The sequence below is a fragment of the Schistocerca piceifrons genome, chromosome 4, assembly GCF_021461385.2.
Source record: "Schistocerca piceifrons isolate TAMUIC-IGC-003096 chromosome 4, iqSchPice1.1, whole genome shotgun sequence".
Lineage (NCBI taxonomy): Eukaryota > Metazoa > Arthropoda > Insecta > Orthoptera > Acrididae > Schistocerca > Schistocerca piceifrons.
Window position 1 is genome coordinate 711723489 of NC_060141.1, and position 60948 is coordinate 711784436.

At 41.3% G+C, this 60948-nt stretch overlaps 1 protein-coding gene across 3 annotated transcripts; it reads left to right on the forward strand.

Annotated features, from left to right (window-relative positions):
* The first annotated feature begins 22181 nt into the window (after positions 1-22181).
* On the forward strand, positions 22182-60304 carry LOC124794921 (arginine/serine-rich protein PNISR). Of its 3 annotated transcripts, none has more exons than XM_047258625.1 (3): positions 22210-22307; positions 46010-46093; positions 56895-60304. In XM_047258625.1, exons 2-3 carry the CDS (start codon positions 46079-46081, stop codon positions 59310-59312), a joined length of 2433 nt encoding a protein of 810 aa, XP_047114581.1. In that variant the 5' UTR covers positions 22210-22307; positions 46010-46078; the 3' UTR covers positions 59313-60304. The 3 variants fall into 3 exon arrangements, with proteins under 3 accessions (XP_047114583.1, XP_047114581.1, XP_047114582.1); XM_047258626.1 differs by lacking the exon at positions 22210-22307 and adding an exon at positions 22637-22654; XM_047258627.1 differs by lacking the exon at positions 46010-46093 and having other exon boundaries at positions 22182-22307.
* Positions 60305-60948: the final 644 nt, after the last annotated feature.

The window sequence follows — 60948 nt, forward strand, 5'->3', positions numbered from 1 at the left end:
CCCATAAACTGTTCTTTTTTAGTAAACTGAACAGCTTGTTTAGGTGCTGATCAACAGCATGTACGAATTTCACAAAACATATTACACTGTGCTGCCTGTGATAATGATATTTATTTTTCTATAACTTTTGGTCTTAAATCATCTTTAATGGCAGAAAACGTGTCGCAGATTTAACAGATGTCTTACGTGCTTTGACATATGTTACTTCTGAAAACCATAGTTGCCAATATAAATGGAAAATCGTAGCGAGATTACAGAAAAACTAGAAGCGCCACACACGGGCCAACGCCCATATGACGTCACAGCCTGCTACTGCACATACTTCGCAGTACTACATCTACATCTACATTTCTACTCCGGAAGCCACCCAATGGTGTGTGGCGGAGGGCACTTTACGTGCCACTGTCATTACCTCCCTTTTCTGTTCCAGTCGCGTATGGTCCGCGCGCGCTCGAATCTCTCTAATTTTACATTCGTGATCTCCTCGGGAGGTATAAGTAGGGGGAAGCAATATATTCGATACCTCATCCAGAAACGCACCCTCTCGAAACCTGGCGAGCAAGCTACACCACGATGCAGAGCGCCTCTCTTGCAGAGTCTGCCACTTGAGTTTGTTAAACATCTCCGTAACGCTATCACGGTTACCAAATAACCCTGTGACGAAACACGCCGCTCTTCTTTGGATCTTCTCTATCTCCTCCGTCAACCCGATCTGGTACGGATCCCACACTGATGAGCAATACTCAATACAGGTCGAACGAGTGTTTTGTAAGCCACCTCCTTTGTTGATGGACTACATTTTCTAAGGACTCTCCCAATGAATCTCAACCTGGTACCCGCCTTACCAACAATTAATTTTATATGATCATTCCACTTCAAATCGTTCAGTACGCATACTCCCAGATATTTTACAGAAGTAACTGCTACCAGTGTTTGTTCCGCTATCATATAATCAAACAATAAAGGATCCTTCTTTCTATGTATTCGCAATACATTACATTTGTCTATGTTAAGGGTCAGTTGCCACTCCCTGCACCAAGTGCCTATCTGCTGCAGATCTTACTGCATTTCGCTACAATTTTCTAATGCTGCAACTTCTCTGTATACTACAGCATCATCCGCGAAAAGCTGCATGGAACTTCCGACACTATCTACTAGGTCATTTATATATATTGTGAAAAGCAATGGTCCCATAACACTCCCCTGCGGCACGCCAGAGGTTACTTTAACGTCTGTAGACGTCTCTCCATTGATAACAACATGCTTTGTTCTGTTAGCTAAAAACTCTTCAATCCAGCCACACAGCTGGTCTGATATTCCATAGGCTCTTACCTTGTTTATCAGGTGACAGTGCGGAACTGTATCGAACGCCTTCCGGAAGTCAAGAAAAATAGCATCTACCTGGGAGCCTGTATCTAATATTTTCTGGGTCTCGTGAACAAATAAAGCGAGTTGGGTCTCACACGATCGCTGTTTCCGGAATCCATGTTGATTCCTACAGAGTAGATTCTGAGTTTCCAAAAACGACATGATACGCGAGCAAAAAACATGTTCTAAAATTCTATAACAGATCGACGTCAGAGATATAGGTCTATGATTTGCGCATCTGCTCGACGACCCTTCTTGAAGACTGGGACTACCTGTGCTCTTTCCCAATCATTTGGGACCTTCCGTTCCTCTAGAGACTTGCGGTACACGGCTGTTAGAAGGGGGGCAAGTTCTTTCGCGTACTCTGTGTAGAATCGAATTGGTATCCCGTCAGGTCCAGTGGACTTTCCTCTGTCGAGTGATTCCAGTTGCTTTTCTATTCCTTGGACACTTATTTCGATGTCAGCCATTTTTTCGTTTGTGCGAGGATTTAGAGAAGGAACTGCAGTGCGGTCTTCCTCTGTGAAACAGCTTTGGAAAAAGGTGTTTAGTATTTCAGCTTCACGCGTGTCATCCTCTGTTTCAATGCCATCACCATCCCGGAGTGTCTGGATATGGTGTTTCGAGCCACTTACTGATTTAACGTAAGACCAGAACTTCTTAGGATTTTCTGTCAAGTCGGCACATAGAATTTTACTTTCGAATTCACTGAACGCTTCTCGCATAGCCCTCCTTACGCTAACTTTGACATCGTTTAGCTTCTGTTTGCCTGAGAGGTTTTGGCTGCGTTTAAACTTGGAGTGAAGCTCTCTTTGCTTTCGCAGTAGTTTCCTAACTTTGTTGTTGAACCACGGTGGGTTTTTCCCGCCCCTCACAGTTTTTCTCGGCGCGTACCTGTCTAAAACGTATTTTACGATTGCCTTGAACTTTTTCCATAAACACTCAACATTGTCAGTGTCGGAACAGAAATTTTCGTTTTGATCTGTTAGGTAGTCTGAAATCTGCCTTCTATTACTCTTGCTAAACAGATAAACCTTCCTCCCTTTTTTTATATTCCTATTAACTTCCATATTAAGGGATGCTGCAACAGCCTTATGATCACTAATTCCCTGTTCTGCACTTACAGAGTCGAAAAGTTCGGGTCTGTTTGTTATCAGTAGGTCCAAGATGTTATCTCCACGATTCGGTTCTCTGTTTAATTGCTCGAGGTAATTTTCGGATAGTGCACTCAGTATAATGTCACTCGATGCTCTGTCCCTACCACCCGTCGTAAACATCTGAGTGTCCCAGTCTATATCTGGTAAATTGAAATCTCCACCTAAGACTATAACATGTTGAGAAAATTTGTGTGAAATGTATTCCAAATTTTCTCTCAGTTGTTCTGCCACTAATGCTGCTGAGTCGGGAGGTAGGTAAAAGGAGCCAATTATTAACCTAGCTCGGTTGTTGAGTGTAACCTCCACCCATAATAATTCACAGGAACTATCCACTTCTACTTCACTACAGGATAAACTACTAATAACAGCGACAAACACGCCACCACCGGTTGCATGCAATCTATCCTTTCTAAACACCGTCTGTGCCTTTGTAAAAATTTCGGCAGAATTTATCTCTGGCTTCAGCCAGCTTTCTGTACCTATAACGATTTCAGCTTCAGTGCTTTCTATCAGGGCTTGAAGTTCCGGTACTTTACCAATGCAGCTTCGACAGTTTACAATTACAATAACGACTGCTGCTTGGTCCCTGCATGTCCTGACTTTGCCTCACACCCTTTGAGGCTGTTGCCCTTTCTGTACTTGCCCGAGGCCATCTAACCTAAAAATCCGCCCAGTCCACGCCACACAACCCCCGCTACCCGTGTAGCCGCTAGCTGCGTGTAGTAGGCTCCTGACCTATCCAGCGGAACCCGAAACCCCACCACCCTACGGCGCAAGTCGAGCAATCTGCAGCCCACATGGTCGCACAACCGTCTCAGCCCCCGATTCAGACCCTCCACTCGGCTCTGTACCAAAGGTCCGCAGTCAGTCCTGTCGACGATGCTGCAGATGGTGAGCTCTGCTTTCATTCCGCTAGCGAGATTGGCAGTCTCCACCAAATCAGATAGCCGCCAGAAGCCAGAGAGGATTTCCTCCGATCCATAGCGACACACATCATTGGTGCCGACATGAGCGACCACCTGCAGATGGGTGCACCCAGTACCCTTCATGGCATATGGAAGGACCCTTTCCAAATCTGGAATGACTCACCCCGGTATGCACATGGAGTGCACATTGGTTTTCTTCCCCTCTCTTGCTGCCATATCCCTAAGGGGCCCCATCACATGCCTGACGTTGGAGCTCCCAACTACCACCCTCTGCGACCGCCCGGATCTTGCAGACTGAGGGGCAACCTCTGGAACAGGACAAGCAGCCATGTCTGGCCGAAGATCAGTATCAGCCTGAGACAGAGCCTGAAACCAGTTCGTCAGACAAACTGGAGAGACCTTCTGTTCAGCCCTCCGGAATGTCTTTCGCCCCCTGCCACACCTCGAGACGACCTCCCACGCTACCACAGGTGAGGGGTCAGCCTCAATGTGGGCAGTATCCCGGGCAGCCACAGTCGTAGTCCGATCGGGGGATGTGTGGGACGAGCTGGCCGTCCCCGACAAACCCCCATCCGGGCCCTCACAGTGATGCCCATTGGCAACAGCCTCAAGCTGTGTGACCAAAGCGAACACTGCCTGAAGCTGGGAGCGCAGGGATGCCAACTCAGCCTGCGTCCGAACACAGCAGTTGCTGCTCCAAAGTTTTGAAGGTCATGCTCATGGGGATGCAGTAATTTGACCTGACAAATAGCAGTGTACTGATCAATATCCAAACTGGTTAGCTTTTTTTTAAATTCCACAGGATAGAAGGAAGTGATCAGTACAATGCGTGTTTTTTAAGTAGTACTATTTTGCCACCCGCGGCCGCAGCTCTGCGGTCGGCGTTCTGTACATGCGCACTGGGTACCTACATATGTTGTCTATGCACTGACGCCGTAACAGTCTGATTCTTCCTTGTTTACGTTGTGTACTGTGTGTAAGATGCCTCCGATAATCGTGAGTCCCGCCTACTGTGAAGTACGCGCTGTTATAAAATTTCTTAGTGCTAAAGGCCTAAAAGCGATGGATATTCATCGTGAGATCTGTGCAGTTTACGGAGAAAACATTATGAGTGATGGAATGGTAAGAAAGTGGGTGAGAGCATTTAAAGATGGCCGCACAAATGTGCATGATGAACAACAGAGTGGGCGTCCTTCGGTCGTTAATGAAAGTTTGGTGCAGGAAGTGGACAATAAGGCAATAAGGTGAGAGGAAACAGATGCTTTGCGATTTGCTCCTTGTGGGATGACTTTCCTAATGTTTCTCGTAGTGTATGGCATTGTGATCGAGCACTTGAATTACCGAAAATTGTGTGCGCATTGGGTACCGAAAATGTTGACGAATGTGCACAAAACCAAACGCTTAGAAAGTGCATTGACTTTCCTTGAGCAGTACTGCAATGACGGTGATGATTTCTTAAGCCAAACTGTTAAGGTCGATGAAACATGGATGGCCTACGTCACACCAAAATCAAAGCAACAGTCCATGGAATGGCGGCATTTAGATTCACCTAGAAAAGTGAACTTTAAGCAAACAATTTCTGACCGGAAAATCATGTGCTCAGTTTTTTGGGACAGAAAAGGAGTATTGCTTGTGGAATTTCTGCCTCGTAATGAGACAGTCAATGTAGCAGCTTACTGTAAGACATTACACAATCTGCGCCATTCAATTCAGAACACAAGGCAATGCCCGTCCGCATGTGGCGAATCAGAGCAAACATCTCATCACATCTTTATGGTGGGAAACTCTAAATCAGGGCTTCCCAACCTTTTCAGCTGGCGGACCCCTTCTTCAGTCGAAAATCCATGGCGGACCCCTAGTCAGTCAAGAGCACAGTAACTTTAAATTTCAGAGCGAAACCCATGGGAACTGAAAGTTTTTAATGCAAGTGCCATGTTCCCAATGTTCATATCAGCGTACACTCCGCTGCAGAGTGAAAATTCTCATACTGGAAACATCCCTCAGGCTGTGGCTAAGCCATGTCTCCATAATATTCTTTCTTTCAGGAGTGCTTCTTCTGCAATGTTTGCAGGAGAGCTTCTGTAAAGTTTGGAAGGTAGGAGACGAGGTACTGGCAGAAGTAAGGCTGTGATGACGGGACATGAGTCGCGCTTGGGTAGCTCAGATGGTAGAGCAAAGGCTGCTTGGGAATACGACCTGAAGTAAAAGTACACAAGTTTTTCACATGAAAAAAAAGTGATGAATTTGATTTTCACATTTTTATTCAATAATTTTACTCATTATTTTACACGACTTGGTGAAAGGTGGCCGCGGACCCCCTAGAAAGAGCCGGCGGACCCCTAAGGGGTCCGCGGACCACATGTTGGGAAACCCTGCTCTAAATCATCCTCCGTACAACCCCGATCTTGGCCCAGGGACTACCATCTGTTCCTGCACCTGAAGAAACACCTGGGCGATCAGCGTCTTCAAGACAATGACGAAGTCAGAACAGTGGTGATGCAGTGGTTAACAAGTCAGGTGACAGACTTCTATGAGGAGGGTAATCAAAAACTGGTACAACGTTATGACAAGTGCCTCAATATTGACGGAAATTATGTAGAAAAGTAGATTAAGGTACAGGCTTTCATGTAAAAATAAAATTATTGAGATATCTTAGCATGTCTTTTTTTTCATTGCAAAACAGTACTTACTTAAAAAACATGCCTCATTTTTATTGATTCATTTCCTATAATAAAAAGTAAGATCTCCAGTAAATTTTATTTTGTAGCGGTTTCCTCCTCCTGAGTGAGCCATCACACTGTAATGTTGCTACAATCCATTTATATTGGCAATCATGGTTTTCAGAAGTAATGTATATCAAACATGTGTAACGTGTCAAATCTGGAATAAGTTTTCTGCTCATGAAGACAGTTTAAGATCAAAACCGGTAGCAGAATAAATATCATTTTCACAGACAGCACAGTGTGATGCATTTTGTAAAATGTTGTTCTTTACTTTAGTATTCCATAAAGTGCTCATGGTTTAAAGTTACAGAAAAGAAACATTTTACTGTACTAACGCACGCACATAATAATCAGAACACACACATAAATAAAAACAATAATAAATAACATGTATAGGAACTACCAGCTATGCACAGATATAGATTCTCATTTATAACATTCTGAGGTGTTGTACTGCACTCTATCTAAAACAGAGAAAACAAGAATACAGTAGCAGAAAATTCTTGCGCAAAGTGAATATAACATAGGTGCTATGTTCATTAACAGATTAAATAGTATAAAAATAAATGTGGGCCTAGTCTTTCTATAAGCTGACATATTCTATTACACTGTAGAAACACTTCTCAAGAAGAAATGTTTCTGTGAATACACGTTGCTCTTGCTCATTACACATGGTGTGACCCACAGTGGTTCATGTTAGAAATATGGTAACTGCTACTAGTTTGCAGGTACTTACATTTAGTTCTTTTAATCAGCACACATTTGTATATGTATTGGGAGTTTTATAGCGAAGACACTTTTTTTTTTTAAATAGGAGCTTGAAGGAGTCCTCGTAGAGCTATATGAGCTGTGAATTGTGATCTGTTATTCTCATACTGCACATATGGTAATCTAAATCATTTGATTCAAGCACAGGACACACATCAAAATCTGTTCTAAAAACCGGCATAAACATAGAATAACTGATGTTAATAACAGCACCCTAATAGCAACACAATTTTGTTATATTTATACACACCTAGCTCAAATTTTCGTTGCGTCCTTTATAAATTCCCTCTACTGAATAGTAATATTTCTCCCACAGAAATTTCAGCAGCTTTGTTTTTAGACTCTCTGGCTTCATGTTAGACACGTTTTTGCCCATTAATTTATTACATATAGTCATCTAAATATACTGTGGAGTCTGTGCATATAATTTCAATTGGTGTGTGAACAGCACAAAATTAGTTGTTTGTCTTGCATTGTGTGTGGTTAAAATGATTCTCCTCAAATAATTTTCATCTGCTGTGTAGAAGATTACAGTTTCGTAAATGTATACAGTGAGAACATTTAGGGTTTGTAGTTTCTGAAATAATGGGCAACAAGATTCTTTTTGTTGTTCAGTACCCATGTATCTGAAAATTTTTTTCAGGAGTTTCAGTATTCGACATACACTATTTCAACTTCCTCAGAAAATTATACCACATCAAATGAAAGATCCAAAAGACTCATGTCAGTAGAAGGTGATAGAATTTGTATTGCAAATGTGAAGTTGCTTAATTTATTTTATTGGAAGTTAATTTGTGTGCTCAAGGTTATGTTCTTGGCCACATCTAGTCTAAGGAATTTAATCATGTCAACGTCTTCTGTAAGTTGATTTTTATGTTGTATTTTAAGCGCCATACATTTCGAAAGGTACGGTATGGGTTTTTGCAATGTTCAGTTTCAACCTATTTACTGGAACCAGCTTTCTAGGGTATCCAGTGTGCTTACAGTAAAGTTCGGAATATTTCTGTAACATCATCTACAAATTTAAGAAATGATGTCTGCAAACAGAACTCCTCCATCCAAACAGGCCTCAGAAAGCCCAACGGTACCGATCGACCTCCGTGTCATCCTCTGCCAGTAGCATCATTAAATGTGGGTATGGTGTGGCATATGGTCAGTCCACTGCTCTCCCTGCTGTTACCAGTTTTCGTGACTGGAACCGCTACTTCTCAGTCAGGTAGTTAAGTAGCTCCTCAAGTGGCCTCACAAGGGATGAGTGCACCCCACTTGCCAACAATGCTCAGCAGATCCAGACAGTCACACATCCAAGTGCTAGCCAAGCCAACAGCGCTAAACTTTGGTTATATGATGGTAACTGGTGTTCCTATTGCAGCAAGGCTGTTGGCTACAAACAGGACAGGCGTGGAATTTATGTTTATGGGTAAGTCATTTACATAGAATAGGTATAGGATTGCCCCTAAAGTGCATTGAGGATAGTTTGTGACACTGTACTCCACTGAGAATATTAATTCACTGCATTTGAAATGTCAGTTAGCCTTTGTTTTCTGTTATGGAGGCAACAAGTAAGCAATTTCAGAGCAATGTCCTTAATCCTGTATTTGTCTAATTTTTAGATAAGCGTAGCATAGTTTCTGGAGTCAAACGCTTTTTTAAGATTGCAGAAGATACCTGCAACTTTGCTCACCTAATCCAATGCTTTGCATTCATATTCAATAAAGTTGTTCACTGCATCCATAGTGTTTTTCCTTGGTATGTACAGATTGGTTACTTATAATAATATTACTACTAGATAAAATTTTGAAACCGTGTTTGAGGCTATTTTCTGTAACACTTTCGATAGGACAGGAGGAACAGAAATATGGCGATCGTTTCAAGGCAAGATTCGAATAGCTATTCTCTGTAATTTAAAATTTTCATTTAATTTACTATAAGATTTGCCACAGAAAACTGTTAAAGCTACAAGGGACTGTAAGTATCCTGTTAAGGTTTATGGAATACAATAATGCAAATGAACAACTTTTATGATGTCTTAATACAAAATCAAAAGCACAGCACAGTGAATGGCAGACAAGTGACGAATAATGAAAAAGTGGCAATGCCCAAGAAATATCGAAATAAATGCGACTGTGGAGCTATCAATATTTTAGTCACAAAGATCTTAAATACGTAAATTACATTTCAGTTTTAACACTCCCACTGTTCTGCACTTTAAAAACTATTTCCGACAATGTTTAAGCTTGTGCACGATATCACAACCTATTTTTTCTCAATGGTTTGATGAAGATGTCTGCATACTGTTTTTCGCTTGGAACATCGCTAATAATGATATCTCCCTTCTCATACTTTTCTCTTAGTTACGAAATGGTATCGAGTGTCAATGCGCTACGATCTTTTATGAAATTCCGGATTTTTTATGGGTCTTACTGCACTCTGATCATCCATATAATGTTTTGGTTGCTGGACCGTATTTATTTCCAAAATTACTTAGCAGATTTCGCAGCCATATCACTTCATTTATAGCCATGCAGACTGCCATGAGTCCGCTTCTGTGGTGCTCAAAGTCACCGTTCTCTGACGCTGAGAGGACCACGTTATCGATCCATTTGATAACAGAGAAACAAAACCAGAAGTCGATCGCCTTCTTACTGTATCTTCCGCGTACCTGTACAGAATCATCTTATCTTCGTTCTTCTGTACAATATACCAAAGTCTTTCGTGCCTTGCACTTACTTGAAAACGCTTACGACGGCATGACAATGACATTCATGACGATTGTTCTAGTATTTGCTCAAGGCATTCCCTGCGAAAGCCAGATCTGGTCGACTAATAGTCACGAGAAACAAATGTGAACCAACTGCTTCCCAGACTATAAATTTCGCTGCAAGTGGTGCATTTTCATCTGGTGAGTACAATTTTACATTTGGATCCACTCGAACAGGTCCAAGATTCGAATTTTACAAGTCGAAATGTTTTAGGATCCGCGTTGCATATGTTGTTTGGCGGACAAATGTTTTTTTCTTCTCTGTTTCGTTCAATTGCCTTTCTGGAAAGGATTTCCACTTGGGAAACAGTTATTACAAACATTTTCGCCGTTTCTTCTACTATGTCTTTGGGATATTCTTTGCTTTTTACAATCAACAGCCCATTGCATACATACAAACCCAAGAGTACTAAATTATTTCCAACTTTCTCATTGAAAATATATTTATCAACGTCATTCTCTTTGAAATCGAATTTTATCAAGAATTTACAAAACGTTTGATTTTAACAATGGACAGCCCACCTTAAACCATACATTATTTTTTTACGCTTGCTTACATATTGCACCTTGCAGCTCCAGCACATAAATTTCCTCATTTAGTTTTCCGTATAAAAATGCGATCGAATTCCAACATTCGAATTATTCATTAAAATATCCCTCCAGTTTGTTAATCTCATTTAATTCATCACAATCCAATTCCCCAACCTCTTTCCCAAGTAGCAAACAAATTTGGATCTGTAACGTATGAATCTGAGTTCACATTTTGGATACTTCTGTCAACCAAGTAACATGTGAGATGTGTACCTTCATAGGGGATTGTGCAACAACCGTGAACATGTTGTATCTAAGACATTGCAAACTGATTGTAGAGATACATCCCGGCTATGATTCCGATGTTTATTGCTAACAATGCAGTTAGAAATAAATATATTGTTGGAGCAGCTGAACTCGAAGCGCCCAAGTACGCAAAACAAAGTATTTTGGCTCTGTTTCTGTGTCTGCCTCCAAATCAGTTCTCGGGTTAGATTTCCAAGTTCTTCATTTGTAACTGAGGGTCCCTCCTTCTTGTCTTCGGCAATACCAACATCTTTAACTATGATCTCAAGTTCACTGGCGTCAGTCATTTGTTGTTTGTTTTCAGTGTTATCTTCATTGCTGCTTACATTTTCTTAATTAGGTTGGTCGGGCGTGTTCTCTGGAGCTGATATGGTCTTCTCAGCCGAGACGACGATTATGTCGAAGAGCGAGGGTAAAAGAGATGTGTTTTCGAATTTCTCACTTCGATTTTCTTATTAAAACACAAACACTGAGACTTTGCACATCTACACGCTTCACAAAAAATGACGGAGCATCAAACATGCCCTCTATCCTTTGATAAGACCTATTTTTGTCAAATTGTCAAGCAGTTTGACGTTCATTTGACCAAGTGATTCGAGCCAGGTTTTGAGGCTATTTGCGGTCGACAAATTCACTTCACATTAAGTCTACGATGCTAAAAACGTTATGCAAATCTCGTTTTGTTCCTTGGGCAACGAGTCATCCAATCCAAGAATCGTTTCAAAATTATCTACAAAGCTCACATCAAAACCTCTCGTAATATAAACACCGACAGTAAACAAATTCTTCCTTATTTTCGGGACATACAGCACATCATCAATTCCTCCATCTTCCAAGCGCCCCTTCACGAATTATTTATTTTAGTATATATATTAAGATGGTATCTGTTCTTTCAGACATGTCCGAAAGAACAGATACCCTCTTAGTATATATATATATATATATATATATATAGTTAAGGCTCACCGACCACTTGACCATCTTCTTCTTCTATGCAAATGCACAAACAGTGCCCGAACTCTTACGGGAATCGGCAACGCATCGCGAGTAATGAGTATAATGGGCGGGGGCACTACGAATGTAGTCCGGGTCAATACGTTGAGAATGTGGGTTTCGCGGGAGGCGTGCCAGAGATAAATCCCTGCAGTCGCGCTATCCTCTGTGTCCTCGGTGGCTCAGATGGATGCCAGCACAGTAGCTCAGCGTACTCGGTTAGAGGGTTAGCTACCCTCTGTAGTAAAAAACTGAGTGAATGGATCATCAAAGAACCTGAACGGCTGTCATCGGACATCCGCCACGAACAATTTCATCGACCAATAAAGAGCAAAATGTGATTAAAAAAAAGATGGATAGAGCATCTGCCATATAAGCAGGAGATCCCGAGTTTGAGTCCCGGTCGGGGCACACATTTTCATCTGTCCCCGTTGACGTATGTCAACGCCTGTAAGCAGCTAAGGGTGTTCATTTCATTGTAATTTATTTTAGTTGTTTCGACTCCCTTCACTTCGCATTTAATGTTATCTTAAAGTGATATTTCAATGAGCTGACACTCGCGAATTTCACTGAGTGATTCCCACCGAAAAGTAACGTGTCGCGACGCCTCAATGTCGGTAAACCATACATCGCTTATATCAGCATGCAGTATAGTCTCGCAAACAACTTCACCATGCACAACTTTTTCATGTGTTCCTCCATTCGGTAAGAACGAATGCATTTACCACATTACCTTTGCTTTGCTCGTTGTTTTTCTTCTCCGTTGTTCGGCAATTTCTCGACACATGACCTACCTTCCCGCAGATCCAGCTAGTAAATTATCCTCTTGAATTCGCATCTGTATGTTCTTTCTTCCAGGCTTGAGATGAAATCGCTGCCAGGTAATACTGAAGAATGGAATACAACCCATCAACTTTGAAAAATGGTGTCACAGGTTACCACAGATGATACATTGCAAAGACATCATGGAGGTAAAAAAAGAAGGGAGATGGCACTGTAGACTGAGGCTGTGTGTAGGTTTGAAGCCAGAGTGAACTGGGCCTGCCGCCATTTTAAGTAGCCCAAGACTATTGCTTCTTGTTCATCATTTCTGTCGTGAGCATGCAACAATTGTTTAAATAATACAAATTACAGTGCTTGCTTGAATAACATAGTGTCAGGATGGCAAGTCCGAACGTTTTTCTGTTCTTGAATGCGTATTTGCTCTAGTAATAGTACACATTTATCCTCGTTAATGTAACTTGTTTTTTGTTGATGCATTTGGAATAACGAAGAAGAGACGTATGGAATGTGAAAAGGACGTTTCCGTGACGCATTTTATTCCACTTTTACTATATTCGTATCGATAGCAAATGAAGCTGGAACTCTGAAAGTAATATTTGTTCGCTTTCTGGTTCTGCTTCTTGTTCGTTACATGTTCAGCTTTCAACTAGTACACGAATTTTTAATGCTCAAGTTTGCAAAAAACTTACCTGCATCTTCTTTGTTAGCCCTTAAACGTGAGAAATAAGGAAAGAAGCAAAACATGCCATCGTATGTTGTGCATGTCAACAAAGTGAACGATTATTGAAATGTCAGAGAAACAGAACTACATGCAGAATAGAGTTCTTGTTTTATTAAATTGTCAATGCATTTGTTTCACTGTAGTTTACACATCTTCTCACTTTGACATCTTACCAATGGTGTGTCATTCAGAGCGTGGCTAATAATAGCTATTTACAGGGTAAAAAAACCTATATAGTTTTTTAAACATCTTCCTTAATTGTGGAATGCTATAAATGTGATTGAGGGAATGATCTCAAACGCTTATGACCCCTTAAAATGAATAGTTTGCTTTAACACATATGTAAGTAACTTTTTAGTAATAATAACCTAACCTGTGTAAGATGCAGGCCAACATTTCCACCGGTAGCCTACTTGCTTATTTTCCCAGAATATTTCTCGCCAGTAACGCTGTCAGTTTTTCAGGAACAACCAAGCGCAGCACAATTGAAATGCACACCTACTTTGATCACCTGCTTGATGTTACTTTTGAATTTCATTTTGAGGTTTTCAAAGTATGTGTGCGTTGTGATATACCAATAGTTAGTTTCATGTTCCACATATTATTTCCATGATAAATCGTAATGATATGGAATGAGTCATTACATACTGACATCAATGTTTTGTTGTAAATATGCCTCCATTCTGATCATTTATTAGTTTTTACATTTTAATTAAAGACAGACATGTTAATCATAATCCCTACCCAGCACCATTTACACATTACAGTAATATATAATCCTCCACAGAATAGGAGGAGTTATCAAAGAGAAACGTTTACAATTTAGGTTCAAATTTTACATTGCTCTGTGTCAAGCATTTTATATCAATGGGTAAGTTATCAAAACCTTTTGTTTGCAGCTTTGTGAACCCATGTTTGCGTCTCAGACAACCTTAATGTAATGTAATGAGCATCATTTTTTTCTGGTATTGTAATTATGTACACCATTGTTCCTGTTGAAGTGCAGTGGGTTATTTATAACAAACTTCAGGAGGAAATTACTACACTACGAAAGGGATAGGTTGCTACTGACACACAGAAAAGCAGGCAGGAATGACGAAAAGAATAATCACATAAGTTTTCATCGATAGCCTTCTTCAGAAGGGAAGCACAGCATGCATACACATTCGTAAATCATATGCACGAAACTCACACACACGTTACCTCAATCTCTGGCTGTTCTAGCCAGAATCTTATTTAAAGGGGGAGGAAACATGAACAATGAATGATAATTATCAGCAAAAGCAATTTAGGGCGTCAGATGCTGGTCCAACAATCAGCGTGTGTTGTGCGTCGAGGTGACCGTTGATACAGTGTGGCTTGGATGTCGGAGCGTTTGCAATTTGGAAGGCAATGAAAAACACAGGAAAGAAGAGAAGGAATGGACACTAACTACAGTAAGGTAAATATAAAGTCAAATGACAGAAATAAAATAACTACAATAAAAGTAAACAGTGAAACAATAATTCACGTTTACAAAAGAAAATAATAAATGAAAAGCAACAGTTTGCTTTTGTTCTACAACATTAGTTTTATTGTTAACCGCTTTTCGGCTTACAAGGCCATCTTCAGCCAAAAACTGGTTAACAATAAAAGTAATATTGTAGAACAAAAGCAAACTGGTGCTCTCCATTTATTATAATGTTGTTCTACCAAGAACCGACGGAAGATTCTGTTAAGATGACAAAAGAAAATACTGCCAAATCGCTCAACTTACTAATGAAATGCGATTCCTTTAAACTTAAGACTACGATCAGATATATTAATACACCCATAAACAACACTGGTTGGCATTTTTGATGAAACAACTACGTCTCCATGCATTACATTACAGACTAAGTTAGACTTCAATAAAAAATCGGATTGCTGGTTAAATGCATTACAATGCCAGATGTGTCTTACATATTACAGATGTATATGATATTTTGCATTCTCCTCTCACTGCAATCCAGCCCCCCATCCCCTACCCCACCACTTTAACACACAGTATATTGCGTATACTTACAATACCATCGTTCCTGTAACTTTTATTTTAACTCATCAGTGTCAAACCATTTAACGGAATCAAGGGAAGTGGATGACATACATAGATGGCATCTTATGTAACAAAATCTTATGTTTGTTAGTTAAATGATAAATCCAATAACTTGAAAGTAAAATTCAACGAAGCAGCTGGTTTTTTACTTTGGTTGCACTGTGTTTGTCTGTTTTTTTCCCCTGATTCTTGTTCCCCATCATTATGATCCACATTCAGTCTGTTGATTTCTTATTGACTTCCAAAGCAGAATATACAACCTAGATGTGAAGTTGCTAGTTTCATGATAAAAATAAAGAAAGCAATTCTTCTGTGCTAGACTTTAGCAGAAAATATATTTGAGGTAAATGCTGAAATTTCACTCATTGCAACATTTCATATTTTCCAGATTTCGTGTATCTTCATTTCACATTCCTATTAGCATATATTTAACTTCCTGTTTACTTTCAATGTTCTGTGCTCTAAAAAGCTGGTTTCCTCTCTCTCTCTCTCTTTCTCATTTCTTCATGTTATGTAAGAACACATGGGAAGTCAGTTTAAAACAAACAAACTGGCCGCAAATTTCGCAGTTGTGAGCCATCAGAAATGTATGAAGAGGAAAAAGGCCTAACATCTACTTCTTTTTTTAGGTTCACCACTGTCAAAACAAATGTCCATTTTTCGAGCTGTGGATTTAAATAGCCTTTTATGTATATCACCAAGAAGAAATGACACAAATTTTGCACAGACAATAACAGATTTAAAACATTTATTCAAAAGACAACCACAACAGCTCAGTATATCAAAGTATTCATGTAAATCAAACTTTTTCTCCTTCCATGTTCCATGTATTTCTCTTTGCACTTGTATCAACAATAGTAATTTACGTTGCTATCACGAATAGTCAAACAGTAGAAACGCAATAAATACGTTTAATATTATAAATTTCGAACTTTGCAGAAAGCTTAAACAATGAACAGTATCCCAAGATCGCGTTCCAATCCCAGGATAATGTTGAGAACATTTGCAGAACTTAATTCTCACTTCAGAGATATTTCTACTCTATTTTTTTTATTTTTTATTGGCTTCTAGCATATAAACGTTTTAGGGATCACAGTTTTAATGTATTGGTACACACACACACACACACACACACACACACACACACACACACACACACACACATATATATAGCAACGTAACATTTGTTCGTCTTCATTCATATACACTCCTGGAAATGGAAAAAAGAACACATTGACACCGGTGTGTCAGACCCACCATACTTGCTCCGGACACTGCGAGAGGGCTGTACAAGCAATGATCACACGCACGGCACAGCGGACACACCAGGAACCGCGGTGTTGGCCGTCGAATGGCGCTAGCTGCGCAGCATTTGTGCACCGCCGCCGTCAGTGTCAGCCAGTTTGCCGTGGCATACGGAGCTCCATCGCAGTCTTTAACACTGGTAGCATGCCGCGACAGCGTGGACGTGAACCGTATGTGCAGTTGACGGACTTTGAGCGAGGGCGTATAGTGGGCATGCGGGAGGCCAGGTGGACGTACCGCCGAATTGCTCAACACGTGGGGCGTGAGGTCTCCACAGTACATCGATGTTGTCGCCAGTGGTCGGCGGAAGGTGCACGTGCCCGTCGACCTGGGACCGGACCGCAGCGACGCACGGATGCACGCCAAGACCGTAGGATCCTACGCAGTGCCGTAGGGGACCGCACCGCCACTTCCCAGCAAATTAGGGACACTGTTGCTCCCGGGGTATCGGCGAGGACCATTCGCAACCGTCTACATGAAGCTGGGCTACGGTCCCGCACACCGTTAGGCCGTCTTCCGCTCACGCCCCAACATCGTGCAGCCCGCTTCCAGTGGTGTCGCGACAGGCGTGAATGGAGGGACGAATGGAGACGTGTCGTCTTCAGCGATGAGAGTCGCTTCTGCCTTGGTGCCAATGATGGTCGTATGCGTGTTTGGCGCCGTGCAGGTGAGCGCCACAATCAGGACTGCATACGACCGAGGCACACAGGGCCAACACCCGGCATCATGGTGTGGGGAGCGATCTCCTACACTGGCCGTACGCCACTGGTGATCGTCGAGGGGACACTGAATAGTGCACGGTACATCCAAACCGTCATCGAACCCATCGTTCTACCATTCCTAGACCGGCAAGGGAACTTGCTGTTCCAACAGGACAATGCACGTCCGCATGTATCCCGTGCCACCCAACGTGCTCTAGAAGGTGTAAGTCAACTACCCTGGCCAGCAAGATCTCCGGATCTGTCCCCCATTGAGCATGTTTGGGACTGGATGAAGCGTCGTCTCACGCGGTCTGCACGTCCAGCACGAACGCTGGTCCAACTGAGGCGCCAGGTGGAAATGGCATGGCAAGCCGTTGCACAGGACTACATCCAGCATCTCTACGATCGTCTCCATGGGAGAATAGCAGCCTGCATTGCTGCGAAAGGTGGATATACACTGTACTAGTGCCGACATTGTGCATGCTCTGTTGCCTGTGTCTATGTGCCTGTGGTTCTGTCAGTGTGATCATGTGATGTATCTGACCCCAGGAATGTGTCAATAAAGTTTGCCCTTCCTGGGACAATGAATTCACGGTGTTCTTATTTCAATTTCCAGGAGTGTATGTTTTCAGATCGAGATTGTTGTACTCATATTATAAAGACACAATTGACAGCTAACCACTTAGTTGTTAATTCATTTCTTTAATTAAGTTCAGTGGTCACATTTCCATTTAAATATTTGTCTTCATTAGCCATAAATCTGGATATGGTGCCATAGGTTCTCCTGGTTGTCCCCAAGAATTGGGATCATGCAAAGAAGCTGTCAGTGACCAAGTTTTAAGAACTCCTTCATAAAAGTTGACTCTGCCTTTCTCATACCGTCTACACTGTAATACGATGTGGTTTTATCAGCAATTGTTCCTTCTTCACACTGACAGTAGGGTGTTTCCGACACATCAGTTCTATGTAAATGGGCAGGGAAAGATCCATGACCTAGACGCATTCTCGCGATATATGTTATAATTTTCCTGGAATTTTTTTGGTTTTGCAAACCATGGCTCTCTTGGTACGAATGTCTGTATATGTGCATAGCTTTTACCTCTTGTTTGTTGACTTTCATTCCATTCTTCTTGCCACGAGAGAAGGGCTTGCTCTTTCAGTATTAGGAGGTATTCTGTGGATAGGAGTTTAACGTGCAAAGGTCTTCCGCTACTAATCGCATTTCTACTCTATGGCCACGCCTAAGGAACGTACTTGCCTTTACTTGCACATGTGTTACAAGAAGTACTGTGGCTGTGCACCATTCAAAGATGTACTTGGCTGAAGCATCTGTGTAATGTCATTTTGGATTTTGTCAAGCTCATATTAGGTGTGTTTTATATCATAACCACATTGTAACTTATGTCCTAAATGCTGTTCCAAAACGCTAGTACGCTGAGAATCTCTCGGAAGGTACAATTTATAGATATTAAATGTCAGATAATTTTATTGGCCTTTAAAGATTTTAGGAGAGGTATGAAACAGGAAAAAGTCCTGAATGGCAATTGATCGCTTTCGTGATGTGGGGAAAGTTCTTAACTATCGCTAAGGCGATTGAATTGCGAATTTGGTTGTTTTGGTTCAATCCTGCCATCTGTAAAAATTTTCTTATTCACCTTCATGGTTCAGAGAGCTTCTCTGACTTGTCATTGTCAATAATTTACAAATTAAGCTTGAAACATGGAAATGCGGGTGAATATTCAAAACACATTGATTATCTCATAAAAACAAACACCCACTGTTATGGTTAGTCTCACAGTCAGCCACCTATGAAGTATAATACAAAATTTACAAGCTAGTTATTTTAGCAGACTTCTTTTCCAAACAAGAACATCTTTAAATTAAGTACATGTGCAGACGAAATATATTCTGGTACTTGTGCAGGCATATTTCTGCTGGTGTTTCAGTTACTTTCAAGAGCAAAATATGAAGTTTACTTTCCTGGCACTGAATTGTAATTTTTCGCACAAATTAGAAAAAAATTTCACACTACCAGCTCACTTACGTAGCGTCAGTGGAGCTTCTTAAGTACTCTTTGTTCTATATACCTCTTTGTAAATGACGAGTATTAGGTGGGCAGATTGTCACTACCAAAGAAAGAGAAGACAGCAAATTTCCAAATTCGCAATGAATAAACCAACAGAGCACATAAATAGTTCCTACTTAATTCACCTGCTAGATAGGCTACCGCAGTCACAATACCTTGAAGCCTTTTTTTCCGGAGTTTCATCCTCCTCTCTGAGGGAGGCAGAGGAGCAGGCTGTTCTAAGGTATGCTTGCATGCTCTCCAGCCATATGGTTTTAGGGAGTTTCATTTGGTTTCATTTATTTGTTATCTCTTGCAAAAAAAGTAGGATCTTATTTTTCCCAATTGTGAATTTATTTGAAGGAAATTTGGGGACATCTCCAGTTTTCATTTTATGGCCTACGGAAAATCTGCAAAATCTGGGCAAAGGTGCTGGTGTTGCCATCTTTTTCCCTTTCCTAGCACGTCTGCTTGGGATGCACTAGGTTGTGTACATCTCAGTTCGTCTGCATTGGCGTTGCCATCCTGCGTCGTGGCGCTCAGTGGCGGTATGGGTAAGTGGCCACACGGAAGTGGGGGCTCTTGCTGCTGCTGCCACCACAGCGCCTGCTTTCTTCCATCTTCTTTTCAAGTTCCTTTTGTTCTTGCTCTTTCTTCTTCCAACCCCCAGCCAGCTGCGTTGGTCATCAGCTCTCTCCTTCACATTTGGAACTGTCAGGTCCAATATGGCGCCGTCTATCAGATTTCTGTGATAGGTGACAAACTCCTATATTTGTGCTTCCCTCTCTGTGTGTGTTGGCGCGTCTTCTCTGACGACGTTCGTCGTTTGTGTGGCGCGGGTTACCATTGTAATCTTTTTCTTCCTGTTGATTTGTATATCTTGGTTCATCATGGAGTGGTCTTCTGCTTGGGAGACTATCACGTTACACAACTGCACATCCTTTTGCGACACCCTCCGCTGCAGTAGCGGCCAGTGGAGGTATGCTTCTCGCAAGAGGAGGCAGGCAGCCTCCATCTCCACATGGAGCGCCATCCTGAAAAGGCTCTAGGCCTCCTGTAGAGCTGCGTCAATGTTGGAATGGTGGTGGCCGTCTTTTTTGTGGCCTGCTGTAGTGCCAGTCTTTGGTGCAGCGACATTCTCTAGTGTGGAGACGATATTTACTGTTCGCCGTGAAGGCGCCGACTGCACCAGCTCAGCGGCACGGGACCACCCCCACCCCCTCTCCTCCATCACTCTCACTTGTGGGGTGAGCGGCCAGCCGCCCATGGGTGCGGCCTGTTGCTGTCGCGTCTGTAGACCTCCCTGGGGTCTAGGTTGTGGTCTTCTAGTTCCTGCGTCTTCGACGACGTCTTTTTAAGGGGTGAGAGACACCAGCCGGCCTCTTCATCTTTTCATTGGTATTGCTGCACTCTGCAAAATTCGGACAGCCACGGTAATTTGCGACATGTGTCCGCCTCAGCGGGCACATGACGGCCGTTCGTTTCTGCTGATGGTACAAGTGCAGCTGACGTGCAGCCCTGGACACTTAATGCATCTTGCAGCATTGTGGCAGTATTTCGCCACATGCTCTTCTTTCTGGCATCTGTAACACTGGGGTGACGGATCCAGGCTGGTGGGGAGAGCCTCCATCTCGATAGGAAAGCCTAGAAGCAAACCACACTGCGTATACGTCGTCATCGTCATTTGTTGTTTGCATCAATGAAGAGTGCGGCCTCTTCTTGTTCGTCAAATTGTGCAACTTGATTGCTGCACTGTGGAAACCTGCTCGCCGCAGTCCTTCCTGGACTTCCTTCTCGCTGATATCTGTGGCAGTCCCCTCAGGAGTGCCTTGGTTGTCTTCACATGTCGGGGTTGCGAAGCTGTCTTCTCGACGGACTCATCAGCGATATGGGCTGCTGTAGTGCTTTCCAGCGTCATGTAGACGCCCATGTTCGTCGGGGCTTGCAGCTTGATTATGGTGTCGGAGTCTACAGACTGGACAACAACTCCGAACTTGCAGCGCAGCGCTGCAATGGCCAATCATGCAGCTCTATCGACTCGTCGCCTATACACGGAATGTTCAGGGGACGTACCGTTGTACTGCGGTCATTTTCCTCCTTTTGTTCTTGCACTCGCTCGTCGGTGCTTTCTGCAGCTTGGGCTTCCTGATGCGTTTTATCTTCTTCGCTATTACGGCATTTACCTAGACCTTGCTTCGCCATGCTGCACGCCAGGTAACGCGACAATCCGCCTTGCTGTGAGAAGAGCGGCAAGACATTTGGCAGCTGGGCGTGCAGCACAGTCTGTCTGTACTCTCTCCCTACTTGCCCACTGCAATAGCGCGGCGCTCACTAACACATGTGCGCACACTGCGTATCGATGCCTTCAGGAAAGCCAAATGCCTTCAGAAAGCCAAAGTATATATTTGAAAGGTGCACAATACCTCTCGTATGTGTAAGTAAAAGCACATACGAACATAAAAATAAATTCTGCTGTGACACTACCAGTATCTTAGGCGCGAAGATTTTAAACACGAAAATAACATTTTAATTTCAGTATAAACGAAATAAACTATTCCAGCACGTGTCAAATGATTCCCAGAACAAGCATGCCGAACACAGTGTACTATGAAGAAAATTGATATAATGCATTTCATTATCTTTCTAGCTACGTTGTAATAATTTCCTGTCTGTTTGAATTTATGTGTACATTTTTAAACATTATCTTTACTATATATTCTTTATTTATTTTAGCTTTCAGGCAACACTGACCGTGAGGTCAGTAATAGCTTTTAAAGACTCTCTTTTACATGTGCCTGTTGTATATTACTTGTTCGTAGAAATTGGTGTTTTAATTTTTTTGTAAATGTTACAGGCCTAATTTAAGTTAAATGGCTATTTACACAACGTGTATAACAATAGATAAATGGAAGAGTCTGAGTAGAAAATATGTTAGCGTGTTAGCGAACTTCTGGCTGTCGAAATGAAGTACTTTGCATCGATCTACCTCAAGAGATCCTGTGGAGTTCTGTGACATTAGAACACAGACAAAAACAGTACTGTGTGCCTTCAAACAGTGTGTGAAGAATGAGCAACGAGGGATCGGAAAACATTTTTTCAAGTGGTAGTTTCGACTCTTCCGAATGGTGTGTAATATTATGATAAATAAGATCCATCATCTGTGCCACTGGAAGTTATAGATCTCAAATGGAAGCTTTTGCGATCGTGCATGAAGTAGTGTGGAAAATTACCGCATCCCGAACATAACCTATAAACATCAGCATTAAACCAGTGATTAAGTTGCTGTGTTACAGATTCGGGTATTTTTGAATGTTGCTGTTACAACAGCTTTCAAATTTTTATTTGAACAATAATGTGACAAAATTAAATAGTGGTATTTAGATGGTAAAGTTCGGTTCGAGTATCAGGGTTGAACTTAAGCTTTTTCTTGTTTCGGTGCTTGGAAACACCACTTACTAGAAGAGGACGTATGGTATGTTTACTAATAACATCTATTTATTCACATCTGCCATCATACCCGAGAGGGACGCAGAGACTTGAATTTTTGGGTTAGTTTTCCGTGGAAGTTTCACAAGCATTGCAGAATTTGTTTACCGCCACCGCCCATACCGAGATATTTTCAGGAGTGGGAAGCGTTAATTATTTAAGGAGACTAATTTGTTACGCTGTGTAAATGGTTCACATCAGTTCTGCGACTGTCTGTTGCAGCAGACGTGATAATGATTTTATATCATGCGAAAGGCAATTCAGTGAAGTATTTTGAGTCCTCAGAGAGAGTCTTCTTTCGTTTAACAGTTTTCGTAACTGACTCGAAATAGAAATTACACATGGACTGTTAATGACGTCGTTGAAAGTGTAACATACACTGTTTAGCGTGAAAATTTGTTTACAAGTGTCCACCCTCGTCGTGTGTTCATCACCCTGTGGGTATACCTTCCAGCTGGTGTTTCTGTGTGATACAAATAGTAAAAGTCAACGGCATGTATTTACAGTTTAACAAGGGTCATCGTAAATAATGCCAAATGACATTGCATTTCAACACAATTTACAAAATACTGTCACAAACTCATTTCTAAAAATCATAGTCGTTGGCATTGACCTTTATCATGACAGTACAATAATAGAGGATGCTAACAATCAGTAAATTATAAGATACCAGTAACTGTAATGGAACATAACATGCACACATATGTAGGGATAGGGATTTATTCATTTAGTGTTATGTTTGTTCTTTCGCGATAATGTTTTCTTCTTTGTGGTATTGATGTTTTAGGTGACACAGTTTTTTTTTTTTTTTTCCCTCCGTACACCATTGTGTTATGTAGTATAAGAAGGCCTGAGGATCTGTTGGCTTCCAACTCAATAATTCTTCAATTCTGTTTATATTTCCATTGGCCCAATTTTATGAAATGGTAAGTTATTTGTGTTCAGTGGTTTATGTTTTTACTTTCCATACAATGCTGTGTGTGTTATCAGACTACAGGTAGATTCAGTGTTCCATGTGTTTAGATATTGTGCAAACATTGATAGCACAGGAACACTGGTAACAAATGTGTTGCACAGTATTTTAGGAACGAATCGGTGCAGTGTGGTCAAACAATATTTTTTGTGATTGTGCTAGGGGTGCTAATGATGCTGGAGCTCTGGCATTTCTATTTGAGATTTTGAAGTTGAAATCCATTCCACATATTTTTGTGTTAAGTTGGGAAATCAGTTTTCATTCAAACCCAGTGAGGTAAGTCCTGTACACAAGCAACATTTTTCAATGCCAAGATTCATTTTCTGTCAGTGTCTATACTGATAATGAACCCACCATTAAGTGGGTGTTTTGGCAGGCTGTTTAGGTTATAGTTTGCACTTTAATTTGCTGAGGCATATCTGCACATGAACTTGTACAGTTTGTTGGAGTATGTGCAGTTAATACGGTTTTATTAGTAGTAAATATTAACAACAGCAATTGATGGAAGAGATGTCACGTGTCTATCACTGACATAGCTATGTTCCTAGGTCATGCTGCTGGAGTCTAATAGTTTGCCCATCAAAAAAGATAAACAAAACGGGATAGAGAAGTTATGAAGTTGTCATAGCAAATGCTAGACAGTATGATTTGAAATATTTTTTATTCATTTTGGTCATGGAAAATCTAGAACTCAACCATTCAAATTTATTTTGTTTCTTTATGATGTATGTATGCAGACTGAAGCATCAAATGAAAATTTATACCAATGCTGCGATTTGAACCCGGGTCTCTTGCTCAGTAGGCAGATGCACTAACCATTATATCACACTGGCACACTGACTTTACACAACTGCTCTTACTACCCTAGGGTTTTATTAAAATAATTTCAGATCTCCAATATATATTGATGTGACACATTCACTCTTGACTTGTTCACAGTACCATCAGACATGATTAACACACCCTCACACTTCTGAATTTTTTTCATTTTTAATTGCGAAAAATTAACTGCGAACATTTGCAACTTCCAGCAAACTTCAAAATTGTGTTTTGAGAATATGAATAGTCACATGATGTTAACTGTCTTGAGAAATTATAGAGTGAAAAGACTGCAAACTGTCTTCCATGACATAAATGCCTGAAATTCTTATACTATCAAAATATTTGTACATAAAGATTCGATAATCTGAAATTTTTTGATTCTTTACAAACTATTTTCTGTAAAACACCTATTCTGAATATTCTAAAAATTGTGTGGTATGTTCGTATGCTAGTTGGTGATTGTATTTGTGGAAGGTTCAATCAGAGTGGGCAATATTTTGAGGTGCAAAATTTGAAAATTTGATATGTTAGACCTGTCTCTACAACAGAAATGCCAACATTCAATGCATCAGTAACTTCACACCTAGGAATATAAGCATCTGCACTGTATTCTTCAGTTTCACATTCGGGTGACGGCAATGGTTCAGGTGGGCCATCACTAAATTTCTATTTGTAATGAGTACAGCAATTGCTGCACAATGGAGGTCATGGTGACACATTTACTTGAGGACCAACGTATTTCAGCAATACCTCTGACAGATTTCCAACAATTGTGAAGTGCTTTTCACTTTTCTTAAACACCAACTTCTTGTGTCTTTTTTTCATGGCCTTTGCATCTCACCCATTCACTGCTATATTTCCTCACTGACATTGTATCTAAGAAAATGCCCAAACCAAACACAAAACTGTATGCAGAATGATTCGTATGCAGCTTCTCACTCGTTATAAACAGAAGAGCACTAGAAACAGTGTTGCCAACGTGTAGATTTTACACTAGAAGTTCGATGGATGCAAAATATGCAGAATGTTGGAAAATTTGTAACACTTTACACAGAAAAATATTGCCCACATTGTTTGCAGTAACTACTAATGCGTCAACAAGACAATGTATTGTGCAATTTTCATAAGTTTTGTGATAGGGGTTTTTAGGTCCCCCCAGGGGGCCCACAGTTCGTTTGTGGGTACATGTGTGGTGCGCACGGGGCCCCGAGCTATTGCAGCCTCCTTTCCTTTCCTTTGAAGGCTGCATTACCTTCCCTGTTCCTCTTCCTCCCTCTCCTTGCTCCTTTGTCCCTGCCCCCTCTTTTCCCTCTTAGTGGACTACTTTATGTTGACTTGGCTATCCTTCTGGCTCTGTTTTGGTCTATGCTATTGTTTAGTTTGCTGCTTCCATCTCCTTTTCATCATTTTTGGTCCCCTTGGGGTTTGACCTCCATTTCCAAAAAATTTCCATTCAGTGGGAGCCATTTGGGGATGAACTCCCTACCTAGCTTCCATGGTGCAGGTTCCTCTCCCCCTCCCCTTTCCCTTTGCACCCTGGCCTCCCTCCTGTAGGTCACCAGCATGGTAGCCAGTCCATGTGGTGGGGCTGTTAAGTACCCACTTGGCTGAGCCCCCTGAAACCACAGGGATCACACTGCTAGTACCTGAGTTTTTAACGTCTCGTGTATTCCCAGGAGTCGATGCTAATCATTTTGGGGCACTAGAACTCCTGGCAATGGCTGCTGTGCCAGACGGCCCTTGCTGTGGCTGGGTGGCGCCCACGGGACGAGCCCTTGATCAGAGTGGGTGGTACTAGGGCGGACTAAGTACAGGGCATTATTTTCCACCGAGATCTTCTTCTGCAAACTGACGAGGAGCTCTGTGCTAACCTCGAGCAGCGAGGGGTTCGTTTTATATGCTGTTGCAGCGAGGCCCGTCAAACAATCGCATTGCTACGGGCGCCTTTATCGTGACCTTTGAGGGAGATGTCCTCCCAGAGAAGGTCAAGGTAATGGTGTATCGGTGTGATGTCAAACCTTATATTCCACAACCGATGAGATGTTTTAAATGCTTAAGGTTTGGACACGTCTTCCCGCTGCACCACTGATCCTCTCTGTGGTGACTGTGGGCGCCCCCTCTATGAGAGGAGTGCCTGTGCTCCCCCGCCAGTGTGTGTAAATTGTAAGGGACAGCATTCTCCATGCTTGCCTACGTGCCCTGTGTTTGAGAAAGAAAGAAAGAAGAGTACAAAACCTTACATCGGCTCACCTACACTGAGACTCTTCAGAAATATGACCGGCTTATCCCGTGTCTATGACCTCTACTTTTGCTTCAGTTGCGTCCATTCCCTTCCTACCCCCTCCTCTTCCCAGTCCCACCCCATTCGCCCCATGCCTTCAGCTGCCTCCCCCCTCTCCCATTCCCCTTGCCCCTCAGTACTCATACCCACCTCTTCGGGTGCTGCTCCCCCTCCCCTGCCGGAGAAGTGCTTCCCTCCTTCGGCGGCAGGCGGTACTGGAGCTCCCTCCCAGGACTCCAAAGGCGATCTACTGCTCCACATCGGCAGCGTGACTTGCGGCCAGTGGGCGCCAAGATTGCCCGGTGTAATTCCGTGCCTGCCCCTTGCTGAAGTCTGCCCTTCTCTTCCTTCCCAAGAGAAGAAGCAGAAACACAGGAAGAAGGGCAAGGCCCCTCTGGTACCCCCCTGAGGTGCGGCCTTCCCCTCCTACAGTCAATGAACCAACAAAGTCTGACCCCACCTATATGAATATTACTCCTTATCGGTGACTGGTAGCGACTCAGTGGTGTGACCGACTCCAGTCCAATCACTTCCACTTCAGCTTGAGAATCCGCCAGTGGAATTGTAATGGATATTTGCGCCACCTTCCAGAGTTGCAGCCCCTTCTTTCCTTCTACTCTGCCACTTGTATTGCACTCCAGGAGACCCATTTTCTCAATTGTTACTCACCGACCCTTTGTGGGTTCCAAGCTTTCTGTCGGAACCGAATTGCCCCCTTGCGGGCTTCTGGTGGTGTTTGCACCTTGGTCCGCAAGGATATTGTTAGTAAATGGGTTCCCCTCCATACCACTCTGGAAGCCATTGCTGTCGGGGTCATCTGGCCACTCCAATCACAATCTGTAATCTTTACCTCCCACCTGATAGGCCGCCCACATCCCATGCCCTCACCACCCTTCTTCAACAACTCCCTTCCTGTTATTAGGGGTCTATAATGCCCACAACCGTCTTTGGGGTAGTCATACGACTATTGCCCTGGGCAGGACAGTTGAAGCGGTTCTGGCAGGGATTGACCTCTGTTTACTATACACAGGCGCTCCCACACACTTTAGTGCGGCGCACGATACTTTCTCAACCATTGACCTCTCCATCTGCAGTCCCGGCCTTCTTCCCTCCATTGAGTGGGGTGTCCATGATGACTTATGTGACAGCGACCATTACCCTATTGTTTTGACTTTCCTTCAGTGTCTCTTGCTCTGTCACCCTCCCAGGTGGGCCCTATCTTAAGGCAGATTGGGGTGCCTTCTCCTCTGCTCCCATCCCCCCTGAATTGACACACGACAGTGTTGACGAATCTACTCAGACCTTGACTGCCTCCATCCTTTCAGCAGCTGTTTCAGCAGTCCCTTCTCATTCAGGTTCCCCCCGCCAGAAGATGGTCCCTTGGTGGACTCTGGAAATTGCTGCAGCCATAAAAGACAGCTGCCGTGCTCTTCAACACTTCAGGTGGCACCCTTCTACTGCTATTCTTCTGGTCTTTAAATGATTCCGCTCCCAGGCCCGCTACCTAATCAAATTTCAGAAACAGATTTGCTGGGAACAATTTGTAGCTCCCATAGGACCCCACACCCCCTCTTCACAAGTCTGAACGAAACTCCGGCGAATTTTTGGTCACCATCCTCCCGCCGGGGTTGCGGGAATATCTGTACATGGTGTTGTCGTTACCAATCCAGACTTTGTGGCAGAAAATTTTGCTCAACACTTTGCTCAAGCTTCAGCGTCGGCTCAGTATCCACCCATGTTACTTCTCCTGAAAGAGCGTTCAGAATGACTGCCTTTGTCTTTTGTTACTCGCTGCTCAGAACCGTATAATACCCTATTTAGCGAGTGGGAATTTGTCAGCGCGCTCGCCCTTTGTCCTGACACAGCTCCTGGACCAGATCGGATACACAACCAAATGCTCCAACACTTAGCGGTGGTTGGCCACTGTCGTATATTGACGCTCTTCAACCGTCTGTGGGATGAGGGAGTATTTCCTACCCAGTGCCAGGAAAGTATTATTGTTCTGGTATTGAAGCCAGGGAAGCCGCCTCTTCAGTTGGATAGCTACTGTCCAGTTAGCCTTACTAACACCCTCTGCAAGCTCCTTGAACACATTGTGTGTCGGCGGCTGTTTTGGATCCTTGCATCCTGCAATCTTTTGTCATCGACTCAAAGTGGTTTTCGCTGTGGCCGCTCTATGGTAGAGAACATGGTGCACCTAGAGTCTGCTATCCGGTCGGCTTTTGCCCATCGACAACACCTCCTTGCAGTCTTCTTTGATCTGCATAAAGCCTATGACACCACCTGGCACCACCACATCTTCACCACCCTTCAGGAATGGGGCCTTCATGGCGCTTTGCCCGTTTTTATCCTTAATTTTCTTTCTTATCACTCTTTTTGGGTCCAGGTTGGCTCCTGCTACAGCTGTTGCCATCGACAAGAAAATGGGGTTCCACAGAGTTTCGTGCTGAGCATCCCTCTCTTTCTCATAGCCATTAATGGTCTAGTGACAGCTGTTGGGCTGACAGTGTCCCCATCTTTGTATGCTGACGATTTTTGTATCTACCTCTCCTCCTCTGTAATGGGCGCTGCAGAACGCCGTTTACAGGGAGCAATCTGTTGTGCTCTCTCCCATGGCTTTCAGTTTTCGGCGGCCAAGACTTGTCATGCATTTCTGCTGTGGCTGGCCAGCCCCTCACAGTGGTGGACACCAATCAGTTCTTCGGTCTGGTCTTCGATGCCCGGTTGACATGGCTCCCTCACCAACTGAAGAGGATGTACTGGTCCCATCTCAGTGTTCTTAGGTGTCTGTGCAATACCACCTGGGGTGCAGATCACTCTTTTCTCCTGCAATTGTATCAAGTGTTGGTCCAGTCTCATTTAAACTATGGAAGTTCTGTCTATGGTTCTGCGTCGCCTTCGACACTGTAGATCCTAGACCCCATCCACCACTGTGGGGTCCGACTTGCGACTGATGCCTTCTGGCCTAACCCCGTACTTAGCCTTCTCGCAGAGGCGGGGATTCCGCCACTCAGTTTTGCGCCAGCAACAGCTGATATCTTACGCACTCCACATTCGCTGCACCCCAAAGCAGCATAATTATGGTCTCGTTTATCCAGACACGGAGATCACCTTGCCACAACAGCGGCCACGATGTGGGCTTACGATGGCTGTCCGCATTCAGTTGCTCTTTTCTGAGCTCCAGCACTTGCCTTTACCACCTCTCTTCTCCGCTCACGCATGTCCCCCTCCGTGGTGCGTCTCTCGGCTGCAACTCTGTTTTGATCTCTCAATCGATTCAAAGGATTCTGTCCTTCTGATGGCTCTTTGCCACCAGTTCTCCTGTTTCCTTAGTTCCTTTCAGGGTTCAGAAGTGATCTGTACTGATGGCTCCATGATCGCCGGCCGCACCTATGTGTGACGCATGGAACTTCGCTCTTTGCCAGATGGCTGTAGTGTTTTAACTGCAGAATTGCTAGCCATCTTGCTCGCACTGGACCATATGTGCTCCTACTCAGGACTATCCTTCACTATCTGTAGTGACTCACTGAGTGGTTTGCACACAATCGGCCAGTGCTTCCCTCGCCACCCATTGGACATCGCTATTTCGGGACTCCCTTGCTCTCTTCGTTCAAAGTGGATGCTCAGTGGTTTTCATTTGGACCCCAGGCCATGTTGGGATTCCTGGCAATGAACTTGCCAATCGACTGGCTAAATTAACTACTACCAGGCCATCTCTCGCTACTGGCATTCCAGATATAAACTTCCGCCCTGCATTACGTTGTTAGGTTTTGGGCCTTTAGGATGCAGAATGGAGCACTCTTTCTTCTCCAAACAAGCTCAGGGCAATAAAGGATTCTACAACACCATGTCGGTCCTTCTTATGGGCCTCTCGTAAGGCCTCTGCCGGCCCTGCATCGGCCATACTTTTTTGACTTGTGGTTATCTCCTCCGCCATGAGGACCCACCTCTCTGTCGTTGTGGATCAATGTTGACTGTGGCTCACATCTTATTGGACCGCCCCAACTTAGCCAACCTGCGACGGACTTTTAGCTTTCCAGAATTGCTACCCCTGGTGTTGGCTGACGATGCCTCAGTGGCGGATCTCGTTTTACGTTTTATTCATGATGGGGGTTTTTATTGTTTTATTTAAGGGAGGGGCCTTCCACCTTATTGGTGAGTGGAGGGGACGGCAGGCTTTCATGCTCCCCCCTTCACCCAGACTGGATTGGCTTCATCTGGGCTTGGTGGTTCACCCCCGCCCCTCTACCTTCCCACACGAGGTCTGTAATGTCCTGAGCATCTCTTGTCTCCTGTGCTTCTTTCTTCATGCCCCTGTCATTAGTCACTTTCTTTCCCTCACTCGTCTTCTGCTGTTTTCCTTCCTTCCCTGTCAATAGTTCATCATTTTATGGATGTTGTAATTCCCTCTTTTAATGTGGGATTTTATCGGTTTTAGTTAATCTCAGGTCGGAGGGACTGATGACCGCGTAGTTTGGTCCCGTCTCCAACCAACCAACCAACCAACTTGTAAAAATGTGATATTTTTTTTTTTAATTTTTTAATTTTTATTTTTGGTAATAAGTATTTACATAATATAGATACCTGGAGCAGAGACGATATTGTTTATAATTATATCAGTTGTGTCTCAGAAGTTATCATTCTTTTACTTTCCAAATTAGAAAAAAATTAAGTAAAAAAATTAAAATTTTGTATTTTCTTCTTAAATTGGTTAGTTAAAAGGAAGCCTGTGTGTGTGTGTGTGTGTGTGTGTGTGTTTGAGAGAGAGAGAGAGATAGAGGGGGCGGGAAGCACTAAATATGAATACATAAAGAGGGAGCTTTAAAGCAAAACATATGCCAAGTAGGACTTTACCATTTACAAAAACAAAGGTAAAATGAAAATATTTCATTTCTTAACACGTATGATATACAGGTCTAACATAAATTTTTGCAGTGAAATATATTGTCATCAATTGATGTGTCCTGTATGATTTGAGATGAAATTGACCCCTAGAACAACTCCCTCCTTTATCCAAATTCCCGCTCATGCCTCAACCCACTTGGTATTCCCCCTAAGTCACTCAAATTTTCATTTGTTGCTTCAGTCTGCATGTGTACATCATAGGTGTTTGAGATTTGAAAATGTCACTGGATTTATTTATTTGATTTGATTTATTTATCTGTTCATCCATAGACCTCTTAGTACAATAGTATTAGACATGTCATAAAGTCTTTAGTAATTTCCCTGTCTAGGCAAATCATTAATGATTTCTTCAGCAAGACTGATATATTAATCTATAAGTAAATGTAGATAAACTAGTCTGTTGCAGTACCCTATAGCTTCCATTAAAGTGCGAAGATTCTGTATAAGAAATTCCATCTTTGCTACCAAGCCATAACAATTTCCCAGGTTGTTTTTTAAAAATCAGTTGCCATTGCCGAAGCTCACCAAGGTTTCAGATATGTAAGCGATAATTAGCACTACCTAAACATAAAATTTTTGGTGATTTTTTCATTTTAATCAAGAATAACTTTTGAAGTAGCAAATTCAGCAGTTTTAATTAATACATTTTAGGACACATTTTACTTCTTTACGATTAGGGCTAATTTTATTATTTACTGATGTTGTCATATGGTAATTTTAACTACTTTCTTGCATAAACCATCCACTGAAAATATTTTATTTGCAGATCAATGTCATTTCTTTTATGAAGTGTTGCAATGCAGATTATATATTTCTGCACTTGATTCCGAGTCTAAATGGTCTAGGAGTTATCACATTAAAGGATCCTCACACTTTTAATACATACAACATTTTGTATACATGTTTTCTCAAGGTAAGAGGGTGTGGGAGAGAATGTGTTAAATACCCCCCCCCCCCCCCCTCACACGCACACGCTAGGGAACTGTCCGATTCCACCCATCTGTTTTGACACAGGACATCGTCAGTATGGCGGAAATGTCTACTTCCGGTGTATACAGTATGGCAATGAACCATGGACCTTGCCGTTGGTGGGAGGCTTGCGTGCCTCAGCGATTCACGTAGCCGTACTGTAGGTGCAACCACAACGGAGGGATATCTGTTGAGCGGCCAGACAAACGTGTGGTTTCTGAAGAGGGGCAGGCTTTTCACTAGTTGCAGGGGCAACAGTCTGGGTGATTGACTGATCTCACCTTGTAACACTAGCCAAAACGGCCTTGCTGTGCTGGTACTGTGAAAGGCTGAAAGCAAGGGGAAACTACAGCCATAATTTTTCCTGAAGGCATGCAGCTTTACTTATGGTTAAATGATGATGGTGTCCTCTTGGGTAAAATATCCTGGAGGGTAAAATAGTCTCCCATTCAGATCTCCAGGCGGGGACTACTCAGGAGGACATTGTTATCAGGAGAAAGAAAACTGGTATTCTACAGATCAGAGCATGGAATGCCCAATCCCTTAATCGGGCAGGTAGGTTAGAAAATTTAAAAAGGGAAATGGATAGGTTAAAGTTAGATATAGTGGGAATTAGTGGAGTTCGGTGGCAGGAGGAACAAGACTTGTGGTCAGGTGAATACAGGATTATAAATACAAAATCAAATAGGGGTAATGCAGGAGTAGGTTTAATAATGAAAGGGAAAATAGGAATATGGGTAAGCTACTACAAACTGCATAGTGAACGCATTATTGTGGCCAAGATAGATACGAAGCCCACGCCAACCACAGTAGTACAAGTTTATATGCCAACTAGCTCTGCAGATGACAGAGAGATTGATGAAATGTATGATGAGATAAAAGAAATTATTCTGATGGTGAAGGGAGATGAAAATTTAATAGTCATGGGGGACTGGAATTCGTTAGTAGGAAAAGGAAGAGAAGGAAATGTAGTAGATGAATATGGAATGGGGGTAAGGAATGAAAGAGGTAGCCGCCTGGTATAATTTTGCAAAGAGCATGACATAATCATAGTTAACAGTGATTTAAGAATCGTGAAAGAAGGTTGTATACACGGAAGAAGCCCTGAGATAGTGGAAGGTCCCAGATAGATTATATAATGGTAAGACAGAGAGTCAAGAACCAGGTTGTAAATTGTAAGACATGTCCAGGGGCAGATGTGGACTCTGACCACAATCTATTGGTTATGAACTGTAGATTAAAACTGAAGAAACTGCAAAAAGGTGGGAATTTGAGGAGATGGGATGAGGGTGAACTGAAAGAACCAGAGGTTGTAGAGAGCTTCAGGGAGAGCATTAGGGAACGATTGACAGGAATGGGGGAAAGAAGTACAGTAGAAGAAGAATGGGTAGCTTTGAGAGATGAAATAGTGAAGGTAGCAGAGGATCAAGTAGGTAAAAAGACGAGGTCTAGTAGAAATCCTTGGGTGACAGAAGAGATATTGAATTTAATTGATGAAAGGAAAAGATATAAAAATGCGGTAAATGAAGCAGGCCAAAAGGAATACAAACACCTCAAAAATGAGATCGACAGAAAGTGCAAAATGGCTAAGCAGGGATGGCTAGAGGACAAATGTAAGGATGTAGAGGGGTATATCACTAGGGGTAAGATAGATACTGACTACAGGAAAATTAAATAGACCTTTGGAGAAAAGAGAACCACTTGTATGAACATCAAGAGCTCAGATGGAAACCCAGCTCTAAGCACAGAAGGGAAAGCAGAAAGGTGGAAGGAGTATACGGAGGGTCTATACAAGGGTGATGTACTTCAGGGCAATATTATGGTAATGGAAGAGAGTGTAGATGAAGATGAAATAGGAAATATGATACTGCGTTAAGAGTTTGACAGAGCACTGATAGACGTATGTCGAAACAAGGCCCTGGGAGTAGACAACATTCCATTAGAACTACTGACAGCCTTGGGAGAGCCAGGCCTATCAAAACTGTACCATCTAGTGAGCAAGATATGAGACAGGCGAAATACCTTCACACTTCAAGAAGAATATAATAATTCCAATCCCAAAGAGCAGGTGTTGACATGTGTGAAAATTACCGAACTATCAGTTTAATAAGCCACGGCTGCAAAATAATAACACAAATTCTATACAGACGAATGGAAATAGTGGTAGAAGCCGACCTCGGGGAAGATCAGTTTGATTCTGTAGAAATGTTGGAACACGTGAGGCAATACTGACCCTACGACTTATCTTAGAAAATAGATTAAGGAAAGGCAAACCTACGTTTCTAGCATTTGTTGACTGGAATGCTCTCTTTCAAATTCTGAAGGTGGCAGGGGTAAAATACAGGGAGCAAAAGGCTATTTACAATTTGTACAGAAACCAGATGGCAGTTATAAGAGTCGAGGGACATGAAATGGAAGCAGTGGTTGGGAAGGGAGTGAGACAGTGTTGTAGCCTATCCCCGATGTTATTCAGTCTGTATATTGAGCAAGCAGTAAAGGGAACAGAAGAAAAATTCGGAGTAAGTATTAAAATCCATGGAGAAGAAATAAAAACTTTGAGGTTCACCGATGACATTGTAATTCTGTCAGAGACAGCAACGGACCTGGAAGAGCAGCTGAACGGTATGGACAATGTCTTGAAAGGAGGATATAAGATGAACATCAACAAAAGCAAAATGAGGATAATGGAATGTAGTCGAATTAAATCGGGTGATGCTGCGGGTATTAGATTAGGAAATGAGACGCTTAAAGTAGTAAATAAGTTTTGCTATTTGGGGAGCAAAATATCTGATTATGGTCAAAGTAGAGAGGATATAAAATGTAGACTGGCAGTGGTGTGTAAAGCATTTTTGAAGAAGAGAAATTTGTTACTATCAAGTATAGATTTAAGTGTCTGGAAGTCGTTTCTGAAAGTATTTGTATGGAGTGTAGCCATGTATGAAAGTGGACGTGGACGATAAATAGTTTAGACAAGAAGAGAATAGAAGCTTTCGAAATGTGGTGCTACAGAAGAATACTGAAGATTAAATTGGTAGATCACATAACTAATGAGGAAGTATTGAATAGAATAGGAGAGAAGAGAAATTTGTGGCACAACTTGACTAGAAGAAGGGACCGGTTGGTAGGACATATTCTGAGGCATCAAGGGATCACCAATTTAGTATTGGAGGGCAGCGAGGAGGATAAAAGTCTTAGAGGGAGACCAAGAGATGAATACACTAAACAGATTCAGAAGGATGTACTTTGCAGTGGGTATTGGGAGATGAAGAAGCTTGCACAGGATAGAGTAGCATGGAGAGCTGCATCAAACAGTCTCTGAATTGAAGACAACAACAACAACAACGTCACTACAAACACATGCAACAAACATCAACAAAATAAAGTCATCTGAAGGTTTCACTCCAGCATTAGAATTAAGGTAATGGGGGCAACTGTGGGAAGTAGGGCGCATAGGATGGTGTCAAGCTAAATGTACATCAGTACAAAACTCTGCACCATCGCACATATATTATCCACAAAATTTAAGGAAAAACTCAGTTTACGAGATAACGCTACAGCCACTAAACGGACAGGAATCGTACACTTCACTCAGCCTAAAAGCACGACCCCAAAAGCCTCCAATAAAATCACCTAGATCCCCCCCCCCCCCCCCCCATGCTCACACATATATATATATATACAAAAGCAACCCAGCCCCCACAACTTCCCACCAATACACCAACCCCAACCCACACGATACCACTAAAAATCACAAAACCCACAAAAAAGAGTAACGATCAAAAACCAAAACAACCACTCCTTAAAAAATTCAACAACATAACCGGTCCCTCTCCGCACGAAACAAAGTAACATCTAAACACATCCTTACCCCACTTGTAACTGGTTCCATCAACCTCACAAACAGTACCTACAACCTTATCTTCCACACCCACTGAAACCCAACACTCTCTCACCCTTGGTATATACATCCTCCCCACAGCCCTTAAAAGAAGAAAAATAAATAAATAAATAAAAAATATCAGGGATGCTCTTCCATCAGCAATACTCATCTAAATGGGATTGATTGTTTCGTTGCTCCCCCCCCCCCCCCTTCCCCCACAAACCCCTCTATGGTATTAGTGCAAGCCTGAGAGTCATAATCTTTAAACTGAATACCATTGTTAACCACTAAGTTTTCATAACATCTCTTCCACAAACCGGTCTACGACAGAAATGCATCTGACCTAGCAATACTACCTTCCTCCAACTTCAGGTACCGCCCATAAGCATGGCACCTAATATTATCTGCTGATAATCTAAAAACCTGCAGAACCTTTATAGTCGACAACATATCATCTCTAAAGCAACATGTGGTGAAAAGATAGTCAGTCGTATCCATCCTTTAATATATACACAAATCACTGAAAACAAAACACATATTCCCAAATTCGCATTATATGGCTCACTACCTAGACCCAAGTAAACCCATGTTATCACACGGACAGCCAAGACTCAAATGAACCCAGTACCATACTTCTACACCACCAGAACACACCATCAGATACAGCAACATGAAATCTGCAAACATGAAACAACACAAAAACACCTGTCTGACAGTGACATCATACTCCAGAACACCATTATGTCATAGGTGAAAACAGACAAGTGGAATCAGATGCTTCCAATGACCCCTGACACGCCCCCCCCCCCCTCTCTCTCTCTCTCTCTCTCTCTCTCTCTCTCTCACACACACACACACACACACACACACACACACACACACCATTGATAGGCAGTACTGGGATGTCAGTAAAGTGCGTTGAATATCCTTCTGCCATGTTTTATATTGTCAAACTAAGGCGATATGATGCAGGATAGTGGTAGATAATGTGTAAAATAACTACTAAATAGCAGTCATCTCTTAATGTTGAGAAGTTACAACCAGAAACTAAATTCCTCCCAATTTTAGTGGAGAAACAAATACTTGACATTGATCGTGTCTCAACAATGTCAGTAATATTTGTGTTTCAGTTAATTGTGTGACACTCATAATGAGAGGACGTAGCCTGGAAAATTCCATTTAGGATCGATCTTTGTCTGTTAGTACGATTTTTCTGCTCAATAGATGTGTCCAATACAGAAAATACATAATTTGTAAAAGATTTGTGCTATCCACAACTTTTAAGAACAGACAGAAATGTTACAGAAAATGGTAACTTACGAGGTACGACAATAAAGTAATGAGACTGATTTTCTTTGCAAGATGTGGCAACCCTGCAGGCCTGCTGGCTTTAGAACTTGATGCAACATGCTTTATTAACTAACAAGTAAATAAATACAGTGTGTGCAAAATACAGCACAGTTACAGATTATGTTGTCAAAATTTATGTACAGAGCATATGTTAAAATATAGACACGTATCTTCAATGCCTATCCAGGCTTGCTTGCATATGTTGAGCAGACAACAGCTATGATTACAGAACCAAATTTAGCAAACGTGTAGCTTGCAAAAATGTTATACGAACTTTCTCACATCTAAAACAAAAAGTAGAAAGACTACATGAAATATGGTGGCTAATAGGTAGTGTAGTATGACACTACAGAGGGTAGCAAATAACATGTCTCAGCCCCTGTGTATCTCTTATCTTTTTCTTTTTGCCGCTCAGACACCTCACACACTACTTAACAGGGATGAGACATTCTGTCCATTAGCAGTTCCTGCGACACAACAATAATAATTGTATTTGTGTGTCATTGGTTGCTAAAAAAGCTCTGTATGACTTGAATACTGACATGATGAAAACATAATTTCACTCCGGCCTGTATGGAATTACTGATTCAAGCCTAAGGGCTGTGTAATGCAATCCTTTTCCCCTCCCTCTCCCTCTTGCACTCATCCTCTACATCATCATTTATTCCTGTCAATTGAGTTATTACAACGATAATGCACTCTTCTGGAGATTCGATCTGCCTGACATAGAAAACAGTTTTCTTTCCATCGTCACCAAAACCAGTTTTACCAGAGCCTGTTATTGACAGTGGATTTAAGGAATGATTTATTCAATAATGAACTTCAACATCTGTATTACAGTTTACCTGGTTTTTAAAGGTTGTTCAGATGTATCTTTCTCACAGAGTTGCATTTTCTGTGTCTAATTAGACACTGCAATAGAAATATTTTCCTGAGCCTCTTGAACATTTCCGATCTGTTTCTGGAACTTAACCATTGCAGTAAAACTGATAGGGGAAAAAAGATACATTAAATCTTAAGCTTCGGGAGTTTTAAAGCATCTTCTTTGTAAGGAAGAAGAGGCAAACAGAAAAATATAAGAGAGATATCTGTAATTAAAAGAAGGGAGGAAAAAAATACTGTGACAATAGATGTAGGGTTCAGCTTAGGAGTATTAAGTAATAGAGGACATAGAAGTTGGTATTTAAATTATGGGGAGGGGAGTGGTCCTAACAATGGATTGCCATTAACTCTTTGTTCAAATCCAAGATCTAAAATAATACACTGAGGTGACAAAAGTCATGAGATAGTGATATTCACATATACAGATGGCAATAGTATTAAGTAAACAAGGTATAGAAGGGCATGCATTGGTGCAGCCGTCATTTGTACTTAACCAATTCACGTGAAAAGGTTTCCAGTGTGATTTTGTCCGAACGACGGCAGTTAATTGAGTTTGTATGTGGAATAGTACTTGGAGCTAGATGCATGGGACATTCTATTTCGGAAATTGTTAGGGAATTCAAGATCTATAGTGTCAAGAGAGGACCGAGAATACCAAATATCGGCCATTACCTCTCACCAAGGGCAGTGCAGTGTCTAACGGCCTGAGAGCAGCAGTGTTTGCCTACAATTGTCAGTGCTAGCATACAAGCAACACTTTGTGAAATAACTGCAAAAATCAAGAAAAAGGGGGGGGGGGGGGGCAGATGTACAATAACAAACATATCCATTAGGACGGTGTGGCAACATTTGTCATTAATGGATTATGGCAGCAGACCACCAACATGAGTGCCTTTACTAACACCATATCGGTTGGACCTAGACAACTGGAAAACCATGGCCTGGTCAGATGTGTCCTGATTCCAGTTGGTACGAGCAGATGGTAGGGTTCGAGTGTGGCTCAGATCCCATGAAGCCTTGGTCCCAAGTTGTCCACAAGGCACTGTGAAAACTGGTGGTGGCTCCTCAATGGTGTAGGCATGTGTTTACAGGGAGTGGACTGGGTCCTTTGTTCCAACCGAACTGATAACTGATTGGAAATGGTTATGCTTGGCTGCTTGGAAACCAAACCAGCCATTCATGGACTTCATGTTCCCAGACAACAATGTGTCATGTTACTGTGCCACAGTTGTTCATGATTGGTTTGAGAACATTGTGGACAGTTCGAGCAAATAATTTGGCCAGTCAGATTGCCCGACATTAATCCAACCAAACATTTATGGGACATGATCAAGAGGTCAATTTGTGGACAAAATCTTGCACCAGCAACACTTTCACAGTTATGAACGGCTATAGAGGCAGCATGGATCAGTATTTTTGCAGAGGACTTCAAATGACTTCTTGAGGCTATGCCATGTCAAATTGCTGCACTACCCCAGGCCAAAGGAGGTCCGACACGATATTAGAATGTATCCTATGACTTCTATTACCTCATTGTGGTATAGTATATTAATTTATCCACCCAATGATAAACTTATAATACAGTAGGATTTACCAGCCTAATACAAGGTAAAATACAGACATATAAACATACATGTGTTCAACATGAAAGGGTATCACAGGTGTGAGTGGATGGAATCATCAAAACAGTACAGTTGTAGAGAGACATTAAAAAGAGGAAAATAACTGTTTGGTAATTAAAAAGAGAGACCAAAAACAGTAAGAAAGACAGTAAAACGGTGGGAGGGAAAGAATGGTCTGAAATAGAGCTGCTGAGATTAAACAAATCAGAATTTGTTGAAAGTTTAGACCACATGGTGCACATTGTGGAAAGTGGTTGCATTGGTGCTAAGAGAAGGGCTTCAAACAAGAAGAGTTGTGAAAAGTGTACATTGGAAACCATAAGTTATATTCCAGAGTTTCGTCAGCATCAGGGTTACAAAATGTTATATAGTTAACCTTAAGACAATAAGAGTGGTCATATTTACTTGAGGCAGCTATTTACTGTCACAAGCATATATTTTGTTAATATTGTCTTCTAACTTTTCTTGCAGTGTATGGAACACTGCTGAATAACATTAACACTTTAAAAAACTGTAACCTGATGTAAAACTGAAATGGATGTAAAGTACTATTTTTTGGAATCTTGCAGTAAGTTATATATCTTCCGTAATTTCTCGAATCTTTTCTCTCCTAAATAATTTCTTAATTTTGACCAAACAAGCCCATAGGTGGAGGAGATTCTCTCAATGAATGCAGTTCTGGCAGGACGAGAAAAGAAGCACTATAGTTGGATTAAAATTTGCTTGATAGTTGACACTTCACGCATTGGAGGTGTGGTTTTTACTATTCAAAGCACTCAAAATCACACCCGAACCATTTGCTGTTGCGTAACTGCCAGAACAGTTGGCCACTTCACTTCCACTTCCATAACCACACCACAAACAAAACACACATAATGATGCTAAAGAAACACACACATTTCACACACAGCACTAACTAAACACCACTGTATACTTCTAAACACCACTGCATACTTCTGTGCAAGACGTGATTCAGCTTCACATGTTCATTTGTCATAATCACAGAGATCAACTTGCATTAAATAAGCTTTGCACGACATTGCATGAAACTTTAGTTTCTGAAGGCTGCAATTAATCATTGCCACTGGGTTATTACAGGTAGACATAGAACAATTTGACTGAGTGTTATATCTTAGCACAATGGTTAGTATTTTAACTTGCCGTGGTGCATGTTGTTGGTTCAAATTGCGTCTGCTACCACAAATCTTTTTATGGCTAAATATAATTAAAAGAGTTCATCATTTTTATTCAATTAACTGATCTAAATGTAATTTTTTTGTTTCTAATTCTTTTGTGTGCCATTTTCATTGTTGTATTGACATTTTTATTTTCTGCTATTTTTCTACACACCATTCTTTCTTCATCTGGAATCTGCCTGTGTTGTCTATAATCTGCAACCAAGTGCCAACGAAGACTTCTCAGCTGTTGGTAAAGTGGCAGTTCATGCAGCCAGTAAGAGGATAGTTTCAGCCAATCAGTGACAGCAAGGAATTAGGTGGCTTCTAGTGCTAAAACTGAACTTTTTCTCTCACGAGTTTGCACATAGTGATTAGCTTTAATAGTGGTGAACAAAGTGATAATGATTTCAGTTCTGCCCCAGATTGTTGACCTCCGCTCTCTGATACTTTAGACATCACAAGATTGTGGTTAGCTTAGGACACGAGTTTCAATTCAGGGCTGCAAAACCCGTCATCTGTTGCAGTTTAGTTATTGGTCATCTAAAGTCAGCTGTCAACAGAGTATCTTGCATTTCTAGCATACCTGTTTCGTCCACTTCAAACAGTGCTCCATGCCGCACATTAACAGCATTTGTGAAGCGATTTGTGTGTTTTTATGTCACCTATTACCAAGTGCTTGCCGGTGACCAGTGTGGCAACACTGCAGCAACAAGTGGCAGACACAAACTATCAAGTAATTTTAAACAGGCAGTAGTAAAATAGATAGTGTAGTGTTTTGAATAAATTAACTATGGGAATTTAAATTTAACTAATTGTCAAAAATAAGACAGTAAAACCCATTAAAACCCAATTTTATCCACTCACCATATAGCGGGGATGTTGAGTCACAGATGGGCCAAAAAGGTCTTCATTTAATTTGGGGTGGGGGAACCACACACACACACACACACACACACACACACACACAACAAATGCAACTCTCACACTCATGACCACAGTCTCTGGCTGCCGAGGCCAGACTGCGAGCAGCAGCACATAATGGGAGAAGCAATCTGGATGGTGGGGGCAAGGAGGAGGCTGGATCGGTGAGGGGAAGAAATAGAAGGGCAGGGGTGGGGGGGGGGGGCGGGGGGGGCAATAAAGTGCTGCTTGTGGGAGCATGCAGGGACTAGGTGGGGAGAAGGTAGGGCAGGTAGGTGTAGTTGGGAGGTTAGACAGAGGGTGAGGGGGGGGGGGGGGGGCAGCTGGAAAGGAGAGAAGTAAAAAGACTGTGGATGCGTTGGTGGAGTAGAGGGTCGTGTAGTGCTGTAGTGGGAACAAGGAGTGGGATAGGTGTGTGTAGGACAATGACTAACGAGGGTTGAGGCCAGGAGGTTTACGGGAAAGTAGGATGTATTGGAGGGACAGTTCCCATCTGTGCAGTTCAGAAAATCTGGGGTCGGTAGGAATGATCCTGCTGGCACAGGCTGTGAAGCAGTCATAAAAATGAAGAACATTCTGTTGGACAGTGTGCTCAGCAACTGGGTGGGACAGCTGTTTCTTGACCAAAGTTTGTTGTTGGCCATTCACGTGGACAGACAGCTTTTTGGTTGTCAGACCCACATAGAACACAGCACAGTGGTGGCAGCTCAGGTTGGAGATCACGTGACCAGTTTCACAGGTAGCCCTGCGTTTGATGGGATAGGCGATGCTAGTGACTGGACTGAAGTAGGTGGCGGTGGTGGGAGGATGTATGGGACAGGTCTTGTATCTAATTCTGTTGTAGGGATGAGCTGTGAGGCAAGGGGTTCAGGGATGGGGTTCTGTAGATTTGGTGTGAGCCAGAATACCCCTGTTGAAGGGGAGGGAAAGACAGTGAGAAGGACATTTCTCATTTCAGGGAATGATGAGAGGTAGTCTAAACCCTGGCAGAGAATATGATTGAGTTGCACCAGTCGTGAGTGGCACTGAGTCATGAGGGGAATGCTCCTCTGCAGCCAGATGATGGGACTTCGGGAGGTGGGGGATCACTGGAGAGATGGGACATGGGAGATCAATTACTGTTCAAGGTTGGGAGGGTAATTACCATCTGTGGAGGCTTTGGTGAGATCCTTGGTATATTTTGAGAGGGACTGCTCATCACTACAGATGTGATGGCCGTGGTTGGTTATACTATATGGAAGGGACTTCTGGGCATGGGAAGGGTGGCAGCTTTTGAAGTGGAGGTATTGCTGGTGGTTGATATGCTTGATGTGATACTGATGGAGCCATCTTTGAGGTGGAGGTCAAAATCAAGGAATGTGGCTTGTTGGTTTGAGGAGGACCAGGTGAAGCGAATGGGGAAGAAGGTATTGAGGTTCTGGAGAAACGTTGGAGGGGGGGGGGGGGGGGGGGGGTGTGTCCTCACCCTCGATTCAGATCACAAAGATGTCATCAGTGAATCTGAACCATATGAGGGGTTTGGGATTGTGGGTTTGTAGAAAGGATTCCTCTAGATGACTCATGAATAAGTTGGCAGAGGTACCATGCGGCCCTCCTGGTCTCACCCTTGGTTAATGACTGTCCTACACCCACCTATTCCCTCCCTGATCGCAGAGCAGCACTACACAGCCATCTACTCCACCAACACATCCAGTCTTTGTACTTCTCTCCATTTACACTGCCCCTGCCCTCCATCTAACCTACCGACTGCATGTGGCTGCACTACGCTCTCTCTACCTGATACCTGCATGCTCCCAGAAGCAGCACTTTACTATCCTCCACCCCTACTGTGCTATTTGTCCCCACCCCAGCCTCTCTTACCCCCCTTTTCCCCCCCACCAATCAGATTGCTTGTCCCATCATCACATCATGTGCTGCTGCTGACAGGATGGGTGTTGAGTTTTATCCATTATTTTTTCCCCAGATTTTTCTGAATCCTGGTCAACAGTAAACCATTGGTTTTGGGAAATTGGTGGACATTCATTCTTAAGAGCATACTGATGCTCATACAAATACAGACTGCAACTAAGATAAAAAGCATTATTTATTTCTTTAGGTTGCTCACCAACTGATAATGGTACCACCAGATTGCGTGGCACTAAGAGAAGTGTCACAGTCATGTAATAAGCAGCCTTGAAATAATTTTCAGGTCCATCTGTTAATAAGAACAACTTCTCTTCTGTGAATTGTAATTACTACTTTCATCTTCGTGTCTTCAGTTTATTATGCATTCTGATAAAAAGTCAAAAATAGTAGAATTCAATTAGCAAATTATTTGCTTACTGAAGATTAAATTAGAATGGAAAAATATTTTGGAATCTACCCTGAATGCTGAGAGGTCGAATAAGTATTAGTTTCAATGAATGATTATGTCTGCTGCCCTATTTTTATGTTAAGCTACTTTGCGTGTACAGCAGTTGCTATTGCACACCCAAAACTGGTCTTTTAATGAAACACGTGACCTCTGCGTTCACACTTTCTTCTGGAACTGTCACAAAAAAATCTATAATTTCTGGTTGTTAACAATGTTTTATGGTAGATAAATTAATCAGAATTCTCCCAACAGTATTACGTCATGGCATGTGTATGAAACACATTACTATGACAATTACAGCTTTTGTGCATGCAAATATTTTAGTAAAATATATCTACCTAAAAAGTAGGGCTTGTTCCAGTGGTCCAAAATTTGTTCTGCCACATAATAGTCACACACACACACACACACACACACACACACACACACACACACACTTACAGTGCAAGCTACATGTATATTGCGGATCCCCAACATAAATCTTTACAAGTATTGTGCACTGTTTAGAACAGTGAACATGTTGCAAGTAGAAAAACAGCTCATTTAGCTGTCAGGACTAGACTTAAAGGAAAAAATACTGTACAGACTATATATTCTGGTTCTCTATCAGGATTGTGGCTATTGTTCCATCTTGCGTAGTTGAACCTAATATATCTCTTGAGCCTTTGTGGACATGGACATGTTCAGATGAGCACTTAGTTTTAGATAACTGCAACTGTGTAATATTTGACATTGACACTATGGAATACACTGCATTTCAGGCTGTAAATATCTGTTTCCTTTCTTTATTTTTGTTTTCTTTATTAAGATCTTTGTTATTTTTTTCATAACTGTGGAATCACTACATAAGCTCACAAAATCTTAAACAACACTTACTGTTTCCTTAAATCAGGTTTTTATGTTCAGTTCTTTTACACATGAAAGTACTTCTTTTGAAAATGCTTGCTTCATAAGATATTTGTCAAGTTTATCAGCTTCTGTTTTGTTATTCCTCCTGATGCTTCAAAAAAACTATTGATATTATGGTTACTGCTTGCAGGTTACAGTGAGTTGAGTTGCTGGACCAGAATGCATTGTGCTCTTACTATTTGACATTGATGTAACTATCTAAATGGTATTTTAATGCATTCATGATGTGTTCTAAAATATGGTCAGATTTGAACTAATGTTAAGATCCTGGTAAATCTTAATACATTATTTTTCAGACATCAGCTCTTACATGGAGACGGTAACCCGTTAGACTCTAAAAACTGATATATTCGACAAGTATTCGCATGAATTTGATGAAGGTGAGAATTAAACTTACAGTTACTACTACATAATTTGAATGCCATTCAAATTAAGGGTCTGTTCATATATAATGGCGTTGTTCCTCTTTCACAGTACATTTGCTTGATATGTGTAAATTAACTAGTTAAATTATTTTTGATGAGGATAATATATATGTGTATTAATTATTGATTATTGTTTGATAATTGTGATTTTCATAGTGTTAGTTGTTAGTAGTCCTTGCACACTTTAACCCCAAAGAAAGATCCTATACATTATATATGATGCCAGAAAAATAAATAAGGTTAATCTTTTTATGTTGTAGAGCAGTTGATATTTATGCTGATGTCATGTGTAATGGCTTTACATATTTTGTTTGATGTTGATTAACCAGAAGCTGGAACCGGTTCATGTGGTTTTTAGATCTACTGACGATGTACGTATCTTGCTGAGAATGAGTACCACCTGTATGTTATTACCATGTTTGCCTGACCTTTTTTTCTTTTCAAACCTTATCCTCCATTGGAGTAAGGATGAAGTCCAAATGTGTGTGATCTAGGCTGTATGATGGATGAGAGACCACAGACCAGCTGTTTGGCAGTTAATTGTTTACAAAATTGTTGAGGCTTTCGTGGCCACGTGTTGACAAACTGCCTATTGGCTTCTGTCTCGGGTTATTCGGCCGACGTTCATCTAATGATTTTTCTGACGTTTCGCCAGCACGAGTGGCTGGCATTGTCAAAGTTTCACCCTCCATTGCCGGTGGTGAACTGGAGCCGAGCTCGCGGGCGCAGACTATATGTACCTGGCGCGCCTACGTCCGAGGGCTTCTCCGCGGTCATTTCTGGTGCGATTCTCCTCTTGCTACCTGCGACGGTCGTTCGCTGTAGTATGGGAAGCCAGGATCCGTTTACCTTAAGGCTTTCCTCTTTCTTGTTCAAACTGTTAGCGTGTTTTTGTATTTCTACAGCTTCTCTGAACAAGCGCGTGTGATAGTGGTTCTCTACAGCCAGAACTTCCGTGTCGGCGAATTTTATTACGTGGTCGGTCTCATTCAGTGCGTGCTCTGCCACGGCCGATATCTCCACCTGCCCCAACCTACAATGTCGCTTATGCTCTTTGATCCTGGTGTTAATGGATCGTCCAGTCATTCCGACATAAACTTTTCCGCATGTGAGTGGTATGCGGTATATTCCCGACATTGCAAGTGGGTCTCCTTTCTCCTTCGCCGATCTAAGACACTCTTTGATCTTCCTTGTCAGTTTGAAAATCGTCTTTACGCCATGTTTGCACAATATACGGCCGATTCTGTCCGTCACTCTGGGAATGTATGGCAGAAAGGCCATACCCGACATTCCTTTTTCTGGTTCCTTACTTCGCCGAGTGTTTGGCTCTGTTACACTTCTAATATAACTTGTGGAGTACCCATTGCTCCTCAGGACAGTTTCCAGGTGTTGCATTTCTCGTTTGAGGTGTTGCGGCTCACATATTCGTCCTGCTCTCGTTACGAGCGTACTAACCATGCCTCTTTTCTGGCTCGGGTGGTGGTTTGACAGTTTGTGCAGGTATCGGTCCGTGTGAGTCGGTTTTCGATACACGCTGTGTCCCAGGTTTTCGCCGTCCCTTGTGACCAGCACATCTAGAAATGGCAGTTTCTTGTCCTTTTCTACTTCCATGGTAAATGTTATGTAGGCATGGAGGCTGTTCAAGTGTCTTAGGAAGTCAACGAGCTGTTCTTCACCATGGCTCCACACCACGAAAGTATCATTGATGTACCTGTACCACACCTTAGGTTTGCAAGTTGCCGAGTCCAGTGCCTGGGCTTCAAATTGTTCCATGAAGAAGTTGGCCACCACTGGACTGAGAGGACTACCCATGGCGACGCCTTCCAGCTGTTCGTAGAAATCGCCATTCCACGTGAAATAGCTCGTGGTGAGACATGCATGGAAGAGCTTTCTGATGTCTAGTGGGAAAATGGAAGCGATGTGCTCCAGAGCGTCACTGAGTGGCACTTTCGTAAATAACGAAACAACATCAAAGCTGACCAGGATGTCGTTTGGTGCAAGTTTCAGTTTCTTCAGCTTCTCAATGAAATGTCCTGAGTCCTTAATATATGTGTCAGTCTTTCCCACGTGTGGCTGGAGCAGAGAGGCCAAGTGTTTTGCCAGTTTATACGTCGGTGATCCAGGAGCGCTAACGATCGGTCTCAGTGGAATGTTGTTCTTATGGATCTTGGGTAATGAACAGATCCAGGAAGATCAAAGAGTGTCTTAGATCGGCGAAGGAGAAAAGAGACCCACTTGCAATGTCGGGAATATACCGCATACCATGCATATGCGGAAAAGTTTATGTCGGAATGACTGGACGACCCATTAACACCAGGATCAAAGAGCATAAGCGACATTGTAGGTTGGGGCAGGTGGAGAAATTGGCCTTGGCAGAGCACGCACTGAATGAGACCGACCACGTAATAAAATTCGCCGACACGGAAGTTCTGGCTGTAGAGAACCACTATCACACGCGCTTGTTCAGAGAAGCTGTAGAAATACAAAAACACGCTAACAGTTTGAACAAGAAAGAGGAAAGCCTTAAAGTAAACGGATCCTGGCTTCCCGTACTACAGCGAACGACCGTCGCAGGTAGCAAGAGGAGAACCGCACCGGAAATGACCACGGAGAAGCCCTCGGACGTTGGCGCGCCAGGTACATATAGTCTGCGCCCGCGAGCTCGGCTCCAGTTCACCACCGGCAATGGAGGGTGAAGCTTTGACAATGCCAGCCACTCGTGCTGGCGAAACGTCAGAAAAATCATTAGATGAACGTCGGCCGAAGAACCCGAGACAGAAGCCAATAGGCAGTTAATTGTTTGTTCTTAAGGAACTGTTGCATAATCATAGTGAATGTGGATCACTTTCAGATTTCTGGACCTTTTTCTCTAGGCTTTGAAATATCCACCTGTTTTGCTCTTTGTTGATTGTACAGCTGCATTCCAGAAAATCATGGGAGATGGTGGCCTTGTCATCCTTAAAAAAAAAAAAAAATCACTATCTCTCTCTCTCTGCTGATAATGGGCTGTTAAACTACGTAGGTTTTGGGACGAAGATATGACGCCTTTCCACAGACTTATTCTTCATTTCCAGATTGCAGAAATATGCCCAAATTTTGTTTCCTGTTCCCAGAAGAAAAGACATGTCCTTATCTTCTTCAAGCATGTAAAACATATCTGATTAGGCATGCTCTTTTATTTTCTTCTAAACAGGTTGTACTGGTGAGTTGACAGCAGGAAAAAGTTAGTAGGAATTCACACATCTGTAAAAAGACCAATATGCGAAGCATACAACTACTACCACTGTTGTACTGTAGCAGATCATCTCACCAACAACCTGAGAAAATTGTGGTCCTCCATAAAATCACTAAGCAGGTTGGTGGCTTCCACCCGGTCATTCATTAACCAGCCAGGTGTGGCAATAGAAGACACCAAAAGGAAAATCGCAGTTTTAAATTTGGTGTTTAAGAATCATTCATGTAGGAGGACTGTACCAACATACTGTTGTTTGAGTATCATACAGGCTCCCTTATGGAGGACATAGTAAAATGCATCTCTGAGATAGAAAAGTGACCAGGGAGGGGGAGAGCTGTTGCCAGGTCCGAATGGAAACAAGGTTTTTCAGCGTGTACCCTTTGGCACTGGACCATTACCTATCATGGTTTTATCGTGAATCTCCTCCCAATGCAAAGTCCCGAGCGACTGGTAAAAGAACGGACCTGGAAAATTACAGACCAATGTCCTTTACACTGGGTTGCCACAGAATTCTTGAACGTATTCTCAGTTTTAATGAAATAAATTTCCTTGAGACTGAAAAGGTTATGTCCACAACTCGGCATGGATCTAGAAAACATCGCTCGTGCAAAACTCAGATTGCCCTTTTATCATATGGTATCCTGCGAACAATGGAGGAATGACAGCAGCCAGATTCCAGTTTCTTAGATTTCTGGAAAGCTTTTGATATGATGACCCATTGCACACTGTTAGTGGAGGTATGAACATATGGAATAGGTTCCCAGATATGTGACAGGCTTGAAGACATCTTACATAAGAGAACCCAGTATGTTATCCTCGAGAGCGAGTATTTATCTGAGACAGGGGTAAAGTCAGGAGTGCCCCAGGGAAGTGTGACAGGATGACTCTTGTTCTACATATATGTAAATGATCTGACTGACAGAGGAGCAGCAATCCAGCAGTTTGCTTATGATGCTGTGGTGTTTGGGATGTTGTTGTCGTTGAGTGTCTGTAACGGGATACAAGATGGCATTGACAAAATTTCTATTTGGTGTGATGAATGGCATCCTGCTCTGAATGTATAAAAATGTTAAGATAATGCAGATGAGTAGGAAAAACAATCCCGTAATGATCAAGTACAGAATTTGTTGTTTACTGCTTAACATAGTCATGTCAGTTAAATATGTAGATGTAACATTCCAAAGCAATGTGAAATGGAATGAGCACGTAAGGACGGTAGTAGGGAAGGGAAATGGTAAACTTTGGTTTATTGGGAGAATTTTAGGAAAGTGTGGTTCATATGTAAAGGAGACTGTAGATAGAGCACTTGGGCGATTCATTCTTGAATGCTGGTGGAATGTTCGGGATCCCCAGCAGGAAGGGAAGACCTCAAAAAAATTCAGAGGTGTGTTGCCAGATTTGTTAACAGTAGTTTCAGTCAACATAAGTATTGTGAAGGTGCTTTGTGAACTCAAATGGGCATCAGTCGAGAGAAGACAAACATTGTTTTTGTAGAACACGATTGAGAAAATTTAGCAAACCATCATTTGAAGCTGAGTGCAGAATAGCTCTAGTGTTGTCATGTAAATTTTGCATGATGACCACAAAGATAAATTAGGGCTCATACTGAGCCATATAGTGTGTCGTTTTTCCCATGCTTTATTTGCAAATGAAACAGGAAAGGAAATAGCTAGTAATGACCCTCGGTTCCCTCTGCCATGAACTGTGTAATGGCTTGCAGAGTACAAATGTAGTTGTACATCTATTAACTTTGATAACTGTTGTTACTGTGATATCATTGTCGCTGATCCTTGTCTCCATACTGACACTGTCGATAAAGGCAGGCCTGTTTGCAGTTAAAAGGTCTAAAATATTTCCATTGCATGTGAGCTGTTGAATAGCTCTTTTCTGCGAATTTGTCACACAACATTAATAATATACGATGGCTGACAAATTTTTAGTCTCATGGTACTGTGTAGCAACTCCAGAAATACCAGAATTATGTAGGTCCTATTATATTCTGTCAGTTTGACACTATGAAACTTTCATTTTTGGTACAATACTGAAATTTCAACATGCAGACAATAAACTGAAATGAGAAAATGCAAATCATTCACCTGTAGCCAGTTGCTGTATGGTGACAGAAACATGTTACAGTAGATAGATGTTTCTTCTCTCTTTCTGTATCTGTGTCTGTTCTACAAACCATGGTGTACTGTATAGCAGAATGTGCTTCTCATTGTACAATTTGTTTGAGATTCCCCTGGTTCCATTTGCATGTGGAGTGCAGGAAGAACAATTTTGTGCACACTGTGATTAGTCTAATCTTGTATCTGTGGGAGTGATAGGTATGGGGCTGAAGTGTATTCCTAGATTCTCACTTGAAAATAGCTCTTAAAACTTTTGTATGTAAGCTTTCATGGGATAGTTGGCATCTGTCTTAAAAGTGTCTGCCAGTTCAGGTTTTTCAGCATCATCTTGACATACTTTCGTGCAGATGTTTGATGCAAAGACTTTGAAATACCTTGTAGTGTCTAAGGAACGACGGGAACCAAAAATGAAGATACTAATATGTCTTTATTATGTTAATTACTGTAACATAAAAAATACACAAAATACCTGATCATTCTTGTGGTTGACATTGAAAGTAGCTGCTGTAAGTACATAACATATGTATCACTTTTATTTTAAGAGGTTTTGGTGTAATATCTGAGAAATAAAAATTTTGTCGTCAATTACACTCCTCCAACAAACTATAAAGGAAATTTTATCAAGTAACATATATTAAATTTGTACATTTTTGCATTACATTGATTATACTTTTAGAGCCCTATTTTAATAACATCCTTAAGTCTCCACATATGGAATCACAGATATCAGGAACAATTTTAGATATTATAGCAGCTGTAGAAATATGAAAAAAGTTCTTATGTCTGATGTAAACATACACAGTTCTAAAAATCAGGGTGTAAGCAATAGCCTTTTTTTCTGATATTGTTTTTTGCTATTTAGTGTTACATTTTACAATTTTCCCTCAGTTACAGTGAAGTGCACTACTGCCAATTGTTTACCACTTGTGTAAATATCCGGGTATCCATATTTTCCATTTTCAAATCTGATTTGCTTGCTTCTTTACAAACAGAGCACTTGCATTCCATCAGAAAATTTGTATTGTGACTGTAACTAGCATTGTCTCAAATGAAAACTGTGTGCTGATGACTTTAGTGCAAAAAATGGAAGGGAGGGTTGTGATAGAACCAACCATAGCATCACAGTATTCAGGTGTACTTCTATATACAGTCCCTCATGTTCTCTTCCATTCCCTCCAGTATAAATCCGTGTTGACAGGTGAAAGTGAATTGTAATGAACACTAGCAAATAGTTCTATGAACACTCATTTGTTAGTGTTTGCTTATCACTTTGTTTGATGTAAATGAGGCATGATTATCAGCAGTGGTGCTTGTTGTTTCTTTTTGGAATTGAAAAGTAATTTTATTAGTGAATTCGAGCTATTACCAGCTAAAGTTGACGATTTTCATTGTTTCCAAAATAACACTTGAATTGCACTTGGAGCTTAAGCCATTCAAAGGTAGCTTAACTACCCAGTTATGACCTTCCTTTTGTTCCCCAGACAAGGAAACTAGCTTTCAAGCTATTGATGGCATCTCCTATTTTGTGTTTACCATTTCTGTTTTTCTAATTATACAGAAGTCTTCATTTACACTAAGTCCCCTTTTCTTACCAGTACATTTTTTTTATTTGTGCCCATTATACAGGCACAAATACTGATGAAGAATGCAAGTTTAAAAACTGAGCTACAGTTCTTCATATTTTTATTGTCGACTGTCTCAGATATGGCTAGTTGATAAAACTTGAAATATTTTGCTGAAGCTCCTGCTTGTGATTTTCAGATAATTATATAAAAGGTATTGTAATGATATTCAATCAGAGCTGCTTTTTATGTATATCTGTTTTTTGCTACCCATTTTCAACAGGGCTCATTTTCAAGCAGTCCACTATAAAATCATAAATGCTGTTTTATTTTTGAGCAGTACACAATAAAATTGTGAACGCTGCTTGAAAAATAACATTTATTATCTTATTGTGTACCTCTTGAAAATTAGCCACACTCAAACTGGTAGCAAAAAATTAAAAAAAAAGGATACCATATACAAATATGCAGCTCTGGTGGAATATTATTAAAATGCATTTTATACAATTTACAACTGCAAAACAACGTACACAAGATATGTTCAAATTATTATGTTTGTTGGTGGTGGAAGAGCAAAGTCAGATCATAAATTTTCTTTGTGAAACATGAGTGGTCATGTAGGAGTGTTGGTCTTGAGCTGTGACACCATTACTTGGCATATGTACACTCATTTCAGCACAATTAAAGCCCTACAAGGGTTCTCAACTGATAGTCCACATAATCACCTGAAGTTGACAAACAGACACTTTATCAACATAGTGCACAGTTTTAGAAATACAATTGAATACATCATAGAGCTTGAGCAAGTAAAGTAGAAGTAAAGCTTTATACAGAAAATGCAGAGCAATGACATGGTCCTGTGCCTTTTTGTGCAGCGTGTAGTTGGATTTTTTTGTATTGTTTGTATTCTTTCACTCATAGAACTGCCTATGTATTTTAGATCCCCTTTGAGTCACTTTAAGATATCATTTATTACTCCATGATTTCCCAATACTGTAACTTCATTATCAGCTGCATTTCGGTGGAAGTTACGTATCCTTTCTGTGAAACAGTGAGTTGCTTAGTCCACAGTAAAATATTTTATACCTTTGGCTGGAAATTAAATGTAATGTTTCTTACTTACAGTTCTGTGTGTTGCATCATTAAATTCCATAAACTATTTTGATGTGCATCACAATTCACTGACAACATGTCACACATTTTATCATTGTTATACTTTTAATTCATGTAAGTGTTTAACAAGAAGTCACAGGTCATACTTCATGCATCTAACATACATTATTCACAACTTGTGTAATGACTGCTTTGGATATACATGAAGAAATTTTTGTACTTTTTGAAAAAATCAGACGGGGTGACTGCTGGAACTAACAGCTTACGTGTTGAGCTGAAGCACTTCATAAAAATAGCTGGAATAGTTGTGACTTTGAAAGTCTATTTTGTTCAAGTGTGCGGTAAATGAATTTCATCTTTTGGAGGATATTTTCAGTTGTTGTAACAAACCTAAATTTCTCTCTTTGTTTTCAGTATGTAGGATGGTGAGATGGTTTAAGTCTCTCATTGTAAGGTTGTTGTACTTTTCAACAATAACGTGAAATATTTCAGCTAAACACCCAAGCAAAGCAATCAGTCCCAGCAATCAGCTCCTTGGATTTCTTCAAAAAGGAAAAACTTTTCTTCATCTATAACCAACACAGTTACGATGGGAATTGTGACTGATGTATCTTAGCTGTATGAAATAAGACCTTTGAGTTGTTATATGCTTACATTCATTACAAGTGTACCAGTGGTAAAATGTATGTCATGTTGTTAGCAAATTGCGATATAGATGAAAATAGTGTTCAAAATTGAACAATATAGCACACAGAATTGAAAATAATATACACATTGGACATCAAACTATAAATGTAAAATTTCTTTGTATGTTGTCTGTTACTGCATACAAAGAACCTTACTGTGAGCTAACCAGTTTATTGTTTTGTGGATCAAACATGTAACTTCCACTAAAATGCATTTGACGATGTCACGGTCTCCAAAATGTTATGTGTAATAAATAATATATTGTGACTGAAGGAAGATTTCCTTATTTGGTCAAATGCTCATAGAAATGACAGTCACGGTATAAGTGCCAACTATGAACAAATTGTTAAGAATTACTAATTGCAAAAAATTCTGTTGTACCAGTAAAGGACATTGGTACCACTGCCTTCTCCCCCCTCCCCCTCCCCCCTAGTAGTCATTGCTTGTACAATCTGACCCTCAACACCCCATATGCTAATAAGAAATTTCACTTCAGTTTATGGTATTCTGTTCATGGCTACTTTCTGTATCACAACTGCTAAAGTTGTGTATGACAAAGCTGTTCAGTACAGTCTTTAAAAGTAGGGCAACTTGTTTTCCATGTTCACATTAAAATTGTAACTTATCTGTGACAGTTTAAATGTTTTTGATGTTCTTAGATAACATTGTGCTGAAGTGTTTTGATGTTATTGTATCATTTCAGCAGATTCCCAGTATTTTTGTTTTTGCTTTTAAGGTTTTGTAACCTTTGTAGGGCATTTTCAGAAGAATGGTATGTATAGCTGTAGTTTTATACCTTGAGGAGTGTGTCTTTCTCACTTAAGTCATTGAAATGTGAGATGAGCACTATTCTTGTCTGCCTCCTGAATTATTTTTCATCATTATACAGTATTACAATAGTTATGTTGATTGTGCTGTACCAAATCTTATGGCACTTGAGACACTTAAGTACTCTCTTTTTTAATCCTTTTCCAGTTTAAAAAGAATTTTTTTCCCATATACTGTAGCAACAACAGTAAAAATGTGTGTGTGTGTGTGTGTGTGTGTGTGTGTGTTGATTAAATTCATGTATTTTGATATAACCTTGGTAGACAGTGTATCTTTTAGGAGCCACATTTGCTGTGTTAAAGTATAGCCTCATCTATTTGTCAGCATCATTTATATGTAAGCTAGAGGAGCAAAGTCATCAGCTTGTGCTCCTAAGATCATAAGAACCTACTAGAGCGTGTGCTATTCCTTTGGGAATTTTCAACGCATATCTGTGAAATAAAGAAAAGAAAATTAACAACAGTGCATGCTTTATATAATTCTTTCATACATTATGGTATGCTGTCCAGGCTTTTCTTCTGTTGTTTGAGCACAAGATTTCACTGTTCATTAGATACTTTAGTCACTCCAGCATCCCCTCTTCCTTCTCCGTGTGAATGTTTCAGGACATTATGATCACATTCTTGATGTATCTGTGCCTCTGTTAAGATATTAGTCACAGCTTTACATCACTTGTTACACATGTCAGTTGAAGACAGCACTCTCTCTCTCTCTCTCTCTCTCTCTCTCTCTCTCTCTCTCTCTCTCTCTCTCTTTGAAATTTTGCAACTGATGAACTATTTTATTTTAAATCAAATAATGACCAAATGCTATGTCAAGACTTCTATATAAAGAGAACTATTTTGCCTTCCTTGCTAGCAAATTGACTTTTTGGTTGACTTAATGATACCCTGCATTGAAAAGAATGTTAATCCATATTTACAGGAAAGTACGATCTTTGCTTTCTAAACTTTTGTAAATGAAAGCTTACAACATTTTTTTGTGGTTTTAACATCTCTTAAGATTATCTCACCTCCCCCCCCTCCCCCCAGTGTTATCTGCACTAACAACTTTTTTTGTTCCAAGTGTGACCAATGTTCTAAATTTTGATTTTACTTAACTGTTTATCTTAAAATATGATGTATTTTATGAAACTAAAGCAGATGTAAGTGTTGCCATTTTTCTGTAATCCTCAAATTAACTTCAAATATTTTTTATTTTAGGAGTCAGTTCATATCAAGAAGGAAGAAGCCATGTGGTCAGGAGATCCACAATACTCCAATTGGGCTCTCAACCCTTCTACATACCAGAATGTCGCCCATGAAGAAGTGGACTGGGCAGCTTTGGCACAGCAGTGGATCCAGATGAAAGGGACCCACCCGGGTCCCGAACAGCCGGTCTCAACTGCAGCACCTCCGCCGCCGCCCCCTCCACCCCCACCTCCTCCCCCGCCCACATACAACAGAAATACTGCTCCTAAAAAGGAGGAAAGAGACTTTGACGATGGAGAAGTTCCAATGGATATGGATGACAAGGATGATAGTGAGCCAAGTGGTCCAAGTTCACAGGAAAATTCCTGGGGTGAGTGGCCAAACTGGCAGCAGTGGGGATGGTCTTGGCCATCTGGTGGAATGGTGCCTCCTAACAGTGCGAGTAATGCGAACAACCAAAGTACAGTCTCCACAGTGAAAGGTCCTCCTGCCCCCGACACAGTTCCTGCACCACCATTCGAATTTCCTTCAGGTGCTCAGACATACGGGAACCAAAGTAGTGTTTATGACTATAATCATTTACCTGGTACAGAACATTACACTCCTACTGTTTCAAGTGGTTACTGGCCAGGTGGCCCCCCAGCTGAAGGTGCCGGTTTACCTCCAGGGGGACCCATTGGTCAGTCTCCATTTATCCGAAATAATCGTCAAGATTGGAAGAGACCCGGTCGTTCACATGACCGTGCCCGTTCTCCTGATAAGTCTGAGGAGGATGATAGTGCAATGCCTGTGCTGGATGCTGCAAAACGGCGACAATTACCAGCTTGGATAAGGGAAGGATTGGAAAAAATGGAAAGGGAGAAGCAGAGAAAACTGGATCGCGAGAAGTTAAGGGAGGTATATTTGAAGAAGAAACGGGAAGAGGAAGATCAAGCGAGGGCTGAAATGCATGCGGAAAGTGATTTACCGTCACTACCCAAAAAGAGCAAGTTTGATAGTGATTCCGAGGAATCCGTTCATGAAGTAACGGCAGCTCCTTCACCAACTGCAAGAAGGAAATCAAGGTTTAGGAATGCTGACAGTCCGAGCCAATCACCTAATGCACATTCAGATAGTCAGCCACCATCTGAACCTGAACCACCAAAGAGTCAGGAGGAAAGGTTACAGGAAGTTATGTTGAAAGTTCGTCGACTGTTAACAGAGATACTGCTGGAAGTTACGACAGAGGAGATGGAGGCAGTAGCACAAGAGGTTATTACAAAGGCAAAAGCCAAGGCTCCTGTTCAGCAGTTGAGGAAGACGCAAGCTCTTGCGTCACTGACTGGGAGGTTAGGATTGGGAATGTATGGTGACAGTGACGAATCTGAGAGTGATAGTGAAAGTGACACTGCAACTCAAGTTAATGGAGCAGATTCAGAAGAAGAATTGAAAGCTAGAATTAAAAAACGAAAACAAGAATTTCTCAAAACAGAACAAGAAATTGAAGCTTCATTGCAAAGGGAAGAAGAGCAGAAGAAAGAATCTGAACGACAGTCAGTGGTGGATGGAAGTGAAGACAGTGATGCAGAAGACAAGGCCCCAGAAGCACAGGACGCCAAGAGTAAATTGGAAGAAGAGAAAGAAACTGCACAGATGCTAAAAACTACTACCGTACAGCATGCTGAACAAGAGAAATCGGGCAATTTTGTAGATTCTTCTGCCAACCCAACATTGGTAAAGAAGCCTAGCAAACAAGACTCTATGTCAGATGAAAACACTAGTAAGGAGAGACATCAGGCAAAACAGTCCGAAAGAAAAGAGTCAAGTTCAGATGATGACGATTCTAATTCCGACAGTGGTTCTGAGACAAGTTCTGAAACAGGCAGTTCATCATCTCAGTCTAGTTCATCAAGAAGTCGGCGCAGTTCAAAGAAATACAAAAACTGTAGTAACAAAGGAGACAGTTCACAAAGGAAAGATAGAATTGGTGGTAGTAGTCACAAAAGGCACAGCCGTAGTCACAGTTGGGATATTGAGCCAAGGAGGACTGAAAAGAAACATAGTAAAGACAGGAGAAAGGACAATCACAGTAAAGAAAAGAAAGGTCGAGATAGGCAGGATCAGCACAGAAAAAGTAGGAGCAGGTCACGGGAAAGTCGTAGGGGTGACGAAAATGACAGAAAGTCAAAGTATGACAGGAGACACAGTAGTTCAAGTAGGAGTAGGGAAATTGAAAGGAGGTATAGTAGTGGTAGTAGCAAAACTCATAGTTACAGAAGTCACCGTAGTAGCCATTCTCCAAGCAACAGGAGGGAAAAGAAGAGAAAAGGGAAGAGATCACATAGGTATTCTTCAGATTCTAGTTCTTCATCACAGTCTAAAAAACATAGGACACACAGGAAAGAAGGTCGCAGGAGATATTCTCGTTCACGCTCGAAATCGTTGTCTTGAACAATGTGTAAATAAACATCAGTGTGCGCGCGTTTTTTACTAAGGTCTTCTTTGAATTCCTGAGTCTTTTGAAAGTATTTGACAGGATCCAGTTCGTGTGTGTGGGTTCATTGCTAGAAACTTATGTGAATATATATATATATAGCGAAGTAAAAATAGTTTAAACTTCAGTGAACTATGTTTATTACAAAAAGAAGTAACTGTATACTTTTATTCGTTCACAGAAATTCTATTTATAGTCCTCTCTATAAATATGGTCAAAGCAGTTAGTTTTTTTTCTGTGTTTCATAAGGTTTTAAAATCATTTCAACACATTGAATTTGACATGCAGTTTAAGCACAAGGAGTTGAGATGATTTTTCAGTCTTATTATGAACATTTGTTGGAGTTAGTGGAAAGACATCTTTCATGTATTTAAATAGCATAATTTCAGATGCATTATTCATTGTTTGAAAAATTAAGTAGCTGGAATGAGAAGAAAGTCACCTTGCGCTCTACAGCAGAGGTTAGTGACATTTCCAGTTACCCCTTTTCCCAAAGTACATTCACAAACAAACACACACAAAAACACACACACACACACACACACACACACACACACACACACACACACACACACTAACACTATTACTCTTATAAATGTGAATTGTCTTGGTTAGTCTGTCAAAAGTAAGGTAGACAACCTCCAGATGAGGCTGTGATAGTTATTTTATCATGAAATTCATTCATCAGCGGCAACCATAATGTATACATATGTACATTTAAATGCATTATATAGTGCTTCACCTGTTAAAAGGGTGACATTCTCTTCTCCTTCCTGTAGCTTGATTCCTCCATAACTGAACTGCTTGAATTATGTAATGCAATTGTTTTTATGTAATTTATTTAATAGCATAAAATGTAAAATGTCCAAACAGTTCACATATTTTATGGTAAATGAATCCAATAAAAATGTCAAAATCTTTGTAGTTTATTTGCACCACTGATAATACTTTCTAATGTTTTTATGTTACCCTTCAGAAAATTTTAAGATCATGTTCTGCATTTGCAAATTAAAACACAATGATAGAAAATAAATTTAATTTTGTTAATTGGTGGTCTCCTCAAAAAAGAAGTGTAATTTTCTGAATTTATACAAGGTAAGGTGCTTTGTTTTGTAAAATTTACACATTACTATAGAATATTTTCTACATTTACTTCACTGCTGTATACAAGACTAAATTGAGTAGACCAATGACCTCAGCAGTTTGGTCCCATAGGAACTTACAATACCGCTAAATCGAGTATGGGAAACGAAATTCATTGACTTCAATATGAGTGGCAGAAGAATTAATATCTGAAGTATGCAAAAGTTGTATAATTTGTGTCTGGAAATTGGTACAAAATCAGGAACATTTGTAATGTAAAGGTTGTACCAGAAGTAATGAAAAGTGGTCTGTATTGATACACTCATACATTTTTCAAATTGCACGTGTAGTCGTAGTGACATTGTCCTCTTCACTATGTTGTTACCAAACACAGCTACCATCAAAACCAATACATTTAGGTACTTAATTTCCATATGCAACTCTTGAATCCTCTTTGCAAAGGGTTATGTGATATCTCTTTCACAGTTCATTGTACCTCATTTGTGTCAA